Source organism: Ictidomys tridecemlineatus, chromosome 7, assembly GCF_052094955.1.
Source record: "Ictidomys tridecemlineatus isolate mIctTri1 chromosome 7, mIctTri1.hap1, whole genome shotgun sequence".
Lineage (NCBI taxonomy): Eukaryota > Metazoa > Chordata > Mammalia > Rodentia > Sciuridae > Ictidomys > Ictidomys tridecemlineatus.
Window position 1 is genome coordinate 97245983 of NC_135483.1, and position 71548 is coordinate 97317530.

The 71548-nt window shown below is 46.4% G+C and overlaps 1 protein-coding gene across 1 annotated transcript; it reads left to right on the forward strand.

Annotated features, from left to right (window-relative positions):
- Positions 1 to 10354: 10354 nt before the first annotated feature.
- Positions 10355 to 53452, forward strand: Marco (macrophage receptor with collagenous structure). The gene is made up of 17 exons (XM_013357369.4): positions 10355 to 10516; positions 28937 to 29038; positions 29849 to 30070; positions 31812 to 31847; positions 36384 to 36473; positions 36548 to 36592; positions 37374 to 37418; positions 37741 to 37848; positions 41161 to 41259; positions 41367 to 41402; positions 41883 to 41981; positions 42073 to 42135; positions 49609 to 49653; positions 50937 to 51044; positions 51592 to 51636; positions 51869 to 52045; positions 53158 to 53452. Exons 1-17 carry the CDS (start codon positions 10408 to 10410, stop codon positions 53286 to 53288), a joined length of 1560 nt encoding a protein of 519 aa, XP_013212823.2. The 5' UTR covers positions 10355 to 10407; the 3' UTR covers positions 53289 to 53452.
- Positions 53453 to 71548: the final 18096 nt, after the last annotated feature.

Below are 71548 nucleotides of genomic sequence, written 5' to 3' on the forward strand. Positions count from 1 at the left end.
GAAGGTAGAAGGGTCAGCAAGCAAAAGGCTGCTGGAACCTCTTTTATGAGTCTTAACCCAATTAATGAGGGGATGACCTAATTATCTTTTGGGGGGCGGTTACTGGGAATTGAACTCAGGGGCACTCGTCCACTGAGCCACATCCACAGCCCTATTTTGTATTTTTTTTATTTAGAGACAGGGTCTCACTGAGTGGCTTAGCACTTCACTGTTGCTGAGGCTGGCTTTGAACCCCGTGATCCTCTTGCCTCAGCCTCCCCAGCTGCTGATATTACAGGCATGCACCACCACGTCTGGCCTCATTACCTCTTGACACTTAATACCACTGGCTATTAAATTTCTTTGTTTTTTTGTACTGGGGATTGAACCCAGGGGCCCTTAACCTCTGAGCTATATCCCCAACTTTTTTTAATTTTTAATTTTGAGACAGGGTCTTGCTAAGTTGCTTAGGGCCTCACTGAATTGCTGAGGCTGGCTTTGAACTCACAATCCTCCTGTCTCAGCCTCACCAACCACTGGGATTACGGGCATGAGCCACCAGGGCCAGCCAGCCATTATGTTTTAACATCTGGAATTTGAATGGTCATATTCAAAAAAATAACATTTTGTAAACATTTATAATTGTTATATTTTCTTGTTGTATTGAATCTTTTACTGGTAACCAATTTAAATTTAAAGTCTGTTTTGTTGGATAATATCACCATATCACCTCTATTTTTTATCACTTTTATGTGGATTATCATATTTCATCCTTTCACTTTCAATCTATTTGTGTCTTTAAATCTAAAGTAAGCACCTTGCAGACAGCATGTAGTTTGTATCATATTTTAATCCATTTTGCCAAGCTCTGTCATTTGACATGAATCCATTAATATTTAAACTAATTACCAATAAGGAAAGAATTTGTGGTTTTTGCTATTTGTTTTATTTTGCTATTTTATTTGTAAACTCTTGTGTTTCATTTCCTCTGTTACTGCCTTCTTTTGCTTAGTTGATTTCTTGTAGTGAAACATTTTGATTTCCTTATCATTTCCTTATGTGTAAATTCAATAAGTATTTTCTCTGTGGTTACCATGGGAATTCTACTTACATCTTAAGCTTTTAACAATCTAGTTTGAATTTAAACCATCCTAATAGAATACAACAACAGTTGTTGAAGTGCCCTATCTCCCCTTTCAGGCATTGATGTTTCTCTAAATCCTGTGCACAACAGAGTAGACTAGAAATTGAATTTTTATGCATTTATCTTTCAATAGCTTATAAAATTAAAAATAAAGTTGTAGTTCAAAATTACAATCAGGACTATTTTTATAATAACCCTGGAATTAATCTTGTTTTAGAGATCTTTATTTCTTCATATGGCTTCCAGTTACTATGATATTTCCTTTCATTTTATCCTGAAGGACTGCCTTTAACATTTTTTGTGGGGCTGGTTTTGTGGTAACAAACTCCATCAGATTTTCTCCCACCCTATCATCCTTTCTCCCTTACTTCTGAAGGACAGTTTTGCCCAATATTAAATTTTCAACTAACAGCTTTTTTTTTCTTTTAATCATTTGAATATATCAACACACTGAGTGGTCTCTAAGATTTCTGATGAGAAATCATTGAGAAGACTTGTATGTGATGAGTGGCTTTTCTCTTGCTGCTTTGCATATTTTTTTCTTTATAGAAAATGTTATTCATGCCCATTGTCATGAATCTCCTTGAGTTTATCCCACTTGTTTATTAAGTGAGCTTCTTGAATTTGTAGATTTGTATCTTTCATCAAGTTTGGGCTATTTCCTAGTTGTATTTTTTCAAATATTTCTTCTGATATTTTATCCCTCTTATCCTTCTAGAATACCACAATGTGCATGTTGGTCTTCTTGGTACCGTACAGGTTCCTTAGGTCCCTGAGGTCCTATTGCCACAATGTGTGTATTGGTCTTCTTGGTACCCTACAGGTCCCTTAGGCTCTGTTCACTTTTCTTTACTCTTCTTTCTTTCTGTTCTTCAGACTCAGTAATCTCAATGGTGTAACTTCAATTGTGGGGATTCTTTCTTCAGCTTGATCAAACCTGATTTTCAATCTCTATCGTGTATTTTCTCATTTTATTATATTTTATTATTCCATATTTTATTATATATTATTTCCACTCAGGAACTTCTTTTTGGTCCCTTTAATATTTTATACATCTTTATTGAGATCTTCAGTTTGTCCATATATTATTTGCCTCTCTTTGTGCATATCTGCCTTTAGCTCTCTGGTCCTCTCTAAGACAGTTGTTTTAAAGACTTTGTCTAGTAAGTCTGGTGTTTGGGCTTCTTCAAGCATGTTTTCTGCCCATGTGTTTTGTTCTTTTAAATGAGCTATCCTTTATTGTTTTGTTGTATACCTCTCAGTTGTCACTGAGAAATGGACATTAAATCTTATTATGTTTTAACTCAAAAATAATATTCTCTCCTTTCCCTCAAATTTGCTGTTTGGTCATTATACTATATCTACATGATGGGAATCAGTCTAAGATGAAAACTTGTGGTCTTCTCAGGTCTTTCTTGAACTTGCCTCTTTCTCTGGGCATACACAGTCGATTTCTAATCGTCCCTTTACGTGGGGCCATTTTTGAATGTCCAAAACCACAAACACTGGTCTGGAAGCCTTCTGGAAGCCACTCAGTTGATGGGGATTAAAATAATCCCCAAGCCTTCATGTTCATCCACCCCTCAGTGATCAGAAACAGCAATTCATACTCAGAACACAGAAATCTAAAAATTTCTAGGACAAGGTCCTGATTGCCTACTGTAGCTTCAGCAAGCCAGGCAGGAAAAATTGGTTGCTGTTCCCACAGGGCAGAGGGGTTGGCGATGGGCAGCCATGACCGTGTTGATGGTTGCAATAGACAGACATTAGCTGCAATTTACCAGTCAAGCTGGAAGTCTGATCTAGAAATACATTTTGGAATCAAGACACAGGTGGTATTTTAAACCTCAAGATAAGTAACATTACCAAGAAAGTCTGTGTAGTTAAAAGAGAAAAAAGGTAACAGAATGGAACCCGTAGAATCCTATAACATTAAGAGATGGGAAAAGGAAGAAATTGGTAAAACAAGTAGAGAGTGGCTCTATTCTCAGAGATGGGGAAACTATCAAGAAAGTGCTGTTTTAGAAGACAAGTAAAGAGATCATTCCCAGGAGGGCGTGGCCAACTCTATGAAGGGCTTATTATAAGAAACATGACTAAAATCGTGATCACAGAGTGTCCCACGCAGAGTTCATCAGAGATACTCACCAGGGCAGTTTGGGTTGAGTGAAGGTGATGAAAACCCCACTGGAGTTGTTGTAAATGAGCTTGAGAGGAGAGGAACTGAAGGCAGGGAGCCTGAGGAAGTTCAGCAGAAAGGAGAGTCGAGGACTAGGTGGTAGGTTATAAGGGAGTCAAGAGCAATTGTGTTAGGAGGGAGAAATAGCAATATGTATGCTCAGCGGTTGAGGATGCCCTAGTAGAGACTGAGAAATCAATGCTGTAGATTTGAAGGAATAAAGTGTCTGCTGGGGGAAATGGCCTTGAATAGGTGAGAGGGGGTGGGACTTGGTGCCCACCTTGAGGGACTGGCTCTTTTTGTTCTTGTTGTTTTTAGATATACATGGCAGCAGAGTGTATTTTGACATATTAAACATTACATGGAATATAACTTATTCTAGTCAGGATCCCATTCTTGCAGATGTACATGATGTGGAGTTACAAAGTTATGTCCAATTCATTCTACTCTCTTTCCTATTCCTATCCTCCCTCCCTTCCCTTCATTCCCCTTTGTTTACTCCAATGAACTTCCAATTCTCCCCCCACCCACACCACACACCCTCCCTTGTTGTGGGTTAGCACCCACATAGAGGGGTTGGCTTTTGATCAGTGCTTGGAAATTTCATCTGCATCATGTGGAGATGGCAGAATCCTTGGTGCAGATGCTGGAGGTGCTGGGAGTCTTGGAGTTTTCTCAGTAAAGAGGAGGGCAAGGTTGGCAGCTGAGAATGAAGACAGGAAATGAAATGAAGACAGATACGCAAGAGTTGCTTGGCAGAGTGAGTTGAACAAAGAACTATCATACAACTACCAGACAGGATTAATTTTCATTGACAGTTTGTGTCATGTAATTAAAATGAGATCATCAGCATGATCCCATCATTTTTCCCCCAGTCACAATGCAACTGCATAGAGCAGAATCAGATCTGTTACAGTAACGGGGGGTTTGGGGGGGGGTGTTATTGTTGTTGTTATTATTGTTTTTTTTTTTTTGCTTTTGCGGTGCTGGGAGTCGAACCCAGGGCCTCATGCACACCAAGTAAGCATTTTACCATTGAGCTTTACCCCCAGTTGTGTTTTTTTTTCTCTTTTTACCAAGTAAAATGAAGATGAAGGAGTTGAAGATGTGTGTAAGAGGTGATTGTAACGGCTGGCCAGGAATTTAGGCTAATCAAGTAGGAGACAGGACATGAAGTAGACCATGGGCCCTGGGAGAATGGTAGAAAAATAGATCAGAGGTCCTAATGACGGGGGATTGCTGGAGTTAGTATGCTAAAGGAGTGCGCTGTAAGGGCAGGAGGCACAGCCAGAGGGTGGAATGGATGAATTATTGGGAAGGACTGAGTGACTAAAAATAACAGGGTAAGGCCTGACCCCAGGAGGATGTGGCTCAGCGTTTTAGTCTGGTTTTCTTGTCCATGATCAAAATACCTTACCAGAACAACGTAGAGGAGGAAAGGTTTATTTTGGCTTATGGTCCATGGTCGGCTGATTCCATTGCTGTGGGCCTGAGTGAGGCAGAACACCGTGGCAGGAAGTCAAGGCAGAGGAAAACAGCCCAGTTCATGACTACTAAGAAGCAAAGCAAGAGAGTGAAAGGAGCCAGGGATAATAGAATCCCAGGGACACACCCCCAGAGACCTACTTTCTCCAGCCATGACCTACCTGCCCACTACCACCCATTAATCCAAATTATTAATCTGTCAAATGGATTAATCCACAGATTTGATTACGGCTCTCACAATCTAACCATTTCACCTCTGAACACACCTGCATTGTCTTACTCGTGAACTTTTGGGAGACTACCCATCTCCAAACTGCAGCAGTAAGGAAAGATGAGCAGCAAGCTCACTGGAGAGGGAAGGACATTCCTTTTCTTGATCCACAGAGCTTGGGACTAAGTGGGCATTTCGTTAACCTTTGGTGAATGCCTGGAGAATGACTAACCACCACCTTCCCAACAGTTCTGATTAATTTTTTGTTCTATCCTGTTTGCTCTCAAACCCGAATTGCTCAGGTAAAATTGTTTTAGATCAACGAGAATGAGCCCAGATGATCCTTATACAATTGTAAAAACTGCAGTTTCTAACAGTGGCTCTTGGCTTCTTTTGACACCTTCTTGTACAGAGCCTCCGGGGTCAGTATTTTGAGTTCCACATCTCCTCCAACCTGCTCAACCCCCTGAACCTGCTCAGAGAAAGGGAGAGTATTACTCATTGACACATCAGTGAAAGTCCCCATTTCCTCTCTTAGAAAGGAATGCATTTTTACATCTGATTGCTAGTTAGTTGAATCAAAAGTTTGGTTCCTTGTGAAAATATCTCAGGTGCCAAGAAGGCAGGGTGTGGTATCTGGGTCCTAGAGAACTTGTGCCCTTAAAGTTGGAACAGGGAGGTAACTGCCTCCTGGATTTTGTCCTGTGTGGATAATTTACTTCTCTATTCTTCTGTTCTCAGAGCACAGATTGCAATCCTGACACAACCATTCCAACATGTGAGTCCTAATCAAAGGCAGGAGAGGTTCTGTGTGACCAGTCCCACACCTGTCACCTCTCCCATTTTAGTGGTTCTCCAAAGATGAAAGATGTGTATTGAGCTAAGGTCTGACAGTAATGAGTCTTACATCTCTTTTCCTTAATGTCTCTTTTAATTAACTTTATTGAAGTGTAAGTTACATCCTGTAAAACGTACATATTGCAAACGTAAAGTTGAATGAGTTTTATAACTAACACAGAATCAAGATACAGAAATTTCCATCCCCCAGAAATTTCCTCTGTGCTTTACTGTAGTCAATCCTCCTCAATCCCAGACTATCATGGCTACTTAATGACCCTACAGGTGAGTTTTGCTAGTTCTGAAACATATATGAACAGAATCACATGGGATATCCTCTTTGAGGTCTGACCTCTTTTGCTCAACATAAAGGAATTTTTAGAGTCATGCATGTGGTGGCTGATTTCTTGTTATGGCTGATGATTATTGTCCCATTGTATGGCTATATTACAATTTATTCACCTGTCTAGGTCATTTGTGCTGTTCATTTTTAATTTTTAGAATTAATCATCAGTCCTCAGACTTCTTATGCACCAGACACTGAGCTGGTCCTGAGGATGCTGTGTGATCCACTGTCACTCACACTGGAAGGAAAAATAGATAGTTGATAGAACATTTTCAAACATTTGTCCCCTATATAAAACATGTCTCATCGACTGTGCTGGGGTGTTCAGGTGGACAAGAGCATCCATGACCCCACTGTGAGTCCGGGGTGGCAGGGAGGCCGGAAGAGGTGTGGAGACTTGGTTTGCCTGTTTGCAGTGAGTTTTGCTTTGGACTCTTAGGTTGGTGTGGGTGATTTTTATATCATGCAATAACATAGTTTCCCCAGTTTTGAGCTGGAATGTGGTTACCCAAGGGTCCTTCTTGCTGATTTTCCAGGCAACTCACTCACTGAACTAATTTGGGACCCACTAGTTACTGCAAAATTGAGTTCTGCAGAGAGGCTTCTGAGAGTGGGTCAGACTCACATGGGGACCCCACCCCCATTTCTCTTGTCTAATAAAGCACCGAGAGCCACTTGGCTGTCACTTCAGAGAACATGAGAAGTTGATGTAAGTGTATTGCGGCCTCTTCGAATACACATTTAAATACTCCAATCCAATTATGTTCACTCTGCTAGAAAAAATAAAGCCAAACACTGCCTTTCTTGAGCAACCTGGTTCCCAAATGCAAATCAACTACTTTGTCTGGGGAAGAAGCAGCCAGATCTGTGTTCTAGGAGATAAGAATATAGGAGGAAATTAGGAAATGTGGTACAGTTGTGTGATTTCTGCTTGATGAAAGGTTTAAGGGGTTTTTCAGGGTGTCACATTGATGCTGACCTGGTATTGAGTGCCACTCAGCACAGAGCCCTTTTGTTTACAAATGTGCTTACTCAACTTGTCACTTCCCTTGGTCCTCCCAGTCACCCTGTGGGCACAGTCGTGCTCTTCCCTGCAATGGGAACACTGAGACCCAGGGCTAATGAGAGAGCCAGGGCCAGGGTGAGTGTGTGAGCAGCGTTGTTATGAGTGCATTGGCTTATTTTAAATGTTGGCTTTATTTTAAATGTTGCTATTTATCTGATCAAAGAATTTTTATATTGATTTTGATTAAAAAAAACATTTACTTTGTTAAACTATTTATCTTGAGAACTGCATCTTCACAAGGCTATTCTGGGCCAGGCTCTTAGTCTCAGGCCCTGTGGCATGGAAAGATTAGTTTGAGTCACATAAATCTCGATTTATTGCATGTGAAAAAGGGATGAACATCAGTAATTTCATATAGTTCAGCCTAAATGGATTCCCCCAAGATGGGGTTAAGGGCTCCCCCATATCTGGGCTGTAAGTGGACCTTTCGTTACCCTCTCAGATGTCCTCCCCCTGGCTGCACATTAGAGTCACTTATTAACCCTCTCTTAGGCAGAAAGTGGGAAGCTGGCATGTGTGTTTTTGAGAAGTTCCTCTGGTGCAAACCTCTGGATTGGAGCTCCTGGATTAAATCAGAATTAAACCAGGTTACAGAGGCAAGATGTCCTGGATTCGAATTTTAATGCCAATCCTTTCTAACTGCATCATCCAAGAAAGCTAAGTTGCGAGTGTTGGCTATTTTATGCCTTGTGGATAAGTAACAACAGATCTTAGGTAACACTCCATTCTCCAGCAGCTATGAGTTTGTGCTGAGGTCCAGTGAAGTCATTTAACCAATTCCATACTGCAAATTCATGGAAGAGCTGAGTTCAATACTCAGGTGCATCTAGCCCCAAAGCCAGAACTGAAAAGTATTTGATATCCACTAAATAATCCCTCCAAAAATAAAGAGGTACTTGATAATTATCCCATAGCATTTTCTTTTTTTAAAAAAATTTGTCTTTTTTAGTTATACATGACAGTAGAATGTATTTCAGCAGAGCACAACTTATTCTATTTAGGATTCCACTCTTGCAGATCTACATGAAGTGGTTTCATTGGTCGTGTATTCATATATAAGGACAGGAAAATTATGTCCAATTCCTTCCACTCTCTTTCCTATTCCCATCCTTCTTCCTTTCCCTCCATTTCCCTTTATCTAATCCAATATTTCTATTATTTCACCTCCCAACCTGCCTTGTTTGGGGTTAGCATCCATAAATCAGAGGGAACATTTGGCCTTTGGTTTTTTTGGGGGGATAAGCTTATTTCACCTACCAACCTATGGAAACAACCTAGGTGTTCTTCAATGGATGAATGGATAAAGAGAATGTGGTATAAATACACACTGGAATATTACTGAGTCAGAAAGAAGAATAAAATCATGGCATTTGCGGTAAATGGATGGAACTGGAGAATATCATGCCCATAGCATTTTCTAATGAGCCCCATCCCCACCCCCAGGAGCATCAGCACTAAGCCTAGGAGGAAGAGGCCGAGGCAGAGGGGAGGTACTGGGATCAAGAGTGAGCAGGTTTATTTGCCTGGGGGTTTCCCTCCCGAAGGAGAAGTCCTCTATTATTGGGCACTCTCCGCCCCAGACTTCTGGCCAGCTGCCTCAACTTCCTCATCCCAATTCTCTCCTTCAATCTTCTCCTTCCCAGCTTCTGTTCCTGGCCCTCTGCCAAAACCAGTGACCTCCTTGTGTTGAAATTGTGGGCGCCACCAGGGGTGCCTGCCTTGCAGGGGACTTCCAGTAACACACTTTTCTGAATTCCATTCCCCTTTCACTTTCTGCCATGCCCCACCTTGGCTCCGGCCTCATCTGCTGCATGTGCACTCTCTTTACCTTTTCTGTCCCAAAGAGACTCCAGATCTCACCAGCTGTCCTGCCTCGGTGAGTTTAGACTCCTTCTTTTTCCTATCTGGGAAGCCCTTGCCTTTTCTTGATCTCCAGATCAATCCCCGTCAGCCCTCTAACACCACCTCCTTGATTTAGGTAGTGAAGCTTTTTCTGATAGGCCCACCTTCCTTGCCTCCCCTGCACCCAGGACTGCCCTCTCAGCAGCATCTGTCATTGCTCACTGCACAGCAACTTTCTGCAATTTCATCCGTGTCCATATCCATCTTTCATACTGGACTGTGAGCCATGTTAAGGCAAAGGCATCTCCCTGGTACCTGCAGCTTCGCTGCTTCTCCAGGGAAGACAGCAATATGGCCATAGTGTTTATTACGAACCAGGTGCATGCTTAGCCACCTTGCGTGATTTAATTCACTCCAGACAACATTTATCAGCATTTTCCTTATTTTACAAATGAGGAAAGTGAGGCCGAAAGCTGGAGTGGATTGCCCTGGCCACACAGCTCCTATGGAGAAGAGAGAGAACTTGAAGCAGGTCTTCTTGTCCTTAGTATTTGCATCTTAACCACCATGCTAACGTTCTTGGTAGGGATGGTGACAGGAGACGAGAGGGAAAGCATCCTCCCTTCAGGGGGCTCAGATCTCACCAGGGCTGCGGGAGCAAGAACACATATGCACACCCACACACCCAGAACCTGGGAAAACCACAAGAAGAACTCCAACCAGGCGCTAAAATGTGTGCTACAGAACAATGCCTTTCAAACTTTAATGGGCATATGAGTCACTTGGGAATCTTACTTAAATGTATTTGGATTCAGTCTCTATAAGGGAGGAGCCAAGACGATGCATGTCTCACAAATTCCCAAGTGATATTGATGTCGATGGTCCAGGGACCAGGCTTTGAGTAGCAAAGGATGAGCTCTCTAAGCGTTGAAGTAGGTCAGAAAAGGGAGATTTCAGTGTGGTCTGGAGAGGTCCTGGGATAGCTAGCCTGCTCCAGGCAGAGGGGAGGAAGAGAACCCTCCTTCCATCCTTGCAAGGGTCATCCAGAGGTCTGGGAACAAGGGAGTGTCCCAAAGTTCCTGGATTGCCCTGAACAGTAAGCTGCAGTAAGCAGAAGCTCCACATGTGAATGACCTGTATTTGAGAAATACCCTGTAACAATCATGTCAGAAAACATTTTGCAAATTCAGAAATCAGAGCCAAAGGGAAGTCCTATGTGGTCTACCAGTAGCTACAGCGGTTACATGGGAACGAGTGGTTCCTCTTAGGGGAGCATTTCTGCTGGCTCCAGGACTTTGTCCACCTATAAAGCTTAGTAATGGAAAATAAGGCATCCTTCAAGGAGGAAGCATTCTTGGGGAACACTGAAGAAGAAGCAGCTTCTGACCAAATCATGTTTCCTGGGATAGAGACCTTTGAAATCTGTGGTAAAGTACCCCCTCCTAATAACAGAATTATCTGGTAATTCAGTCTTTCTGTTGTTGAGCTATAAGGAGACCAGTCGATAGAAAATCTAGATTTGCACCCTTATTGGATTTTGCATCTGACTCTCACTCTGCAAGTCTGGAATGTAACAGAATGTATGGAATCTCTGGAATGCCATATAATAGATGTTATATCTTTAGCATTTAAGGTTTTTTTCCTTAAACTTTGCCATTCTTTAAATCTTAATTAAATATTTTTGCCTTGAATAAATGCTAGTGCTTATTAAATGCCCACTTTTTAATGAGTATCTTATTCTGACACACAGGTTGTATGTTAGATTAATATGCAGAACTGAGGAGGTCAAAAACTTCTACTGTGCTGAAGCCAAGCACCACATGTTTTTTGGTGCAATTCCTTTAAAATTCTTTGACAGATTCTGTTGTAACTGAGGTGTTGATCATAGCTTCAGAATTAGTTTGTCCTATATTGAACACAGGTTTTAAAAATTCATTCCACCCTGTTGTCTCTATTTTCTCCCTCAGTGTTACCCAGGTGATGTGTTTTTTAAATCTCCTAGAATCTGTTAGCATTTTTAAGTCAGGGGTGGGTTTGCTTCCCACAGTCAGTCTCTGATTTTTCCCATTCTAGAACATTCTCCTGGAATCATCATCCAAGGTGATTAGGCATTCCCACTTTCAGGTTTTCTGGACTTTGGGTGTGTGGAAACAACAGCCCTGGTCTGTCCCTTGGCTTGGTCTGGAATTGGTGGATGCAGGAAGATGAAGGGTTGGGGTGCTGTCTTAAGGAATTTATGGTATAATGCAGAGTAAGGCATGTGTGTGCGTCATGGTAATCACTGTTGGCTGTTCAGAACTTTTCAGAATATAGTGTCCTGGATATGTGGCTTTTTAGGGTATAGAAAGTGTTTTAGAAAATCAGCTAATCAAACATGCTACCCGCTGGGCACCAAGGGCAGCACCCAGGCAAAAGACATGAATGAACAGGACCATTGGCTTTGAGGAGTCCACGCTTGGTGGTGGTGGCGTGAGGGCTATCCATAAGCTGACCTTTCCCATACAGTTTGTCACCTGTTGTGACAAAGATTTTTACAGGACATCATGGAAGGAGCTACCTGTTATGGGGCCTAGAAGTAGAGTCACTTCTAAAGTTAAAAGGGAAAAGGAGGTGAGTGACAGAGAGGGGAGTGTCTGGGGCACGGGTGGGAGCCACATGTCTATATATAATAAGAAATACAAATGGCTCTATACTATGGGGCCAAATCTGGGAGGAGAAGCTCAGTGGAATTGAGGCGGGGATCAAGGAATGTAGACTTTATCCTGAGATGATGGAGGAGGCTGACATGGGGCTAAGAAGCACTGGTTTGCATCCGAGTTGCTCGCTGTGGTAGATGGGAGACTGGGGGACAGGCTGGAAAGAGGTGAGGACAGCGAGGATGATGGCAGCAAGAGATGATGAGGGGCAGGGGCTTTATGGAAGGAAAAGGGAGAATGTCCTGGAGAAATATTAGAAGTCAGATCATGTATGGGGTGGTGGTGGGGGCGTACAGGGAGGTGAGGGAAATGCAAGTCAGGGGCACTCCCAGATAGCTGACCTGGGTTGTGGGTGCCATGAACTAAAAATGGGACCAAAATACCAACACCTCTCTGTTATGCATGGAACATTTTCCTATCATATGGATAACTTCCTGCCTTCTAATTCAATGTTCATGGGAACTTTCCAGATGAGTATCATTATGAGCTATAATGACTGTGGGGCTCTGAAACACAGTGACCCCTCAGGGTTCGCCACATTGATTAAGACGACTTGTTTCATTACTGATGCTCCCAACAACTTTATTTCTGTTTAGCCTGCTAAAGATCTTTTCGACTTTTTTCTTTCTTCTTTTTATCCTTTCTCTCTCTCTCTTTCCCCATTTCCTCCCTCCCTTATTTCCTTTTTTCTTTCTCTTTTCTGCCACATATAGTTGTTTGTTTGTTTCTTCACCCAGAGTTCACCAAAAACACCACTGGAAACCGTTGGCCATATCATGTTCTCATTTACTTTTGTCCATTCTTGCTGGTGTTGAAATATAAAAGACTACCTTCCCCTGCTTGAAAAAAAAATCAAACTTTTTTTTTTAACAACTCAACGATACTAGGAGGGGTGTTTTATACATACTCTGCAGCAACTTTTAGAAAGAAGCTTCAGAAACTTTTGAAATGTAACCATTTTATCTAAAATTAATCTAAAATGGCAATGAGTATGAATTTTGCAGGTTATTTTTCAAGCAAAATAGTCTGTCTCCCTCTCTGTGGCCATTGTGTGACATCACACCTTCTCCCTCTGAGCTCCCAGTAGTAGCAAGCCCCAAGCTGTTCCTTTATCACCTCCACAAGCAGGGTGCTCTTTTTTTGTTGTTCTTACCAACTTTTTTTTGGGGGGGGTACTGGAGATTGAGTTCAGGGGCACTCGACCACTGAGCCACATCCCCAGCCCTATTATGTATTTTATTTAGAGACAGAGTCTCACTGAGTTGCTTAGCACCTCACCTTTGCTGAGGCTGGCTTTGAATTTGCGATCCTCCTGTCTCAGCCTCACAAGCTGCTGGGATTACAGGTGTGCGCCACCATGCCCAGCCTAACCAACATTTTGTGATAGAATTGAAAAACAAAAATTGTATAGGTTTACAGTATAACTGCAATGATTTGATATACATTGTGCAATGATCACACAATGATTGCTTTGGTACCCGAGGGGACCAGACATCCCTGTGGCTCTTGTCGTACTTAGGGTTTAACAGAAACCCAGGTCCTTTCTAGGTCTAGTGTTCTGCCCCATCTCCCACCTCAACCACGGAGCACTTGAGTTGGAATGAGAGGATTTCTGTTTATGTCTGTGGACTATATATCTTTCTGGGATGCACCTGTTTCTACATTTTTGAAAATTAAGAACATTTGTCTGGCTTGGGTCTTCCTGATCCTCCTGCTGTGTCTGTACCTCGAGGAGGACTGTGTTTCAGTCAGATTTTTCACCACTGTGACCAATAGACCTGAAAAGAACAATTAGAGGAATAAAAGTTTATTTGGGGGCTCATGGTTTCAGAGATCTCAGTCCATAGGCAGCCAACTCCATTCCTTGGGGACTGAGATGAGGCAGAACATCATGGCGGAAGAGTGTGGTGGAGGAAAGTGGCTGGGGACATGGCACCAGAAAGCAGAGAGAGAGACCTCTCCTCACCAGGACAAAAATATAAACCCCAGTGACCCACCTCCTCCAACCACACCTACCTCCCCCTACCAGGGGATTAATTCTCCAACTGGGTTAAGGTTCTCATAACAGTCTTTTCCCCTCTGAACTCTCATGCATTGTCTCACACATGAGCTTTGGGGGGACACCTCACATCTCAACCATAATATTCCACCCTTGTCCCTCAAAGCTCATGTGTGTCTCACAATGCAAAAAATATTTAGTCCGTTTTCAAGAGTCCCCAGAGTCAGCTGTTCCAGGAGTGGCCCCAAATCCAAGTTCAAAGTCTCTTTTGAAAATCAAGGCAAACTCTCAGCGTGAGCTCCTGTAAAAATCAGAAGCAAGTGACATGTGTCCAATATATAAAGGTACAGAGTAAACTTTTCCCTTCCACGTGGGAGAAATAGGGGCACAGAAAGAAAGGAGGAGACCAAAGCAAGATCAAAATCCAGCTGGACAAGCAAGTCCCGTAGCTCCACGTTCAGCATCCGGGGCGCAGGGCATCCTGACATCCTCTCCAAAGAGCTTGGGTAGCTCCACTCCTATGGCTTTGCAGGTAGCAACCCACATGACCTCTCAATTCTCTTGGCTCAATTCCTGCAGCTTTGCTAGGCAGACATTCTGCAGTACTGGTATGTCTTCATCTTGGGGGTCTCGATAGTAGCTTCAGCTTCTTCCTCACATCTCTACATCACCCCTTCAGAGAGTTCCTGCAGACTCTGACCCTGCTACACTCTGCCTGGCCTCTCAGGCCTTCCTTTAAAATCTTGATGGACGCCTCCATCACCCCCTAACTCCAGCCTCCTGCAGTCACCACCTAATTAATTCCTATCCGCAGATGAATGCTCTGATTAGGTGAAAGCTCTCCTGACCCCATCATTCCACCTCTGAACATTCTTGCATTCTTGCACGTGAGCCTTTGGAGGACACCTCATAGCTAAACCACAAGAGACTTTCCCACATCTGTGGGCTCTTGTGAGTCTAGCACACGGAACACAGGATTTCTCACCAACTTTAAGCTTCCCGTCTTTTTTCACAGTATTATTTCCCCACCCATTTCAGTCTAAAGAAGAACATTTTGTTTTGTCAGCAAAGAAGACTCTAACAAAATATCAGTAGAAAAATCAAGGCTTTATTGTTTGCTATCATTGGTATGATTTATTGGCTCCCAGCTGGCATATAGCTGGCCCTTCTTTCTGCTCTAAAGATAATCCAAAGACACTTTTAAACATTCCCCTAAGACATCCTAGTCCTCAAGTCCAGACAGGTTCTGTTCTGCTAATGTGATTGCTGCCACTTCATGTAATAATTCTGACCTCGTTTGCCATGTTACTATTTCTCCTCATCTTTTAAATATCTGATTTTACCACATACTCTTTTTTTAAACTTTTCATTGTGAAATAATTACACCAATTCACAGAATGTTGCAAAATACTTAAAGGAAGGTTTTAATGACCCTTCACCCAGTTTCCTTCAGCAGTAACATCTTATATAGCTTTAGTATGTCACAGCCAGGAAATTGCTGTGATTCACAGTTTCTCCTCGCTGTTTGTGTACGCATTTGTGTGTATGTCTGAAGTTCCATGCATCTCTGTGCTTTATGACCACACATACCTCTCAGTCCTACATAGCAATTATTAACCCCAGCAACTACTAATCAATTTCCCATCTCTATAATTTTGCTATGTTAGAAATGGTACATAAACAAATTGCACAGTATATAACTTTTCAAAGATTGGTAATTTTTTTTACACATATCATAATTTCCTTGAGATCCATTCAATTTGTTGGATATCAATATAGGTTTTTTTTAAAAAAAATTAATGAGGATACATGCCATGACAGGAATGTTCCACAGTATGACTGCTCATTCATCAAAGGACATTTAGGTTGTTTCAAGTTTGGGGCTATTATAGATAAGACAGCAATAGCCATTTATGGAAAAGTTTTTGTGTGAACATGAATTTTCATTTCTCTAGGATAAATGTCCAAAAGTATGTTGCTGGTTTTACAAAAACCAGTCAATGTGTTTTCCAGTACAACTGGACCATCTTACCTTCCTACCTGCAGTGTAAAGCTGACCCAGGGTCTTCACATGCCCAGCATTTGGCATTCTATCTTTTAAATTTTATCCATCACCATAGAGTCCCCATAGATGTGCAGTGATTTCTCATTCTAGTTTTAATGTTGAATCTCGTTTCAGGTGCGTATTTGCCATTCGTACACTCTCTTCATTGAAATGTCTTTTCCTGTCTTTTGCCTGTGTTTTAATTGGATCATTTGGGTTTTTGTTGTTCAGTTTAGGTCTGTGGGCTTTTTCCAGTGTTGGGGATCACAACCCAGGGTCTCACACATGCTAGGCAATGGCTCTGCCACAGAGATGAATCCACAGCCCTAAGAGTTCTAGATGCAGTTTAGATACAAATCCTTTGCCAGATATGTGGTCTGTAGATAGTTTCTTCCAGTCTGTAACTTGTGTTTTTATCTTCTTAACAGGGTCTTGTGCACAGCAAGCATTTATAATTCTGATGAGGCCCATCCAATTTTACAATCTTCCCTTTGTAGTTTGTGCTCTTGGTCCGATCTGAGGACTTTTCACCTAGCCCTAGTTCTGATTGTCTCCTATGTTGCATTCTAAAATTTTTATACTTTTACATTTTAAAATTAAATCTATGATCCATCTTGAGTTGTTTTTCACATAAGATATGAGGGGTTTTTTTTTGTTGTTTTTAATTTTTATGTTTGTTTTCTTGCCAATGGATGCCCAGTTGTTTCAGCATCATAGGTTGAAAAGGCTGTTCTTCCTCACATTGAATTGCTTTTTCATTTCTCTGGGATTTTGATAGAAATTGTGTTACACCTGTAGGTTGACATAGGGCTAATTGGCATCTTTACTATGTTCACGCTTTTATCCATGAACATACTATGTTTCTTCATTTATTTAAGTATTTGCTTCTTTTTTAAGTCAGAATTTTGTAATTTTAAAAAATCAATTGGGCAAATTTATGTGAGTTTATTTCTGGTTTCTTTATTTTGTTCCATTGACCTATGTGACTATCTCAGTCCCATTATCAACTGTTTTGATTAGTGTGCTTATAAGACTTGATGTCAGGTGGATTTATTCCTCATGTTTTATTCTTTTTATTTTCAAGATTGTTTTAGTTATTCCAGGGCCTGGCCTTTCCATATAATTTTTAATATCAACTTATCTGTACCAACAAAAAAACCCTTCTGGGATTTTAATAGGAATTGCACTACAACATCTATATGTAAATGTAGGGAGAATTGACATCTTTACACTATTCAGGCTTGAATCCATTAAGACCTAGTCCATATGTCTCTTCATTTATTTAAGTCTTTTTTTTAATTGTTAGTTGTTCAAAACATTACATAGTTCTTGATATATCATATTTCACATTTTGATTCAAGTGGGTTATGAACTCCCATTTTTACCCCGTATACAGCTTGCAGAATCACATCAGTTACACTTCCATTGATTTACATATTGACATACTCATGTCTGTTGTATTCTGCTGCCTTTCCTATCCTCTACTATCCCCCCTCCCCTCCTCTCCCCTCCCCTCTTCTCTCTCTACCCCCACTACTGTAATTCATTCCTCCCCCCTTGTATTATTTTTCCCTTTCCCCTCACTTCCTCTTGTATGTAATTTTGTATAACCCTGAGGGTCTCCTTCCATTTCCATGCAATTTCCCTTCTCTCTCCCTTTCCCTCCCACCTCTCATCCTTGTTTAATGTTGATCTTCTTCTCGTGCTCTTCTCCCTAGTCTGTTCTTCATTACTCTCCTTATATCAAAGAAGACATTTGGCATTTGTTTTTTAGGGCTTGGCTAGCTTCACTTAGCATAATCTGCTCTAATGCCATCCATTTCCCTCCAAATTCTATGATTTTGTCATTTTTTAATGCAGAGTAATACTCCATTGTGTATAAATGCCACATTTTTTTTTATCCATTCATCTATTGAAGGGCATCTAGGTTGGTTCCACAGTCTTGCTATTGTGAATTGTGCTGCTATGAACATCAATGTAGCAGTGTCCCTGTAGCATGCTCTTTTTAGGTCTTTAGGGAATAGACCAAGAAGGGGAATAGCTGGGTCAAATGATGGTTCCATTCCCAGCTTTCCAAGAAATCTCCATACTGCTTTCCAAATTGGCTGCACCAATTTGCAGTCCCACCAACAATGTACAAGTGTACCCTTTTCCCCACATCCTCGCCAGCACTTGTTGTTGTTTGACTTCATAATGGCTGCCAATCTTACTGGAGTGAGATGGTATCTTAGGGTGGTTTTGATTTGCATTTCTCTGACTGCTAGAGATGGTGAGCATTTTTCCATGTACTTGTTGATTGATTGTATGTCCTCCTCTGAGAAGTGTCTGTTCAGGTGCTTGGCCCATTTGTTGATTGGGTTATTTGTTATCTTATTGTCTAATTTTTTGAGTTCTTTGTATACTCTGGATATTCGGGCTCTATCTGAAGTGTGAGGAGTAAAGATTTGTTCCCATGATGTAGGCTCCCTATTTACCTCTCTTATTGTTTCTTTTGCTGAGAAAAAACTTTTTAGTTTGAGTAAGTCCCATTTGTTGATTCTAGATGTTAACTCTTGTGCTATGGGTGTCTTATTGAGGAATTTGGAGCCCAACCCCACAGTATGTAGGTCGTAGCCAACTTTTTCTTCTATAAGATGCCGTATCTCTGATTTGATATCAAGCTCCTTGATCCATTTTGAGTTAACTTTTGTGCATGGCGAGAGAAAGGGATTCAGTTTCATTTTTTTGCATATGGATTTCCAGTTTTCCCAGCACCATTTGTTGAAGATGCTATCCTTCCTCCATTGCATGCTTTTAGCCCCTTTATCAAATATAAGAAAGTTGTAGTTTTGTGGGTTGGTTTCTGTGTCCTCTATTCTGTACCATTGGTCCACCCGCCTGTTTTGGTACCAGTACCATGCTGTTTTTGTTACTATTGCTCTGTAGTATAGTTTGAAATCTGGTATCGCTATACCACCTGATTCAGACTTCCTGCTTATTATTGTTTTTGCTATTCTGAGTCTTTTATTTTTCCATATGAATTTCATGATTGCTTTCTCTATTTCTACAAGAAATGCCGTTGGGATTTTGATTGGCATTGCATTAAACCTATAGAGAACTTTTGGTAATATCGCCATTTTGATGATGTTAGTTCTGCCTATCCATGAACAGGGTATATTTTTCCATCTTCTAAGATCTTCTTCAATTTCTCTCTTTAGGGTTCTGTAGTTTTCATTGTATAAGTCTTTCACCTCTTTTGTTAGGTTGATTCCCAAGTATTTTATTATTTTTGAGGATATTGTGAACGGAGTGGTTGTCCTCATTTCCATTTCAGAGGATTTGTCGCTGATATACAGGAATGCCTTTGATTTATGCGTGTTGATTTTATATCCTGCCACTTTGCTGAATTCATTTATTAGCTCTAATAGTTTCTTTGTAGACCCTTTTGGGTCTGCTAGGTATAGAATCATGTCATCTGCAAAAAGTGATAATTTAAGTTCTTCTTTTCCTATTTTTATGCCTTTAATTTCTTTCGTCTGTCTAATTGCTCTGGCCAGTGTTTCGAGAACTATGTTGAACAGAAGTGGTGAGAGAGGGCATCCCTGTCTTGTTCCAGATTTTAGAGGGAATGCCTTCAATTTTTCGCCATTCAGAATGATGCTAGCCTGAGGCTTAGCATAGATTGCTTTTACAATGTTGAGGTATGTTCCTGTTATCCCTAGTTTTTCGAGAGTTTTGAACATAAAGGGATGCTGTACTTTGTTGAATGCTTTTTCCGCATCTATCGAGATGATCATATGGTTCTTATTTTTAAGTCTATTGATGTGGTGAATAACATTTATTGATTTCCGTATATTGAATCAGCCTTGCATACCAGGGATGAATCCCACTTGATCATGGTGCACAATTTTTTTGATATGTTTTTGTATCCGATTCGCCAGAATTTTATTGAGGATTTTTGCATCTAGGTTCATTAGAGATATTGGTCTGTAGTTTTCTTTCTTTGAAGTGTCTTTGTCTGGTTTCGGAATCAGGGTGATGTTGGCCTCGTAGAATGAATTTGGAAGTTCTCCCTCTTTTTCTATTTCCTGAAATAACTTGAAAAGTATTGGTATTAGTTCCTCTTTAAAGGTTTTGTAAAACTCTGCTGTATACCCATCTGGTCCTGGGCTTTTCTTAGATGGTAATCTTTTGATGGTTTCTTCTATTTCCTCAATTGATATTGGTCTGTTTATGTTGTCTATATCCTCCTGACTCAATCTGGGCAGATTATATGACTTAAGAAATTTATCGATGCCTTCACTATCTTCTATTTTATTGGAGTATAAGGATTCAAAATAATTTCCGATTATCTTCTGTATTTCTGAAGTGTCTGTTGTGATATTGTCTTTTTCATCCCGTATGCTAGTAATTTGAGTTCTCTCTCTTCTTCTCTTCACTAGCATGGCTAAGGGTCTGTCAATTTTATTTATTTTTTCAAAGAACCAACTTTTAGTTTTGTCAATTTTTTCAATTGTTTCTTTTGTTTCGATTTCATTAATTTCAGCTCTGATTTTAATTATTTCTTGCCTTCTACTTCTTTTGCTGTTGTTTTGCTCTCTTTTTCTAGGATTTTGAGATGAAGTATGAGATCATTTATTTATTGGTTTTTTCTTTTTTTAAGGAATGAACTCCAAGCAATGAATTTTCCTCTTAGAACTGCTTTCAATGTGTCCCATAGATTCCGATATGTTGTGTCTGTGTTTTCATTTAACTCTAAGAATTTTTAAATTTCCTCCTTGATGTCTTCCAAAACCCATTGATCATTCAGTAACCTATTGTTAATTCTCCAAGTGATGCATGATTTTTCCTTCCTTCTTTTATCGTTGATTTTCAGTTTCATTCCATTATGATCAGATAAGCTGCATGGTATTATCTCTACTCCTTTATATTGTCTAAGAGTTGCCTTGTGACATAATATATGATCTATTTTTGAGAAGGATCCATGTGCTGCTGAGAAAAAAGTGTAACTGCTTGATGTTGGGTGGTATATTCTATATATGTCAATTAAGTCTAGGTTGTTAATTGTGTTATTGAGTTCTATAGTTTCCTTATTCAACTTTTGTTTGGAAGATCTGTCCAGTGGTGAGAGAGGTGTGTTGAAGTCTCCCATGATTATTGTATGGTGGTCTATTAGACTCTTGAACTTGGGAAGAGTTTGCTTGATGAACATAGCAGCACAGTTCTTTGGGGCATATATATTTATGATTGTTATGTCTTGTTGGTGTATGGTTCCCTTGAGCAGTATGTAGTGTCCCTCTTTATCCTTTTTGATTAACTTTGGCTTGAAATCTATTTTATTTGATATGAGTATGGACACTCCTGCTTCTTTCCGTGGTCCATATGAGTGATATGATTTTTCCCAACCTTTCACCTTCAGTCTATGTATATCTTTTCCTATCAAATGCATCTCCTGTAGGCAGCATATTGTTGGGTCTTGTTTTGTGATCCATTCAACTAGCCTCTGTCTCTTAATTGGTGAGTTTAAGTCATTAACATTTAGGGTTATTATTGAGATATGGTTTGTTATTCCAGCCATATTTGTTTATTAATGCTACTAAACCTGATTTGTTTTCCTCTTTGATTATTTTCCCCCTTTACTGTCATACCTCCCACTGTTGGTTTTCATTGTTGTTTTCCATTTCCTCTTCCTGTAATGTTTTGCCAAGGATTTTTTGAAGAGATGGTTTTCTAGCTGCAAATTCTTTTAACTTTTGTTTATCGTGGAAGGTTTTAATTTCATCTTCAATCCTGAAACTTAATTTCGCCGGATACACGATTCTTGGTTGGAACCCATTTTCTTTCAGTGTTTGAAATATGTTATTCCAGGATCTTCTAGCTTTCAGAGTCTGTGTTGAAAGATCAGCTGTTTTCCTGATTGGTTTACCTCTAAATGTAATCTGCTTCCTTTCTCTTGTAGCTTTTAAAATTCTCTCCTTATTCTGTATGTTGGGCATCTTCATTATAATGTGTCTAGGTGTGGATCTCTTATGGTTTTGCACATTCGGCGTCCTGTAGGCTTCTAGGATTTGGGATTCTGTCTCATTCTTCAAGTCTGGGAAGTTTTCTAGTATTATTTCATTGAATAGATTGTTTATTCCTTTGGTTTGGATCTCTATGCCTTCCTGTATCCCAATGACTCTTAAGTTTGGTCTCTTTATATTATCCCATATTTCTTGGATGTTCTGCTCATGGTTTCTTAACAGTCTTGCTGAGCTGTCTATGTTCTTTTCAAGTTGAAATACTTTGTCTTCATTGTCTGATGTTCTATCTTCTAAGTGTTCTACTCTGCTGGTAGTATTCTCAATTGAGTTTTTAAGTTGGTTTATTGCTTCCTGCATTTCTAGGATTTCTATTTCTTTGTTTTTTATTACCTCTATCTCCCTGTGTAATTGATCTTTTGCTTCTTGGATTTGTTTATGTAATTCATTGTCAAAGTGATCTTTCATTGTCTAATTTTGCTGTCTCATGTCTTCCTTGAGACTCCAGATCATCTGAAGCATGTATATCCTGAATTCTTTATCTGACATTCCTTCTGTTGCAGCTATTACCTCTTCTAGAGTTGAGTTGACCTGCATTGCTTGTGGTTCTTTCATTCCTTGTCTTTTCATACTGCTCGCGTTTCTTTCTGCTTGGTGAAACTGTTGTGTTTTTGAAATTTTCCCTCTATTTATTTATATTTCTCTTGTATAGTTGAAAAATCTCCTTTGCAGGGCAGGTAGTGGCTGTGATCCTCCTTCAATTGGGGTGATCTGTCTACCACACTGGCGGGCCACTAGGTCTGCTCTGCCGGTCGGTCGCAGGTCTGCCTACCCTGCAGGCGCATGGGGCAGCTCTGTCACTCCGCAGGTTGCTGGGTCTGACCTGCCCGTGGGTCACAGGTCCGCCTACCTTGCAGGTGCGGGGGGAGGGGGCGGCTCCGCCCCTCAGCAGGCTGCTGGGCCTGACCTGCCCGTGGGTCACAGTCCCGCCTACCCTGCAGGCACTGGGGGAAGGGGCGAGCCTGCCCCTCTGCAGGCCGCTGGACCTGTCCTGCTGGTGGGTCACAGGTCCGCCTACCCTGCAGGCGCGCGGGGAAGCTCTGTCACTCCACAGGTTGCTGGGCCTGACCTGCCGGTGGGTTGCAGGTCCACCTACCTTACAGGTGCAGGGGGAGGGGGTGGCTCCACCCCTCAGCAGGCCACTGGGCCTGATCTGCCCGTGGGTCACAGGTCCGCCTACCTTGCAGGTGCGGGGGGAGGGGGAGGCCTTATTTAAGTCTTTGATTTTGATTTTTTTAACCAGAATTTTGTAATTTTCCGTATTCAGATCCTATATATGTTTTCTTAGATTTACATCTCAATATTTTATTTTCTTTGGAGTAATTATCAATGCTACTGTGTTTTGATTTTGGTTTTCACTTATTAGTATATAGAAATAGGATTGACTTTTATATGTTGATCATAATCTTACAACTTTGGTGAATTTATTTCTTTTAGGAGGTTTTTGTAGTTCTTTTGGATTATCTATATAGTTATATCTCTTGCAGATAAGAATATACTTATTTATTTGTTGTTTCCAATATCTTTTGTTTTCTTTTCGCACTGGCTAGAATTTTCCAGAACTATATATAGTAAGATGGAAAGAATGGACATGCTTAGCTTGCTCCCAATATGAAGGAAAAACATTATACTCTGCCTTTCATAATTAAGTCTAATGTTAGCTTTAGATATTTTGTACATGCTATTTTTCTTTTTAAGTTGAGTCTGTTGAAAGTTTGTAGTCAAGTTCTCTAGGAGGTTTTTTCTTTTCTTTTTTTTTTTTAGTTATTCATGGACCTACAATATCTTTGTTAATTCACTTTTATGTGGTACTGAGGACCAAACCCAGTGCCCACATGTGTGAGGCAAGCACTCTATCACTAAGCCACAACCCCAGCCCCTGAGAGTTTTCAATATGAGATTATTTTTATGTATTATGTGTATGAATCATTTGAGTTTTGCTATGACTTATATTTTGTCAAGTGCCTTTTCTGCTTTTTCTTTATGGTTGTTCATCTTAACTTGCTGATCTGGCATATTGTTTTGACTGATTCTCAAATATTGAACTATCCTTGCATATCTGAAGAGATCCCACTCGGTAATGACATATAATTCCTTTTAAACATTGCTTAATATGGTTTATTAATATTTTGCTAATATTTTTTATGTCAAAGTCCATGAGTCATATTGGTGTTTAGTTTTCTGAGGACTTTTTTTGTGTACTGCCTTGTTTGATTTTCATATCAGAATGATTCTGACTTCACAAAATGATTTGGGAAGTATTCCTTCCTCTTTCATTTTCTATACAATATATATAGAATATATCCTAATTCTTTTTTTAAATGGTTATTAGGACACTCAAGCAAAACCATCTGGATCTAAATATTTCTTTTTGAGGAGCTTATAAATTAAAAATTAAATTTATTTAGTGGTTATAGATATTTGGATTATCTATTTTTATCTTGGTTATAGTTTGGTAGTTTTTGACTTTTGAAGAATTGGAAAATTTCCTTTAACTTAAGCACAAAGTTAGTATTAGTATGCTCCTACTTTTTTTTTTCAGAGTAGAAATTAGAAGTTTATTAAAGGACAGCAGAAAAGACTTCTCCCGGAGGAAGGAGGGGACCCAAGAGGTGGAATCCGAGCTCCTACTTTTTATTAATGGCAACATAGTCTGCAGTAAAATTCCATCTCATTTTTTTGTATTAAAGATTTGTGTCTTTTTTCTTTGCTATCTTTGTGAATCTTGCACAAGTTTTGTCAATTTTAGTGATTTTGTTCAAAGAACTTGTTTTTTGTTTCATTGCTTTTCTTTTTGTCTTTCTATTTAAATGAACTGATATTTGTTTTATCTTTAAGATTTTCCCTTGGATAATAAGGGTTTACTTTGTTCTTCTTTCCTAGTTTTTTAAGGTAAAAACTTAATCTGTTGATGTGAGACCTTTTTCACTTTTAATGTAAATTATTTAATGTACTCATTTTCTTTTTAGTGCAACTTTAGCCACATAAACTTTGATCTATTGTAGTTTTCATTAAAATTTTCTTTGAGACTTTCTCTAGGACTCACATTTTATTTAAAAGTACTTTTTGAAAATTTCCAAATATGTGGAGATTTTCCTCTTGTATATCTGTTATAGAGTAGCCTTTTATTATTTTATTGTAAAAGAGTATACTCTGTATGGCCTTGGTCTCCCCCTCATCTTGTCAATGTTTGTTTTATGATTCACAACTATCTTGGGGAATGTAATGGGTGTGCTTGAAAAGAATATGTGTTCTGCTGTTACTCCCTGAAGTGTTCTCTTAGCATTCATTAGGACCTGTGGGTTAATGTCTGCAGTTCTTCTGTGTCTTTGCCGACTTATTCTATCAAATAATGACAGCAGGATATTAAAAGTCTTCAATTGCAGTTGTGGATTTTGAAGTCCTGCTGTTCAGTTTCTTAGAGAAAACATATACGTGTGTCTTGTTTTATAATCTAGTCTGCTGGTCTCTGTCTTCTGATTGGAATATTTAGGCCATTTACATATAATTCCTGATATGATAGGTTTTAAATATGTCATCTTATTCTGTAATTTCTGTTTTTTTCCTCCATTTCCATTCATTTATTTTTTTCTTTATTTAAGCTTCCAATGGATCATCTGAACAATTTTTAATTTCACGTTGATTTATTCATAGTTTTTTTTTTTGTGTGTGTGTGTGGTGCTGGTGATTGACCCCAGGGCCTTGTGCATGCGAGGCAAGCACTCTACCAACTGAGCCATATCCCCAGTCCCTATTCGTAGTATTTTTGAGTATATTACTTTGAATAGTTTTCTGAAGAGTTTCTCTGGGTATTGCAATAGGCATGCAGTATGTGTCACAGTCTATTGTTATCAACATTTTACCTCTTCAAATGTAGAAATCTTATTTTCATTTGTGTGCTTTAACTTTTTCCACTTTTAAAATATGATCATCTTATTTCCTCTGCATATATTGAACACCATATCAGATAATATTGTAATGTGATTTTGGAAATTCATGAAGACAAAGATGGCTTAACATAGATACCTTTTTACTATTCTATTATTTTATTTCTTTTTTTTGAAATACTAGGCACTCTTCAGTTATCATTTCCTGTTTAGAAAACTTTTTTCATTCTTCTCTAAAGTAATATCTGTAAGCAATAAAGTTTCTTTATTTTTCACTGTATGATAATGTCTTTATTTCCCATTCATTCCTGAAGGGTATTTTCGTTGACAACGGAATTCATGGTTGGCAATTGCTTTCTTAGAACACAAAATATTTTGTGCCACTTATGTCTAGTCTCCATAGTTTCAGATGAAAAATCTGCTGTCATTCATATCAGTATTGATTTATAGGTAATGTGTCATTTCTCTCTGACTGCTTTCAAGATTTTCAAATTGCTCTGTATTTTTTCATATTGTATTTTTTTCCCACTTCAGCTCAGTTTCTTTAATCTGTAGATTTAGATGGGAATTTTGGAAATTTTTAAGCCATTATTTCTTTGAATACTTTTCATCCCTACACTCTTTCTGGACTTTAGTGATGTGCGTGCTGGGCATTTTGTTGTAGACTCAAGGCCTCTGAGGCTCTGTTTATGAATTTTCAGTTGATTTCCTCTGTTTTTTTTCTTCACATTGGGTAATTTCTATTTTTCTTTCATTGAATTCATTCAGTCTTTCTTCTATCACATTTATGATGCTACTCAACTCATTTAGTGAGTTAAAAAATTTTAATTTTATTTTTTTCAGTTTGTTTCTTTTCTATATATCTTGTACTTCTTTGTTTTGAGAATATTCATGATTGCTCATTAAAGCATTAAGTGATGGCTACTTTAAAGTTATTTTATTTTTTTTAGAGGGAGAGAGAGAGAGAATTTTTTAACATTTACTTCTTAGTTTTTGGTGGACACAACATCTTGATTTTATTTTTATGTGGTGCTGAGGATTGAACCCAGCACCCCACGCATGCCAGGCAAGCGCGTTACCGCTAGAGCCACATCCCCAGCCCTACTTTAAAATTATTTTTGAATAATTCCTGAAAGCTGTTGATTATCTTTTCTTATTTGAGTTGTAATTTCTTCTGTTCTTGGTATGATGGGTAAATTTCACTGTATGCTATGCATTTTTGTATAGTATGTTTGGAGACTTTGCCTCCTACTTAAATCTTTAGTTTAGGTTTATTATGTAGGTTCTGGTCTGCTATCATGGGCTGAGGGTCCAATGACAGTCTAGGTTTCAGTGCCCTGTCTTGCTATTCACGTCTGCTGTTTTCTGGGTGCCCTGACATTTTTTCCCCACCCGTTGCTGGTTGCTTCTGAAGGCAGAAGGCATTTCTGCACAACGCCTGGTAGTATTAGCTGGAGAATAGATTGCCTTTAGGACAGGACCACTTCTCTGGGTCTGCTCAGCAGGCAGTCCAGTGTCAAGTGGACTGGTGGACAGCTTGACATCCACTAGTGTGTGTGTGTTAGGGCAGGAGAACCTACCAAGGTCCTTCTGCAGTGAGGAGATGGCAGGCCTGGGAAGACTAGAGTTAGTGGGCAGCCATTTTTTATGCATCGGTATCTTTTATGGGATTGAAATACTTTTGTTTTCCTCTGGAGTCATATCTTCATCGTGAGTCGGACAATAGAGCTGTTAGATTTCTGAAAATTGCTTCCCTAAAATCCCTGCCCAGACCCCCTGGATTACTCCAGGGAAGCCCATTCTGATTTACCACAGGCTCTTCTCATTCTCTCATCTCATTCAGCCTTTCCTCATTGGCCAAACCAGCATAGATACTTCCTTTGTGGTTTCTTCCACCCTCAAAGAGATGAAATGATCAGTGTAGAGGCTGGAGACTTCACCAGAATCCTCCACTTTGTACACAGTGAGTTGGATATGACCACAGATCCCAAGTCCCCAGTTCCTAAAATGCCTCCTCCGAGGCCAGGTGGTAGCTCTGAATTGTAAAACCATTCTAACCCTGTGTGGAAAGCCAGGCACTACTCCAACAATACTACCTTTCCTCTTTTCTCTCGCTTTATCTTTATTCAAACGCCTTCCCCTATGCTCCCACCATCTTGTTTTAGAATAGATTTCCATGATTGCTCTCACCCGCACCCCAACCTCTGTAATACCTGTGTCCATTCTTACCACATGCTTCATTTCATTGGGTTTAGGGCTATCAAGATACTATCTATGAGACAGTATCTTGTGTCAAATGTGAGATGTCACTTTCACATCACCTGCCTCACCATGATGACACGTGGCTCCCCAAGTCTCTGAGTTGCATTCCAGATGTCTTTCCAACATTCCACACTGGCTGTGTCCAACTCGGCACATGTTCAGCACCCAGTGCTCTCCAGCTATTCATTTACTCACTCATTCATTTATTCACTCTGTCCTCATCTTCCAGCACTTCCTGTGTGCCAGACACCATGTGGATTCTGGAATACAGAAAAAGAAGCTTCCCAGCCATTTGGGGAGACCAACATATATACAATTCAAGATATATACAATGACCCAATTCAGGGTGATTGGTGTCATATCAGAGGAAGAAAGAGGGATGTAGGGAAACAGAAAGGGTTCCACCCAGCCCAGGAGACCAGAGAAAGACTCTAGAAGCAGAAAAGGCTTCACTGTGCTCCCAGAGAATGAGCAGAAGCTGGTCATGTGGCAGGAAGGAGGAAAAGTCCTATAGTTAGAGGAAGTGTTTTGATTCCCAAAGTCTGGGAGGAGGAAGATTGCTTCCACTTTATTTAAACACATGGATTCATTAATTTATTCCACAAACACCACTGAGAACATAATTTGGGTTAGACGTGGTCCTGGGGCTTTAACAGTGAACAAGATGGCATAACATCCCTTCCAGCTGGTGACACATGGCGTGGAAGTTTGAATGCTCAGCCACACCAGTGAGTGACCAACAGTGGCCCTTGCCTTGTGGCAAAAATAAGGATCCTGGGGAAGATGTCACATCTTTGCCACATGACTTTCTAGGGAGGCCTCTGCTCACATGAATGTGGCTGGTACAGGCTGGGTCCTCTGCTCTCTGTAGCAGCTGTAACTGCCTGGCTTATGTTTCAGATTCAAAGCCCAAGAAGAGAAATGGGATGAACTGCTTCATGGCTGTAGTGGCCGTCTACCTGATTGTGCTCACAGCAGGTGCTGCGCTGCTGGTGGTCCAAGGTAAAGTCATCTTGGTCCTGTGGGGTCCCTCCTGGGATGGTGAACTGGCTACTCTGATTCTGGGCTCAGGCTGAGAGAAGAGTCCTAGGACAATTGCTGCCTACTGGCTGGCCCATTGGGTAGAGAGCCCAGCCCCTGAGCCACTACATTGTTGGAGAGGAAAAAATAGTGGGGGTGGGTAGTGAGAATGCAGTTGGGGACTTGTGTGTATGTGAGCAGTGAAAGATGTTCTGACTTCACTGGGGGTTTACCGCATGCATCTAACACAAAGGATTCCCAGCCTCTGGAAATCCAGCTGATCTAAGTGCCCATTAAACATGATTTTACATTCAGAGTGTCCAATTGCAAATGTTAAAGTCACAAAGCAATTCCATCCACAGACACTGAAGCCACTCAAGAATATCACGTGCACAGTTGTCATAAACACTCGTCACAAACACATGAAGGTTACACTTGAATGCTGCTTGTACGTCTTCAGGTCCAACCAACTTAGTTGTCATGCACTGACACCCAGAGTGTTCAAGGGGGTCTGAGTGAAAGTTGGGGATTGACAGTAGACACTGTGGGCACACTCTTAGTCCATGCAGGAATGTTCTGGGTATGTAAGGCCATGCCCGACTGTACGAGGACACTTCTAGATGTGTCCTTGTACACACACACACACACACACACACACACACAAAAGCTCTGTGCTCACACCAGGTCTCAACAGCACGTGGAATTTCTTCAGAACACACATGACACAAGAATGTCAGGGCTGTGTTCCAATGATTGGGGTCTCTAAAAGGATGATGTGGGGTGGGGGTCCAGTTCTGAATCTGCAGGAGCGCCTGTGGGTCCTGGAGTCGTACTTTCCCAATACAACGCTGGCGGCGGAGGACAGACAAACCTCCTGGCTACCTTCAGCACACCGCCAAATATTCCTGGCTCCGAGTGTATCCCAGCTGCAAGACCTGCAGGCCCAGATGGTCCAGGTTCAAGGCAGCCAGGAGCGGCTTCTTCAGCGGATAGATAGCTTCACCCAGAACCCAGGTTTGGCCTTCCCTCCTCTGGTTGGGACTCCTCAGAGAAGGATGGGGAAGGAGGAGCTGTTTCTTCATGCAGTGAGTGAGGCTTGAATCCCTTTTCCTGGCAAGACGGGCTTCCAGGACCTGGGACTCTGGGGACGAGGAGGCAGGGGGTGAGAGCCATGTGAGATCAGCATGAAACACAGGCTTCTGGGAGGCTGCATATAGCCTCTGGAGACAGTGGGGTCAGGAACCAGGGGACTAAGGGCACAACCCAGGTGAAGGGCAGACTCCAAGAGCCAGAGACTGCAGCCACCAGCCCAAGGCCAATTCTGAGTTTCCAGACTGATCCAGAACATTTAGGAGAATAGGTGAGATGCAGTCTGGGACGATTCCCAGGCACACTCCCATGCAGCTGCCCACCTTGACCTGCAGTTGGAGAGAGATGGATGAAGACTCCAAGTTGGTCGGGGCAGTGTGGGGACCCGGGAAGGGAGAGGGCAGGGGGACCTACTGGGGGAAATAGGGGGGTTTAGACGATAGAAGAAAGTGGAGCCAAAGGTGAACATGACAGGGATTCCCCTTCCCTCAGTCCTCTCAGATCTAGGAAGTGGCCTCCTCTATTCTCTCAGATTGACCCACCACAGGAAGAACTTTGCCCTTGACTGGTTTGAGAAAACAAGTGCCTAGGTGTGACCTGACTGTCGCAGAGTTACACTGTGACACAAAGCTCTGGACCTGTGTCAAGAGCAAGCAGGAGCTTAGGAGGGTGGCCCCATGACTGTGCCCTGGACACAAGGTGCAGGAGAGTAAGATGCTATTTTAGTCAGCTTTTCCACTGCTGTGACCAAAAGACCTGACCAGCAAAACTGTAGAGAAAGAAGAGTTTACTTGAGGGCTCAGGGTTTCGGAGGTCTCAGTCCATTGACAGCAGCCTCCATTCCTTCAGGCTCAAGGCAAGGCTGAACGTCATGGTGAAAGAAGGTGGCCGAGGGAAGCAGTTTACTCAATGATCAGGAAGCAGGGAGAGACTCCACTGCCCAGATACAAATATATACCCCAAAGCCAAAGCCACACCCCAATTCCCACCTCCTCCAGCCACACCCTACCCACTGACAGTTATCACCCAGTTAATTCCATCAGAGGATTATTTCACTGATTTGGTTCAGACTCTCTTATGAGTGGAGAGGGGATCTCCAATCATTTCTCCTCTAAACCTTCTTGCATTATCTCACACATGAGCTTTTGGGGGACACCTCACATCTACACCATAATAAATGCTGTGGCCTCCCCAGGAAATGAAAATGAAGGCCGAGTCAGGATGTAAGGAAGGGCTAGTGGGCAGATGGATGGAGCCCAGGCGTGGACATTCAGACACCATGGGAGTCTCTTAAAACATGGAGGAGCTGGTTTTGACCGAGGCGACCATTCCTAGACCCTAAGAACCCCTGTGAGCTGGTTTGGAGTTAGAGTACCCTCTTTCCACACTTCTGTGCCCCCCCAGGGTTCTACTTCCTGGGAGACTACAAGTAAGATACACACTACTAGAAGAGTGTCCGCTCCACATCTCCTTCCAAGAACTTTCTCCTGAACACATCCAGGGTTTGGATCTTCTCACCCAAACGCCCCTAGTCTGGTTGAAGCTTCTGCTCCCCACATGGGTGGTCCCACTTTCTATTGTAGAATACAGGAGATCTCTGGGGATGTGGGGACAAAGCCAAAGGGGCCCTGAGTTGGGTCTGCAGCCTTCTCTCCTTCCTTGGCAGAACTGTTCGGGATTAAAGGTGAACAAGGCGCCCCAGGTAAGTCCATTCCCTCTCCACCCATCCTGCTCCACCCACAAACATTCCCTCAAGGGCTCCTTGGCCTGGGCCATTCTGGGGCCAAGTCTGATCTGACCCTAGTTTACCTTCCAACTGTCCCAAGTCCTCATCAACTGAATTGCCTCCCTGCCCCTTGACCATGCTTGGACTCCCAGTTCCTGGGCCTCTGCCCTGCTTCTTGCCTGAAATGACTCCCCTCTCCACTCCACCCACCCAAACCTCAGCATCTTCCAGACCAGTTGGTCCACCTAGCTCCCCACTCCCAACTCCCAGCCAGGCGCCCAGATTTCAAGAGCCTGTTTTCTCCCACAAGCGCTCTTTCAAGGTACGCTTTACCTGCCACTTATCCTGGGAGATGCTCTGCCAAAGTCCGTAGTGCTCAGCACCATGGACCCCAGAGAGCTATAACAATGTGTGTGTGTGTGTGTGTGTGTGTGTGTGTGTGTGTACGCATGCGCATGCCTGCACCTGCAAGTTCTAATGCCAGGTCTGTGGCTTACTAGTGGTGTAACTTTGGGTCTACAACTTTTCCGGAATCTCAGCCTCTCATCCGTGTAGAGGTAACAGAGATCCCATAGTTCGCCTTGCAGGATAAGAGGCCAGTGAGATAATGTGCATAAAACATTCGACAACAGCAAGTGTTCTTTAGGACAAGGCCTGGGGCCAATTTGCCTTCTCTTCCTCCCTTAGACCACCTGTGTGTTGTGCTGCACACACACCCCCACCCCCCCACCCCACACACAGTTCCCCTTTAGCCCAACTACTCCACTAGCGGAGTGGTTGAAATTTCTATAACTATTCATGATGTCCTTGAGCAGAACCCTTTGTTCCTGTGACTTTAGTGACACAGCCCACATCACATCTCTGGCCAGGGAGAGCTGTGGGGCAGCCTCTCAGTGGCAGGAGCATGACCGTGGACTGGCAGACCTGGGGACAACCCAGGCTCTGTCCCCCACAAGCTGGGTGACTTTGAGAACATTGCTTAACATTTCTGGGCATTGTCCTCCCCTGTAAGATGAGGATAAAGATAGGTTGAGTGTGGACACAAAACAATAAATACAAAAGGCTTAGTCCCATGCCTAGCTCAGAACCCGTGCTCAATAGTGTCATTATTTTCTTTGCATCATTGCTGTTATTCTGTGGGCAGCTCCTCTCATCTAAGGAGGGGATGTTCCTGCAACTTCCGTCTCTTTAGCTTAGTCTGTCCTTAAAAATCTGCCCCATCACCCACCCAGGCTCAGCACCTCAGGTACAGAGTGGGAGCCTTCCCACCCTCAGGGTACTAAGCAGGCTCTCTCCTCTCTCTGCATGAATACAGTTGTCCTTTTATATCCCTGGAAGACCCCCATAGGTGTAAAAGGTCTCAGATGCTCTCATCCCTTCTATAAAAAAAAAATGCCACAGTATTTGCAAGTAACCTACACAATCCTTCTGTATTCTTTAAATCTTCTCTGGATTACTATAGAAACTGTAGTTCTATTTATGTAGCTTCTACATTATATTAGGTATTAAACGTAATAGTTCTATTTATGTAGTTCAGCATAATAATAATAATATGTGGACAGATTTTTTAGGGCATAATGACAAGAAAAAAGTCTACATGTTCAGTACATTTTCAATTTTTCCTCCAACCTTTTCTATCTAATATTAGTTGAATCTGAGGATGTGGAACTCAACGATAAAGAGGGCTGGTTGCAGAGAATTTCCAACTCTATCTCCTGTCTCTCTCAATTGCTTTCTGTCTCCTGCCCCCTTCCCCTCCCCCCTTCCCCTCCCCCCTTCCCCTCCCCCTCTTCTCCTCCTTCTCCTCCTCCTCCTCTTCCTTCTTCTTTTCCTCTTTTCTCTCCCTGTTCTCTTTTGAAACCCCCAAAACCAAAGTGGGGACACTGCCATTCCAGGGCTGGGGTATAAACATCTACTTCCTTCTCAGGAGGCACCTGCTTGTCCAGGTCTCCCACCTCCACTCTGGCCCACCCAGGGCAGGCTGTGGTCCCTCTCCCCTCCCCATGGCTCGCCTTGCCTGGTCAGGGCTCCCCAAAAGTCTGTTTTGAGGCAAGACTTCCTGGAGACACACAGGAAGATGTTGAGAGCCACAGCTAAGGGGCCCCAGCAAACTTCCAGCTGATTGGCTCACAGTGGCCCCAGCAAACTTCCAGCTGCCAGATGATTGGCTCCTCTGCGGTGATGTTCATTGGGCTGTTTTCCCGCCCTTTCAGACCACGGAGCTGCTCATTGGGGAACTCTTTTGGCTCCGCCCATGCGACCCAGCCAATCGGCCTCAAGAGCGGGAGGAGTGGGGGGTTGAGAGGCTCGCTGAAGCCGGTGGTGGCAGTTGGGCTCTGAGGGAATTCCTGAAGAATTCCGTGGTGTGGTGTGTGTGTTATAAAAATAAAGTTTGTTTCTGCTTGATAAGTGGCTTGTGAATTGTGCCCAGCCAGAGTGTTAAGTAAATTGTTAGAGGAAGGAGGCATCCCAGTAAAATCAAGAGCAGTCAGGGCATACGTTGATACAATACAAAAATGTAGCCCATGGCTTTTTAAGGAGGAGTTGTTAAATATATCACAATGGAACCATCATGGTGAAGATTTAAAAAGAATAGAAATGAAAAGCCCAGGGACTCTGCCAGTTGGCACATTGTCATTGTGGACGTTCGTATCTTGTTTGCTTAGTCCAAAGCCTTCAGATCAGACAATGGTGGAGGAAGGAGAAGACATATTGATTCAAGTAAAAGAGAAGGTCTCTTGAGCTAGTCAGAGGAAAATATTCAACTAAAAGAGAAGGTCTCTCGAGCTAGTCAGAGGAAAATATTCAACTAAAAGAGAAGGTCTCTCGAGCTAGTCAGACAGAGGAAGAAAGTTTAGAGCAGAAAAAGCCATCAGGGGAAAAGTTACAACAGGAGACTGCTACTAACACCTTTCTATCACCGCAGAGGAGCCAATCAGCTGGCAGCTGGAAGTTTGCTGGGGCCCCTTCGGCTGTGGCTCTCAACTTCAAGCCAAGAGGGGGGAGCTGGGTGTGGAGCTCAGACAGTGGCAGCTCTGCCCTAGGCTTCCTGGTCACTGAGGGGAAGTGGCTCCTTAGTCTTCCTGGTCACTGAGGGGAAGTGGCTCCTTAGCCGCCTGTCTCTCTCCCCCTCCCCTCTCCACTCCAGACCTGGATGCTTGCTCCCAACAAGTATTAATTTAGGAAAAAGAGACACTGTTATAGGCGCAGCTCTATATGGTCATAGCCCTAGTGACTGCTCCACAGGTTGCAGCAGATCTCTCTGTAAGGAAGCAGAGAGGGAATGGCTCTCCCAGACCAGGGAAGGCTCATGAGGAAATGCCTTTCAGCTGGGTGAATAGAAAGTTGCCAGGAAAAGCAATCCTAGGCAGAGAGGGCCTCCTGTGCAAAGGCCCTGGGGTGAGAAGGGAGCTTAGTGAGTAACAATGTAAAGAAGGAATGTCTGTGTATTTGGAGCCCTGGTACAAAAGAGCAGAGATGGGGTAAGGGGTTGGGCAGGGACAGGGACTAGGCAGGTCCAGGGAGGAGTGAAGTGGAAGGGGCCCTCTGGAAAATTTCAAGGCACTTTCCCTCTATGCTCTGCAGACCCCTCATACTACCTCTGAGCCATTATTGGTTATTATCCCCATTTCACAGATGAGGTTCATAAACACACTGACTTGCTAAAGATGATACAGACCGACTTGGAGGAACTGAGTTAGACTCCTGAGCCACAGGGGAGCAGGGACAGATGGCACTGCCCGAGAGTGGGTGGGGAGAGTCACACTGATGCATGTGGGTTCCTAGGGGGGTCACCCTGGAAAGCCCCTCCTTGAGGCCTGGGCCCAGCTTGTGGGAAGGGGTCACTTTCCCCAGAAAGGCCAGGGCAGAAACCTCCAGCCTTGATATGCCCGTAGGAGTGACCCCTCTGCAGGGGCCTGATATCCCTGATGCCCTGTAAGGCCTCTGAACGTCTTGCTTCTGCCTGGTGCTAATTAAAACAGAGTGGGCACCCACTTTCAGTAGGATCCACAGGGTTCCACAGCCCCTTTTAGTCCTCCTGAGGACACTGTCAGGTCGGGATTGCTATTCCCATGTCACAGATGAGGAAACGGAGACTGGGCCAGGTGGAGACACTTATTCAGGTCCCCCAGCTGGTGAGTGGGTGCTGCCTGTCGAACCCTGGATGGATTCTTTTCCCTGAGACACATCAACAGGGACCCCGACCCAAAGTGAGGGGTTCTAGTCCCCGGTTCTGCTCCTTCCTTCTGGCCCCCTGCCTTGTATATACAAGAGGACACAGCCCTCTGGATCTTAGGCTTCATCTCGACATTTTTTTCCTTTTTTTTTTTTGGCCTTTGCGGCCACAAGCTCCTCAGAGGAAGGAGTTTCTCCTCTTTCCCGTTTTACCCTCCATAAAGTTGAGCTTGTCCCTGGGGCTCCGGGAAAGTTCTTGGGTGAATGGAGAGCGTGGCATTGCCTTCCCACGTGGTCACCTCACTGACACCTGTGCCTCTTCTTCTGGTCTTCCAGGTCAAAAGGGATCCCCAGGCATGCCTGGCCCGCCGGGGCCACCAGCTGAGAAGGGAGCCACGGGGGCCCCAGGACGAGATGGAGCCCCAGGTATGCGTTTCCTGGCCTGGTCACCTTTTTTCCTGCCTTCTCTGGGCCACGCTCTGAATTCCCTTTCCCTCCAGGTCTCCAGGGACCCCAGGGCCCACCAGGCAGCAAGGGAGAGGCAGGTGAGTATGGCCGTCTTTCTCAGTGACACTGGGCTACAGACTCATGCCAGAGTCTGATGTCCTGGAGGGGTCTGTACAGGAGACATGGCTGGCAGGACGTCTTGGCTGGGCTGAGGCCAGGAGGCATGGAGGGAGGGCAGGCCTGGGCAGCAGTCCTCAGGGCAGGTGCAGATAGTGGAGCCTCAGCCTGGGCGGAGCTGGAGGGGTGTGGATGCTTCTCCTTGTCCTCAGTGCTGTGAGTCTGAGCCTGTAAGTGTCATTGGGGAAAGTCAAGCTCCCTGGTTCAGCAGGAACTTAAGAGTTTGGCCTTGGCAAGGTAAACTTAACTATCCAAGTCTCAGTTTTTTGTTTGTAAAATTGGGTTGAGAGGGCTCCAGGGGTTGCCAAGGGATTGGGGAAAATGATATACACCCGTGAAGGCTGCTGGGAAAGTACTGGGCCCCAGGTCTTAGGCTGCAGCCTCGGCCCGCCTGGCCCTCTGCACACAGCTGGGTGTTGGAGCTACAACTCCAATAAACTTGCCTTCCTCTATAGACTTTCTTCCACCGCCATTTGAGACACACCCCCAGGCACTGGCCAGCCTTTGGGAAGAGAGCAGATATTTTCCAGACCCTCCCAGGACTCAGCCATATGCATTCATGCATTTGTGTGTGTGTGTGTGTGTGTGTGGTGGGGGGTCTCTTGCTGGGCGCCCTGCCCACCTCAAGGGCAGCAGAATGCCAGCTGACTGAAGATCCCCGAGGGCACTGACTGACCTTGAGCTCTCGCTCCCTCTCCACAGGCCTCCAAGGACCCAAGGGCGCGCCTGGGGAGCAAGGAGCCACTGGTAACTAGTGCTTCCCCTGCATGGGATCAGGGATCAGTGCCTGAGTCCTGAGGCAGTTGCCCCCAAAGTCCTCTCTCCAGAGGGCCACCAGGACCCCAGAGGGTTAATGCCTTCCCCACAATCCTATCCTTTCAGTCTTGATACATCAAGACCACCCAGGATCCAAGCTAATGTACCCCACAGCTGTCTCTGGGGACCCCTTTCCCCTGGCTATCTCTGGGGACCCCTTTCCCCTTTCCTCCAAATGCTCCCTGCTTCTTTCACCAGGAGCCCATCCCCAGGAGGTCACTCTGAGCCCATCTCACTGACCCTTCTTTTGCAGGGTCCCCAGGACCCCAAGGACAGAAGGGCAGCAAAGGCAGCGAGGGTCTCATGGGCCCCAAGGGGAACACTGGCGCTAAGGGGGACAAAGGAGACCTGGGCCTCCCAGGTAAGGGCACGCGGGGGTGTTGATGCTCATGGGGGGCAGAGGGAGCTAGGGCCCAAGTTCTGTGACACTCCATCTACTCACTGCCCCCTGGGGAGGCCTCTGTCTATAGGCGCCCCTGAACACTGGGTGTAGCCTCTTCTTTCCAAGGGAGAAAAGACAGGGTACCATGGGAGAGGGAGGACTCGGCCAGTCCAGGTACGCCCAGCAGGGGTGGCAGAGCCAGGCTGGGAGCTCAGGGAGGACGTCGAGAGGTGGGCCTGGGAGGGGACTTGAGAATTTTGCAGACTGGCAGTGAGGGCGCAGGATTTGATTCCAGGAGAGGGGATGCAGGTGGCTAGCAATCCCCATGGACAGCAGGTACTATCTCCAGAGCAGCGATTCTCAGGCATGGCCACTTGTGGGAAGCACTCAGGTGCTTGCTCTAAGTGCAAGTTGGGCCCAAGAGCCTCATTTAAATGCCCCCAGGTGATTCTGACCTTGAAGGTCTGGGAACACAGTTGGAGAAGCGCTGCTCCAGGGCTCTGGACTTGATGGAGAGCCTTCATGCTCCTCATCTCTGGCCTCCTACAGCCCCGTCAAGGGTCTCTGAGTGCTGTGGGAGAGCCAGGCAGGCTTGGTTTCCATCCCTGCTCTGCAGCTGCTCACCTGGGTGACTAGGCACCTTCCTTAACCCTTCTGACATGCAATTTCCTCATTTCAGAGAATGATGATCATTCAATTAAAATAACAATTAAATTATAAACACCTTTCAGAGCAGTTATAAGGGCTAGAGATCATGTTTTCAAGCTGTCTGCCACATGGTAGGCACTAAATAAATAATAATAAATTAGTAGTAGAAGCAGTTATCCAGTAGCAGAAAGGGAAGAGCTTCCATTCCAAGATCAGACAGACCTAGTTTCTGATATGGTCACTAGCTGTGTGATCTTGGGCAAATGGCTTAACCTCTTTGAGCCTCAAGTTACCTAACAAAGGAGGATAATAGTGACCTTTAATAAGGATTAACTAAAAAAAGAATAGAGTACATATAAGATAGGTAACACTGTACCTGGCAGATAGCAATGATCGACTTTATTAAAAAAAGGAATGCTTGACTTCAAAAAGAAAACCCTGTTAGCCATCTTCAAATGTTTGAAAAGCAGTGGAAGGGGAGAACATAAATTTGGCTCTCGGGGGTGCCAGCAGAAGAATGAGGACAATGAGCCAAAGTTTCAGGAGAAACCAATTAATTATGCAGAGGTAAGGGGCTGACTCTGATGAACTGGGCTCTCAGGGGTCTAGCAGGCAGCCCCCCACTGGGGAGGGCAGAAGGGCTGCGCACTCCTTCCCAAGGGACACACGTGGGTTTGGAGCGTTGCTGCTCACTTCTCTTGGCAGATGGGAAAGGGAACCTCAGAGAATCTAGGGTGGCTCCAGAGCATCGCCGGAGCGGTGACAGCCAGGCCTTTGCCCGCTCACCCTTGTCTGATCCACCTGGTTTCCCTGGGAACCCCCACCCAGACCCAGGCCTGAAATCGTGGCAGTGGGTTTGGAGAAGAAACAGCGACCTCAGTCCTCAGGAAGCCGCGCTCTGCCCGCTCCTGCTTACCCTGAACCCCTCTCTCCAGATCGTGAGCTTTTGCTTTCTCAGCGCCTGCGCAGTCCACCTAGTGAGACCAGCCCCTAGTGAGGTTTCACCTCCCCTCTTCACCCCAGGAGACCAGAACCGTCACCTGGGTGAACTTTGAAGTCATTGCAACACAGCTGCTGGTCCACACCATATTGGAGAATTACATACAGGCAGCAGAACACTCTAACCTGATGGCTGTGGTCCAGATGGATAGGCACTGACAAATTCCCCCATGGAAATAATCCCAGTCCTCTCTAATAGGTGCCATTGGACCCTTCTCCATTCACCCTGAATGGTCAAGAGCTGCCTTCTCTGCTGGTTGCACCGTAGGCTGCTATGAAAGATCTCAACTGAAACCAAGTTTCTTTTTAAGTTAATTCAGTCATTTTTAATTGACAAATATGTGCATGTTTATGGGGTACAGTGTGATATCTGGGCACAATTCAGGGTGTTTAGGTTACCCATCTTCTCAAATGTCTATCCTTTTTTTGGGAATGAGAACATTAAATTCCTCTTTTCTAGCTTTTCTGATTTACACCACTCATCCCCATGCTGTGTGACAGTGCCCTGGATGCTTTCCTCCTCACTAGCTGTGTCTCTGTGTCCATGTGCCACGTCCCTTATGATGGACTCATCTCCCATCAGGCATCCAGCATTCTTCTAAGTGTCTATCTCAAAGAACCCAAATTCCAAGTCTTGCACAAATTTCACTCCAAACCGAGTCCCAGCAAGGCCAGCTCTTCTCTTCTCTTGGTAGCAATGGTGTCCCTGATCTTAATTCACTGGAGGGAAGGTTGGAATCCTGCAGGAGACCTCTCCAGAGGCATCTTACCAAAATGATAAAACAGAGGTTTTTTTAAACAAAATCTCTTCCCAAGTGTCTATTTGAGATCCTAAAAGATTGTTTTGGGGTGATATTGTCCTTAGACCTTCATCCCACTCTGTCCCAGGGGCGTGAAGCTGGACATCGCACTTGCTGACAAGGGAATGTCAGCAACTTAATAAACACTAGCCATCCAGTGGCCCTGTGTGGTGTGGCCAGGGAGGGCTGTGTGGCTCTCTTCCCAACCAAAAGGCACTTTGGGAAGCAGTCACAAAGACCTGCTCCTGTGAGGAGCCAGCCTTGATTGATATGCACCAGGCACTGCCAGGAAAGGAGGAGGGAGCGATGGAGGACTCAGGAGAGGACAGGGTGGATGAGCCCCGAATGCTGATAGCAAGTGGAAAATTTGGAATCTTGAGTACCAGGAAAGCCCGTGTCTGGAGCGCTGGCGGGAACAGGAGCTGGGGCAATGTTCTTTCTCTCCATCAACACTGCCCCAGAGTTGTGGTTCTCGGCATTTGGGATCTGCTTTCTAGAACATTCAGGTTGCAGTTTGAGAGGGTTTAAAAAATAATTCCCCAAATGCAAAACTGCTGGTTAAGCCTGGGCTATGTTCTCCCCTGGGGAACCAGGGCTCTGATTCAAGTCCCGAGAGCTGGCTGCAGGGCCCTCTGCCCACCACGGGCCATGCCAGGTAACTTTCCAGCCCTTCATGAGTGTGTGGCTTGCCTCTGGGGAAAGGTGGTGTGCCGTCATGTGTTCTATCTCTGATCACCAAGTAGGAGGTCAAGGGTTTTGAGTTTGGAATTTGTTGGGATGGCAGTATCTGAATTGGACCTCCTGGCTGGCTTCATCATGCCTGACCTTGACCTTTTCTTTTCAGGAGGCAAAGGAGACATGGGCATGAAAGGAGATACAGGGCTCATGGGGCCCCCTGGGCCCCCGGGGAGTAAAGGTGACTCTGGGAACTCAGGCCCACAAGGTAAGAGGCGTGTGGTCAGGGCCACTGACCTGTAGGTGTGTATTCCCCTTTTCCTCAGCAGGCTGAGCCAAAGGGAGACAATTCCTGAAAGTCCTTCTTTGTTTTAGGCCCACCTGGACCTCTTGGAGCCAAGGGAGATAAAGGTGAGGACTGTGGCGTGTGGACCGGCTGGAGCTGGGGCAGTCATTCTGGCTGCGTTGGTGCCTGGGCCGAGTCATGTCGAGGGCCAGACTGTGAACCCTGGGGCCATGGGGGTTCTCAAGACCAAGCTCCTCCTATGAGGAACAGAGCAGCTGGCGAAGGGCTGGCTTCCTTACTCATCCTGGTTAGAGCTTCACCCCACTCTGCCACACAGGGCATGTGCTGGACCTTGGAGTTCCTAGCACATCCACAAGTCCCAGACTCCACGGCAGTGAATGGAAAAAGGCATTCGCTGGCCCCAATTTTCCTCCCACTAACAGGGCTCATTTGGGTCTTGAAAGACAAATGGTTAGAGCTGCAGAGGGAGCTCTCAGGGGTTAGGAGTTGCATGTCCCACTGCCGAGAACTCAGGCATGAGGGGTGGGGGCAGCCAGACCCTCTGCCAACCCTCCCCAGCCTTGTGGCCACCACTTAACTTCCAGGAGAACCTGGAGCACAAGGTGTTCCAGGCCATCCCGGTGCAGCAGGACCATCGGGTCCCAAAGGTGAACCTGGCAGAACTGGCTCACCTGGAGTAACAGGTGAGGTCGCACAGCCCACGGTGGGCATGGGGGGGTGTCCAAGCACACACCCAGCCTAGCCCTCATGCTCTCTGTGGGGTGTGTTGTCTAGGGCCACAGGGGAGTCCCGGGAGACCAGGAGACCAGGGTGTGAAAGGAAGCAAGGGAGACACAGGTAAGATGGGGTGGGGAGGTGGGGGGTTTCTGGGTCAGTGGGGACACTGCTGGAAGAGTCCTCCATGGAAAGAGACAGAGGGTCATCTGAGCCCTGACCCCTGGGGATCCCTGATTCAGGGGGTCAGAACCCCTTGCGCCCAAAGCCCCTGGGCTATTCTTCCTCTGCTCAGAATTCCCGGAGGGCCTTGAATGTCATGACCAGACCCCAGCCTCCCGAAGAGGGAGGGTGCCTTGCCCTGGCGGGCATCCCACACGGTTTCCACTCCAGCCTGCTGAACTTCAGCAAGGTTCACTGAATTTGGGCAGGAGGATCAAGATACCCTTATTGGCATGTTCTCCCAGGGGTGCTGGAGCGTGCTGGCCTTCCATAACCTCATGCCAACTTTGGTCAAGGTCGTGTACTGTCATGGAAGGGTATTCATGCCAATTTAGTCTTGGCCATGGGCCCTGTACCAGTGTGGTCTACTTTGTAAACCACTGTACTAATTTTGTCCAGTCTTTAGGTTTAGGCTCCTGTATTGTGTCCACTTAGTCTAGAAAGTCCAGGCCACTGTGTTGAGTGGTGAACACTCAAGATGTCCCCAGATCACCCAAGGTGGTGCAAAAAACAGACTTCAGGTACGCTCTGGCGTGGAGAACTGTTGCATGCCATTTGGAAAGCAAGGTGCAGGCAGGGGGTGCTGTGGGGGTGCAGGGTGGACAGAAGGGGCTGTGTGTCTGCTGGATGTTCTGTGGATGGTCTGCTTTGACCCTGTCCTCCACTGGCGTAGAAGGTGTGCTATGTGAGGCAAGCTGGATGACTCGCCCAGGCTGTGCTTCTGACCCATATCCGGCTGGCCCTTCACAGTCCTAGTTGATGGAGTAGGCGATTCACTCATTCACACCCCCCCACCACCACCATTCATCACTGCTACATGGGAAGGACTCTGGGCCTTTGATCTTTGGAGTTTTCCTGAAGGTTTTTGGGAGCCATGACAAGGACACCTTCTCTGTCCTTCTACTCCATCCAGCCTCAGAGCCATTATCTCCTTCATGGACCGTGTGTTGGTGTGGACAGGGCCCTGCCAGGTGGTATCCCATGTAGATGCCACCAGAAGGCCACTAACAAGTTCTCACCTTGAGAAAATCTCCCTCTGTCAGATGTCCCTCACTTCCTGACTGTCCTTTCTGATCTTACAGTTCCACCTTCTCTGGTCCCCTCTCTTTGGGTCCATCTGACTTGGGGCCTGAAGCTCTCTTTCCCTAGGTTTTCTGTGTGGCTTCCTGGGAGGACTGGTTTTCCTCCCTCCATTATAAGTAGTGGTCACTCTCTGCTCCTGATCCATGGCCAGACCCAGAGCTCTTGGCTAAGCCAGAGTATTGTGCATACAACATGACTTGACTCACTGAGGCACTGTGCTCACCCCGAGACCCCACGTCTGGGTCTTCCACTGTCTGAAGCAGCGAATCCCACCCTGAATGCTGCATCCTGTGGTCCATGAGATTGAGCATCTCCATGACAGCCCTACCAACTAAGCACTCTATTTAGTGCTGTTTTATGGTAAATTGCTCAAAGCCAAGCAGCCAGTTAAGATGGGCACCCATGGTTGGAATCTAGGCTGTGCTGATTAGAAGCTTGTGTTCTTATCCACGACACTGCATCCTGAGGTCTTCCTCTCCAACGGTTTCCATCAGGAGACTCCGACAGTGTCACCTTCCCCCTTCATCCTAGTTCAGAAAGGATCACAACAAAAGCAGTAGTAGCTTTTCCCAATCTTAAGAGGAGACCTGAAGCTCCAGGGCCCTACATGGTTCTCAGTCACCCACGCCAACGTTAACGTAAGATGCCATAGTCTGAGGATCAAGTCCTTGTGTGTCTGTTGAGCACCTTTATGGGTTCGTCACTAATCATCCCTAGCGATAAAGATCAGCCAGCCAAACTCTAGGGGTCACCCCCTAATTCTGACCGTTCAGGTAAACACGATGAATTTCGTTTTCAATTTAGGACACATGATAATGACCATATTTGTAAAATCAGAAAGGTGGCCTTGATCAAGGGACAGATCATCTCTGTGGACCTCTCAGAGGGGAATTCCAAGAGAGGAATATCTGGTCTGTATATCACAACTGAGTCCAAGGCGCCCGAATTTCTGGAGAGATTAGATGGGCTGATTTCTGAAGCAGGAGAAGGAGGAGTGGAGGGGAGGGGGAGTCCGCTCTTCCCACCATGAAAGACAACGTACACTTGTCAATGTCAGGATGCTGGTATTCCCCAAACTAAAGTTGCCATGGTGATCGTCCCATTTTGATGCATCAAGCCAGATTTTCAAACTGATGTATTTCCCATTTTGTAAACAAAATCATTAATCTCTCAAGAGAATATCTAGGCATTTTGGATGAAAACGGAGAAATTAGAGTGTGTTGGTTTGACCTAGGTGACAGCTAGATTTCATTATGGTGCATTAATTATGACTAATAAGAGCTCCACTCATTATGAACAGTGCCTCCGGGCCAGGCACTGTGTGCAGAACTTGACTCCCTACAATCTTAGTTCATCTAATCCGCACACTTGAGTGTTAGCCTTCCTACTTTGCAGCCAAGGAAGCAAAGGCTCAAAGAGGGCTCATGATTTGCATGCATTGACTCTGGGAGTTAATCCTGAAACCTGATTACAAAATTGTGCTTTTCTAGATTTTGTTGTGTAGAATGGCACACCGTTATTCTAATTTGTTGAACAGCAGAGCCCTGTGCTCTCCCTGAACATTTCATCCTATGATAGGTAAATCCTGGCTCAGTCGCCAGACCTCTTTCCTACCTATTTTCTCATCTGCCTCTCAATGGATTTATGTCCAACACACAACAATTAGAATCTTCTAGGACCTTCCATTTTCATATTGAGGCAAAGCCAAAGTGCAAATAACTTGAGATCTATTTTCTTGTCAGCATGTTAAGATGTTTTACCATAAAGATAAGCAACAAAGATAATCCATAATAACAATTGAGCCCTATATCCTGAACATATTTCTCAGTCTATTCCATTCCACACTCAGCCCGGGAAGGTGGAATGTTCCCACTTATTTGTACCTCTTGAGGGAGATAAGCCATCTCTGTCTGATTAAAGAAAAAAACAGGAAATTCCATTTTTTCTGCTGGGAAGATAAACTCCATATTTTATTAAGTAAGACATTATTCCCAGTGGAATTTTCTCTAACGTTAATTTCCTTCACCTGTCAGTAACAGGCTCCCATCCAAATCCCCAACTTGGTTTTCCAGCTTTTTCTCTTTCAAAAGATTGAAAAAAAAAAAAAAGAATTACTGAACTTTAGCTCTACATCCCTGAGCTACTTTGAAACGTCTAGTCTGGAAACAAGGCAGGACTCAGTTTTGACTTGAAATCATGACATGACTCTTTCTGCCATCTCCCCCTCTATGAAATGACTTTAGAAGAAGTCAAATCATTTAAGCTCCAAAACACCAACCCAATCAGAAATTTTTCATCTCAATGGATTTATGTCCAACACATAACAATGAGAATCTTCTAGGACCTTCCATTTTCACATTGAGGCAAAGCCAAAGTGCAAAGAACTTGAAATCTGTTTTCTCGTCAGCATGTTAAGATGTTTTACCATAAAGATAAGCAACAAAGATAATCCATAATGACAATTAAGCCCTATATCCTGAACATATTTCTCAGTTTATTCCATTCCTCATAACTGAATACTCGGGTAGTTCAAGAACTTATTAAATTTGACCAAGTCAGATTACTAAATGGTCTCTTAAAAAGTCCTCCTGATTTTCCTCTGAGAAGTCTACACACATCCCAGTTGTAGGTCACCTGTCCAACATATCACTTCTTAACACACAGCTCAATTTGTCACGTATTAGATTAATCCTAACGTTGTCAGGCTGCACACAGACTGTAAGTCAAGATGGTATTTAAGGAAATTTCTTAATGTATTGGGCACTTCTACATTTAACTCAGAATCAGGAGGCCTGACCTTCCACTTGGGCTTACCCCTGACTAGCTGGGTAACCGTGGGCCAGGACTTGATCTCACTGGGCCTCGGTTTCCTCTTTGGTGGCATAGGATTAGTATAGAGTGTACTGGTCCCCACTAGCTGGACAGCACTCTGAGTGTGGAATAGCTATTTCCCCTCAGAGCAGAGAGAAGCTGGCTTCCATCAGAGCAAAGGGAACACGCATGCTCTAACCATTCTCTAGAGGTGGGGGGATCATTTCCCTAAAAATACTTTGCAAATAAACCTTTGGGCCTCTCAGCTTTATCAGTTTGTGATTTCCAGTTTGCTGGGTTTTACACCTGTTCTGTGGTTGAAAAGGAAGAGCTGGTATTATCCTTGATTTCAGAGCATGCAGTTCTAGATCTACCTTTCAGCTCAGCCATTCCTTGCACCTACATGTCGTAGCCAATCTAGTGAGGACACTGTGTTGGTGGATAGTGAAGTGATTACTGTCCCGTGATCATTTAGTCAGTCTACCAACATCTACTTAGCCAGCAAGGTCCAGAGAGAAATCACACAAAACAAAATTCTGATTTCTTCCCCTTGAAGGAAGAGCTTTGAAGACTAAATTGACATTCATTAAACACATCTCAGAAGGCATGTAATCAAGGACCAAACTCTGTCTTGTGAACTGTGGTCCCCAGGAGAGCCCAGGATCAGGTGGGGATGGCATATCCTACAGGGACAGGAAGGCTGCTCTGAAGAGGTAGGCTGTGAACTGGTCCCTAAAGAATGAATGAGATTGAGGGACTGGGGTTGTAGCTCAGTGGTAGAGCACTAGCCTAGCCTATGTGAGGTACTGGGTTTGAAGCTCAGTACCATATAAAAATAAATATATTGTATCCATCAAAAACTCAAAAAGAAAGAAAGAAAGAATGAGTAAGATTTGCTTAGGGCAGTGCTACTCAAAGTGTGGTCCCTGGACCAGCAGCATCAGCATGCCCTGGGAGCTTAAGAAATGCAGATTCTCAGATCCCCAGCCCAGTGCCACTGACTCAGCCACTCTGGGTGGTGTATTAGGTTGTTTTCCAACAAGTCCCATCCAGGTGATTCTGATGCACACTCTAGGTTACTTCACCTCTCTTAGGGGAAAGGAATGGCCCAAAGGAATCTGGAGGTATCTCAGGGACCAAAGGACAGCCTGAGTGAAACTTCGGCAAGTGGGGAGGCTGGCGTGCTGGTGGAGCAAAGGCAAGCGCAGGGCACAATGGGAGGCCATGCAGCGGGACTTCACCGTGAAGTCCTGTTGGATAAATCACTTGGCATCTCTGAATGTCAGTTTCCTCCTCTGTAAGGAAAGGAAATAACACTACCATGTGGGGTAGGTGAAAGATGGAAGGGGGTGGCATGAGTAAAGCCCCTGGCACCATGCCTGGTACAATGCAGTCAGCAGCTAATGCTGGGCCCCCTGGAGGTCAGGGACCGGGAAGGAAGATTGTGGGGAACAGAGTAGGGGGTCATCAGATGGGCCTAATGAACAGGGACTCCTCTGTGGCTCCCAGCTTCAAGAGGTCGTTTGTTGTACAGTGTTTTAAAGGACAGCTGGAGAGGTGTTCATCTTTGAGCACAGACAATAGGGGAGGTTACAGTACTCCAGGGTCCCTGAGCCTTGCTTCTAGTGACAGTCTCTTTGAGGTAGAGATTGCTGCAATGTGGTGCCCTCCAGGATGGGGACAGAGCATGCCAGAGTCGAGATGTGGACCATTTTCCTATTTAATGACCCCCTGGTCTCGAACTATGCTATTCAGATGTAAGTAAGCAAAACAGAGATATTGGCCACCTCTCCGGGTGGCCTCAGCTCAGTACTTTGAGGTCAACAGCAAAGATTTCCCTGTGCCTATTCAGAGCCTCCACCCCAGTGCCAGACACAGAGACACTTGGCTCCTGGGGGGAAGACAGGCGTGTACAGGGTCTGTGGGGTCCTCATGACACCATTTCTTTAGCACTGGCCTGACATTCCTCTCCGCCCTTAGCAAACATGACTCCACTTGGGGCTTCACAACAGCTTCACAGGGCAATGGGGAGAATGAGAGAGGAAACAGACTCTGGGCAGGGCCATCTGGTTCAAGGTCACAGAGCCAGGAGAGGGCAGAGATGGACTCAACCAGGCTGCATGACTACTGGGTCAGGACAGCTAGAGCCTGTCTGCCAGCGACTGACCTTAAAGACACCTTTACCTCTCTCTGCCTCAGTTCTGTTCCCATCCCTAGCCCGAGGGGTGGAGTGGCTGCCCTCTGGGAATCTGCCAGGGCTTTGTGCTGCTCCTGGCTCTAAATGCCCCTCCTCAGGCAGCACCAGGCCTCTTGGGCATCGTCTGAGATGCTGCTGGGAACCAAGATTTCTCTGGCTCATCCCAAGAAGCAGTTCTCCAAGAGGCCAACAGGCTGAACAGCACACACCACAGTGCTCAGGAAATTCAGGTAGTAAGTTGGCATCAGGAACAGGGCAGGTAAGAAGGTCCCCCAGAGACTGCAAAGAGGGTGACTGAGCTCCCTGGGGGCTCTGGTGCGTCAGAGGGCGCCCTGTGGTGAGGGCCGTGTCTTGGGTGGGACGCCGGTCCAGGGCACGTCATGAGCACAGATGCTTGTGAATAGCTGTTGGTGTCCCCTTGTTACTCTCCTGGGACTGCTGCTTGGCAATGAACTTGCATTTCCTCAAGTTGGTGCAACTGTCTTGGGGAGTCCTAGCGCTCCAAAATAAGTCAATGTTTGCACTGAAAATGGAGAGTCCACGATATTGCTAAGTGAGTCAATTGTGATCCACAAAGTGGTCCCAGCAGGATGCGGGAGACAGTGGGTCTTTTGCAAAGTTAATTGAATAAAGGGATGAATGGGAAAGAAGAAGGTAGAAAAGTAAAGAAAGAAGGGAGGAAGGAAGGAAGGAGGGAGGAACCTCTCACATTAACCACAAATAGAACCATCACCAACCATGTGTTTATTATTTTTTCCTTTTTTCTGAACATAAGACACTTTAGCCACATGAATCTTTACCCATACTGGAGGCCACCGTGAATAAGCCAATAAGTACTTAGGGAGCATCTACTATGGGTGAGGACACCCCCAACCTCTGGGTGGTCACTAAGTTCCCTCCACAGCCTTCTGGAAATGAAGATAACTTTGTTTCCAAATCTTCTCTCAATTCTCTTCAATAAATCTCTCTCCATAAAATGTAGCAGGAAGGGGATTGGAGGAGACGCCAAGTGAGGGTGCTGGTGGACAGGGAGGGCCGGCCAGTGAGTCTGGGGTCTGCTAATCCAGCACCCTGCTATTTATACGCCAACCCCCCCCCCAACTCCATTTATCTGCAGCCTGTCTTCTTTTATGTTCTTCTGAAGAGGTTTTCAACAATCGGGGAGAACCAATGTATCTTTCCATCTGCATTAATCAGACAAAAGGTAGAGAGTGTCTAAGATTAAAAGTGTCTAATATCGAAGTTTTATTATCTTCTCCCCCTCTTCTTTGTTTTGATCTTAGGAATTCAAGGACAGAAAGGGACAAAAGGAGAATCAGGAATCCCAGGTAAAGGGCTGGCTTCGTTTTAATTTCTCAGAATCATGACTGGTGAGCCTTGCGTGCTTGCAAGTTGAGTCTTGCTGACTTTGAATGCATAGCTGTGACCTTCCCCCAAAGTTGAGGCTGAGACTCTAGGGTTCTGCCATCCAAGCCCTGATCCTTCTCCTGAAAAACCTGGAAAGGGCAGCGACTCAGAATCCGGTGTCTGGTGTGGGGCAGGGGCTGAGGGTGGCAAAGGGTGGCTCGTGAGCTGCTGTTGCAGGTGCTGGCTCCAGCCTGTGTAGCCCCCATGGAGCTGGGCAACCTCCGTCTCCTACTCATGGTTGGGGACTTCCAGATCCCCTGCTTTGGTCTTTTTTTTCTCAGCTCCTGAAACCTCACTGTTCTCCCCCTGCTGCATCTTCTAGGCTTTCAGTATCAACCTTACCTACTGAGCCCCTTGCTTATAGTTGGTTACTGAGCTCAGCACTTACCACGCAGTATTTCTAGTCTTCTCAGGAGCGTGGCCTTAGTGAGTGCTGTTTAGTCCATTTTATTACTATAATGAAATACCTGAGCCATGCCAGTTTTATAAAGAAAAGAGGTTTGCTGAGTTCACAGATCTGGAGGTTCAAGGGCATGTTTCTGGCCCTGGTGAAGGCCTCATGACGAATGGAATCATAAGGGTGAGAGTGCACATATCTCCAGACGGGAAAAAAGAGTCTGGGGTCCCATAATCTTTTCTGAAGGCAGTATCCCCAGTTGGCCTAAGGACCCCTCACTAGGCCCCAGATCCCAAAGGTCCCATGTCTTCTTAACCCTGAGGAGCCAGTCCCCACACATGAATCCTTGGGAAATGCACTCAAACCATATCCAATCCAGAACAAATGCTGAAGCAAAATCTCCAGACAGATTTCCAGAGCAACTTTTCTTCTCTGTGAGCAACATATTGTATGACTATGTTAATTTACTGAAGGAGACACTGTGGCCTAGGAATGTTCTAGCAAATTCTCCCCAAATGACTAGAATGTCTATAAAATTATGTCATCTGCTGAGAATGGACTGCAGAATGTCTGGAACTTGGCCAGCCGTTCCCACCTGCGTATTCTCAATAGCATTCATTTAGGATTAGGGAGCCTAGAACAGCCCCCAGCCGGACTAAGCTACTGGCTCAATGTTCAAGGAGCCCATTCACGGGGAACCTGGTGGTTGAGAGTAACTCGTGGATGAAACACCAAGATCCTTGGGTCCACCTTGGAGAAGCAGAGCAGGACATCCACAGGGTGATCTCTCTCCTCTCGGCCCTTCAGGCATAAAGGGAGAAATTGGAAGAACCGGGTCGATAGGTCTTGCAGGACCACCTGGACGGCCTGGACCACCTGGACCACCTGGCCTAACGGGGAGCCCAGGACAAAAAGGTGAGGCTTGTCTTGTGATTCCTGGGTTCCTAGGAGACTGGCCTTGCTTTCAGGGCATAGGGGTTTTCAGAACCCAAGCAGGGGAAGCTTCTTCAGTCCATTAGCAGAATTATGTGCTGGGGTTGCCCTGGGCACTGAGCACAGGGCAGCGACACAGCACAGCCCACCTACCAAGAGGCAGAGCCATGGACACGTGCTCCAGCCACACCCAGCCATGCCCTTGGCCTCCCCATGGATGGGTTCTGTGCAGGAGTAACCCCTGTCCCACCCCATGCCTCGCACCCATCGAACATCCCTCCACAACCCAACTGCCATCCTTCCTACCATAGCTCAGGCCCATTTCTCCCTGCTCAACCATTGGTACGAGGGCACATCCCAGTCCCCACGAGGCCAGGTCACAGGTGAAGCTGGAGGAGAAACTGGCCCCCAGCTCCCTCCCCAGCATCCTCCTGTCCCTGGATCCTCCAGTCCACTCCTGGCAAAGGAGAGTAAGGGCATCCTGGCTCTGTGGTTCCTTCAAATTGTGTGGGTTTTCTCCTCGCAACAGGATCTTCTGGGCCGCAAGGAGTAAAGGGAGAAAAAGGTCAAAAAGGTAATCGATATTTCCATTTTCTTTATGCTTTGGAGTCAGTTCCATATTGGAAAATTGTGTGTGTGCACGTGCGTGCGTGCGTGCGTGTGTGCGTGCGTCCGTGTGTGTCTGGGAGTTTCCCAGACTCCTGACAGCAGCCAGCTGGGGGATTGCTCCAGAAATGAACAGGGAGAGCCTGCGTTGACACAGGCCCTGGGGGTTTCTTCACCTCTCCCCACATTTTCTCATCTAGGCACATCCTTCATACATGCCAGAATCGTCGGCAGCAGCAATCGTGGTCGGGCTGAAGTTTACTATAACCATGTCTGGGGGACAATTTGTGATGATGACTGGGACAACAATGACGCCACCGTCTTTTGCCGAATGCTGGGTTTCTCCAGGGGAACGTCCATCAGCAGTTTTGGGGGTGGTAAGTGAATCATCCAGCAGGGGCCTCTTCCTGGGGGTGCCACAGTGGTGTGTGGACAACCGTTGATTTCAGGTGACTCAGTGTGGCTTGGGTTAGGAGACGGGTATTGGCTCAAAGCTGCAGAAGCTCAGTGCTCTGGACTTATCTCCTTCGACTTGGCCCCCCAAGGGGAGAGATGCCCTCTCTTTCCCAGCAGTGACAAGTGAAGGCTTTACAAGGTTTAGATCGGCCTGGTTGGGTCAGTGTCCATCTGGTCCTGGAATCAGAATGCCACATGGGTATATTTAGGAGTTGACTCTCCAAAGAAAGGAGAAAATGGAGGCTAGGTGAAGACATTCTCTGTGTCTGTCCAGAACCCAGATTCCCAGCGATCTTGGCTGTGAGCATCTTTAAGGAGTACCGGAGAAGGCTGGATAGCTCCGTGCTTGCCTAGCTACTTACTAATCAATTTACGGAAGATGTCTTGAAGTGCTAGACATCAGCTCAGCTTATGTCTTTTTTTTTATATAGTCAAAGGTGAAATCATCAGCAAAGAAATTAAGTCCCCTGGCTGAGCCCCTTTCTTTGCTCCTAGGAGCTGACAAAGCACAGACACTAGACTGGTCACCTCCCCCAAATGCCCTCTGCCTTTACCCTACCCCAAAGTGTACACTTGCTTTTTAATCTGGATCCAGTTGGCTATAAAATGCCTTTAAAATACACATTTTCCTCATATAGATTAACCTATATAAAGTCCCATTGATGTGTAAATGACTGTAATCAAGTAATATAACTGTTTTCAACTTTATCAGAAGTGAGAGGGTTTGACAGAGCTGTGGAAGCTTCAGACCCATGACATGGTGTGGTTTAAAAGGCTCTGGGAAAGGTGGAGACCGTAGCAGGCTGGGGGACCCTCGGGGGAGATTTAAAATGGATGAAGGACTACAGCTCTGAACGAGGGTTCTATCGAAGCATAGAGAACAGAAAGGAATCAGAGTCAGTACCAAAGACCAGACTAGCTCTGAACACGTTGGGCCTGACCTCATGTGGAGGACGTGGCCATCTACCCCAGACGAAGCTCTGCTTTGACCATAATCCCTCTCTCCTCTCCACCTTGCTTCCTCTGTCTCAAGGAACTGGGACGATCTGGCTGGACAATGTCGCCTGCACAGGCTCAGAATTGACCCTGTGGAACTGCCATAAGAGCAGCTGGGGCTCTCACAACTGCGATCACAACGAGGACGCGGGCGTGGACTGCAGCTGATGGAAGCCCTGAGCTCACGGCTCTGTCCCCAAGGTGTCTTTGGGCTCACACATATGTGGAAAGGAGAAAAGCACGTGGATGGTTCCCTGGGATTGGCTGGGGAGGGATCATCAATAAAGCTCCAGGGGTGACCTGGCAATGCCGTGGGCTGTGGGTGAACACCAGAGGTAGCACCGTCCATCCCTCACTGACAGATGGTTGTGTGCCCGCTCAACACGCACACCGTTTCCTGGAATTATCACAGGCCCGTGCACACGGGGATGGCCTCAACTTTTACACTAGGGGGAGATAGGCATGGAGCATGCCTGGCAAAAGGCCACCTGTTGTCACAATTGGTCCTGACCATCCTTCAGCCATGGGCATCTCTGAGAGCTCCCTCCTTCCCGCTTGCCCTGTCTTTGGCCCAGCAGCAAATGAAGAGGCTGGCCGACAGGTGGCACCAGGTGGCACGATCAGCACGAACTGTGGTTTTCAGCCAGGAGATCAGCTCTCATTAGGATGGGAGCTCCATCTAGGCAGGGACTTTGGTCTGTTTAATCAACCCCAGTAGGGACTCGGGAAATATTTATTGAATAAATGACTAAATTAAACTAAGTAGGTAAGGAGCTCACCCTGAGAGCCTGGCTCCCCTCCCCTGCAGCAGTCTTCCCAGGGATGCATATGGAATTCCATCGCCTCTTTTGCTGGGTGTCAATAGTGTATTTGAAGGTGGAATCTAGCAGAGCCAACTGCATGTGCCACGTGACTGCACAGTCACCATTCCCTCTTTTTTTTTTTTTTTTTAGTTGTACAGGAACACAGTACCTTAATTTTACTTGTTTATTTTTTATGTGGTATTGAGAATCGAACCCAGTACTCCACACGTGCTAGGTGAACGCTCCACCACTGAGCCACAACCCCAAGCCCCAGGCCACCATTACCTCTTGACTAGTGAGGAAGCTCAGCCTCATAGCATTGGGAATGTTGCCCAAAGACAATTGCAAATGGCAGAGCCAAGTTAGAAACCAGGAAGGGAAGAGAGATGACTCCATCTCTCAATCACTTAGCAACCCAGGCACAGGGTGAAAAGTACCCCCACTGCAGGGACATGTTGGGGCTCTTCCCTGTGAGACATCATCCAGCCCCCAGAACTCAATGGCACTTTTAGATTTTAGCACCATTGCTAAAGTGGCAGGGGACAGGAACGGTTTGGCCCTTGATGAGCTCTATAATGGCAGAAGCCTCTATAATGGTGCACTTTTGGGGGACACACGGGACAAGGGAGTGGTAAGTCAGAGAGGAAGACAGACATTTTAAGCCGTTTTGTGGGTCCCTGGACTCGCTGCATATTTTGCAAATGTACAGCTAATTCAGCTTATCAGCCCCCACCTCCCCTTTAAAACTCGATGCCTGTTCCAAGAAGCTTTTGTTCAAGAGAAGGAAAGGGCAGACACGTTCTGATCTAACAGCATCTGTACCATCTGAACCTCAGAGCTGACTTCCTCAGTCTCTTGAGGAAGAGAGAGCCAGAGAAAGAGTTGAAAGTAGAAATACTCTCCCAAGTTTTTGCATTTAGCTCATCAAAAGCCGTGCCTGGCCGACTTGATCCTGGCTGTTTAAGTGAGGGCAGTCTGAGTTGAGAAGCAAGAAGGGCCCGGGAAATGGGGGAGCCCCTCACTTCCTCCAGTGGATGGTGGGAAGGGAGAGTGAGGAGGCAGAATAGAGGGAGGGTCCTTCCTGCAGGCTCAGGCCCAGCTCCGTGATCCTGATTTTCTATCCCAGGATCTGCCTCCTCCAGGAATGATGGACAGGAGTGGGGGATTGGCTCCTGCCTGGGAAAACCTCTTCCTCCATTGCTAGGGATGCTAACTTGACCTTTGACCCTACCAAGGACACCAGCCTCCTGATTCTGCCCTTAGTGCCCCCTGGGGGGCTCATTCCTGAGGACATCTTGCTGTCAGGGGAGGGAACCCGTAACCCACACTCAGCGTTTGCAACCCCAGGCCTGGCACTCTGTGTGCTGTGCTTAGCTCTGGGAGAAACTCAGGGTTAATCGTAGCCATGTTCTCTGTCACAGGGACCTTTCAGAATAGTGAGGAAACCAAATTAATCAAATAATTACAAATAAATGCGAACCAATGTGATGAATGCTAGGAAGGAGACACCAATGGCTCATTGGAAACAAATGACTGGAAAGGGGACTTGGTTAGAGGAGGTCCGGGAAGATGGGCTGATGTTGGCTAGATGAAGGAGGAGAGATGGTCCCAGGCAAAGGGATGGCATGTGCAAGGGTCCTGTGGCAGGAGGAATGGGGTGAATAATGACATGCTGAAGAAAGACTGATGGGGCTGAAGACAGATTGGGAAGTGAACATAGCAGGACATCAGAGTCATTTGGAGAGGTTGGAACCACAGCTTGCAGTGCCTTTCACAAAACCCATGGGTTCTTTTTCAATCCTAATCCCAGGAACACAGGAAAACCATTACTGTGTTTATAACAAGGGAGCAGGATAGTATGTGTCAAGAAGAAAATGTCTGGAGCACGGATCCTTCCAGAACTTTTGTGTCAGCTACTCTTCTTCGAGGTGTGCTGGTGCGCTCTCTGACTTTCTCACCTACCTTCTGAGACCCTACTCCTCCCCTGCACCTCTGCCTGGGTCCCTCAGGAGCGGCAGCTGGAGCCAGCCTTGCTGTGGGCCCCTCTGAGTCCCCACCCTGGAGACTGGCTCCCTCCACCCCATGCCCAAGATGGAAACTGAGTCTCAGACCCATGCCTCCCCGACTCCAGCCCTCATCCCACCAAGCACCTCGCTCTATTAAGTCTGCGTCCCAAATATGTCTCCAGTATACCCAGTTCTTTCCCTCTCTGCCGTCATGATGGCCCAGGACCCGGCACCATGGCCTGGGTGCTCTGAACATCTCCTAACTAGTCTCCCTCCTCCACCTTCCACCACCTTCCGCCACGATCGTTCTCCACACAGAAGCACGAGAGATCTTTAAAACGACTAAGGTGCCCTCTCTAAAGCCTCCCGCGGATCCCCATTTCCTTAGGTGTGGGCCAGACTTCTCCCCATGGCTCATGAGAAGCGCTCCTGACCATCTAGCCCAGACCAGTCCTGTAGCGGGCAGAAATGTTTTCATTTCCTGTTACGTCCAGCACCTTGTTCACCCCTTTCTCTTAAGCAATGTCGCACACAACAGCCTCTTGAGAAATATTTGGGGATGGATTTCCTAAACACATGAAGGATCAAGTGAGCAAATGAAAGAATGAATGGGCGTTGACCAGAGAGCACTTAGCCATTCTGAGCCGGGGCTGCTGCAGAGCCGTTCCTCGGCTGGGCAGTGGACCTTGTCCCACGTGCCACTCTCTTTACATTTTTTTCTGACTCAAGGTCCCCATTCACAGATTCCCAGCCTGAAGGATTGGCTTTCTCCTCTGCCTTTTAAGTTTTAGAGGTGAGCTTTCAAAACAGCATCAGGGTGCCCAAGTTTGACTACGTAGAGGGTAAATTTTAAAATGTATTTCTTTGCTGACTCCACATTCCCACGACAAGCCCACGCAGGCACCAGGGGCAGAGGGGCAAAGTCGGCTCCTGCCTTAAGTTCCCCCCCTTGCCTCCTCTGACCTTGACCCTGCCACATCTGAGGGCACCAGTGAAATCCTTCCTGCCCTGGGGTTTCTCCCCTTGTCATTATTCCTTAAATGGTACAATACTATTACATAGGATTGACACTGTGTTAGGCATTATAAGTCATCCAGAGATGATTTAAAGTACACAGGAGGGTGTGCGCGTGTTTTAGGCAAAGACCATGCCATTTGTTGTAAGGGACTGAGCATCAGCAGATTTGGGCATCCACAAACGGACCCTGGGGTCACATCCCCCCATACTGAGGATGACCACAGTAATGGCCACTGCAATGTGAATTTGCAGCCATCGGTTACGAGGTCTTTTTCCCCACACTTTGGATCTGGACTGGTCTCAAGGCTTGCTTTGGCATAGAAAGTGGCAGAAGTGCCTCATCTCCAGGGCCTCAAGGTGGAGAGAGGCTCAGTGGCAGCCACCAAGGCCCTCCTCTGTCAACCAGCCCACAGCTAACCACAGGGACACCAGGGAACGCAGCCTGACAGGCCACGGCCAGCTCACAGCAGAACTCGCTGTCCCACCGACCCATAAACTCATGGGGAATTGCTCGCAGTTGCAGTTTAAAGCCACTAAGTTTGGAGGTGGCTTGTTACACAGCGGTAACCAGCTGATAAAATTAACTCCATCAGTGACACACAGCTGGTAAGGAGCACAGCTGGGACTGAACTTGTAGCTGCACTGGACCAACTGGGTCTGTCTGACACCCAAAAGGTTAAGAGAGGAAGGAGAGAAGCTGCCCCCAGGCACGTGTGCAGCGGGTCCTGGACGAGTCCCCAGGAAGTTTCAGATGTTTAGGGGCCTGAGTCTGTGGGGCTGAAGGAACTGGATAAAATCAGCAAAACGCCAACTTCAGCCACTGCAGAGCAGGACTCGGGCTGCTAGAAGTTGGGCATGACCTCTGCATGACACTGTGCTTTGACTCTGGCCTGCAGGACAGATGACAGTGTGAGCACACTGGCTGGAAGGGACAGAGACAGCAGGACCCTTAAAGGACCCTCTGTGGGATACCCTCTATGGTTCTTCTGTCCAGCAGGGCAAACTCAGAGGGTCTGTCCCTGTCCCAGGCCCTAGAGGCATGGCTAAGAAAGTTCTGGAACCAGATGCCTGGGCTGGAGTCTTGCTGCTGCATTCATCAGCTCTGTCACCTGGACAGTAAAGTCACTTGACTTAGGCTCCACCATGGCCTAAGTCACACTGTCAGTGGACTAGATGATTGCAATCACTATTTTTTTGGGGGGGAAGGGTACTGAGGGTTGAACTTAGGGACGCTTTACCACAGAGCTACATCCCCAGTCCTTTAAAAAAAAATGGGGACAGGGTCTTGCTGAGTTGCTGAGGCTGGCCTCAAACATATGAGCCTTTTGCCCCAGCCTCCCAGTCACTGAATTACCCTCGTGCACTACCCACCCAGCTACAGTCAGTCACCTCTTAACTGGTTCTTGCCCTTCAGTCTTGCTTCCTCGTCTCCATTCACCCCAAACAACCAGAGTGAGGTTAGATCTTGTCATTTCCCCGTTTAAAACCCTCCAAAGACCACCCACTGCCATAACAAGGAAGTCCCCAGTCCCAGTCACGGTGTAAGAGGTCTTGTCACCCCATCCTGCTGATCTCTCCGTCTTTGCTGCTTTCCACCCAGCTAGGACTGACTGCAGCCAGGGGAATTTCATTCAGTCTCTCACTCGATGCTGCCATCCTTCACCTCCCTCCCCCTCAGCCCCACTTCCTCCCAGGCCTGGGTGTGGCAGCCTGGTGGCCCCATCAGAGGTCTGGAAGAGCTGCTGCTCATTGCTTCTCTCTGCTCTGAGAGTGGAAGCTGGATGTGTCTTGCTGCACCCTCATTTTTAAACACAATACATGGTGCAATGTGTGTGTGTGTGTGTATGAGAGAGAAAGAGAAGTACCCAGGGACCCCCAAGAAATCAAACATGTGATCAGAAGTGGGTGGGCAAGGCAAACCTTACTTCTGCCAGAAGGGCATGCTCCCTAACCTGGCCAGCAAATGTGCCTAGGTGGTCTACCTGCTCATATTCCTTCCACAGCGCTCCCTGACGGGAGGAGCTCAGGGTTACAATCTAGGTGATTAGCCAAAATTGGGGCGGGCAAAGGGAGAAGCTATAATTGAAATGGCTACAATTGGATCCAATTAAGGCTAGATACAGTATTCTGAAAATGGGCCACCTAACTTTCTATTTCTCTATTTCTATGGGTAAATGAATTATTTCAAATTATTTCCAAGATGATTTTAAAAATGTGAATGCCTAGGGTAAAAAAAATTACTGGAAGGGATAGAAGGAAACATACCAGAATGTTTGTCTTTGGTAGATTGATTTTTTCATTTAAAAAATATTTTTCCAGGATTGGGGCTTGCCCACCATGACCATACATTTAGAAGCAGGAAAGAAAACACCATTTGTTAAACAATGAAAGAATCATCAAAGAGGTCAGGCTCTGCCTCTCCTGAGCTCAGACTCTCCATCCTTGACCCCCTGGATCTGAGGTGTGTCCCTCCTCTAGAGAATGGGAGGCACAACGTCCCAAGGCAGCCTGCTGGGTGGGCTGTAAAAGGAAGTGGGTCTCAACTGCAGGAAGACAGGTAGGGTGCAGAGGAGGGCTTGATATTTTATAACAAGATATACAATGTCCTGTTTACACATTGATAGCAATGGCCCCGGAGAGAGATTAATAATTCAGAAGAGAGGGCTTCATTTCAGGAGCCAGGTCCTTAGGAGGAGTAGAGGGCAAAGGACTCTTAGCAATCGGTGGGAGCAGGAAGAGTTTTTCCATTACAGCAGGAAAGCAGACAAAACTATGAATAAAGATGCAGTAGCCAGTGGATCTGGGGGTGGGGAGGTGAGGGACGGACGAGGGAGTTCTCATCTGATTGTTTCTCTATTCTCAGAGGGCAGGCGCCAAGGGCAGTTGCTGAGCAGAGTGGAGAGGAACAGGTGCTGGGGTCGTCAGGGGAGACATGTGACTCTGGGGTAGGAAGGGTCTGTGGCTGCCTTTATTGGGCATGTCAAGAGCAGTACGGTGGACACCCACTGGGTGCTCCCCTTGAGCCAGGCTCTTACTATCTCATTTAATCTGCAGAATAGCCGGCAGGGTGCATACCACGGGGCCATTGTACAGGTGAGGAGCTGTGTGTCCAAGGTCACACAGCCAGTGAGAGGCAGAGGTAGAATAGCAGACCAGGTGTACGCAGTGACAGGGGACGGAGGGTCCTCCACATGACTGAAGAAGACACCTTGCTTGCCTCTTCACGATCTACCTCCCCTTTTCAACCCAGCCGGGCACCACTTCATGCCACTGCTAATCTCCCTGCCAAGTCTCGCTTACCAGGAATGGCAAATCTAGGGGGCCCTAAAGAAGTCAATGGCTGGGGACCTTTAAATGTCCCACCACAAGGGCCCCTCACTGCCCTTAATCAGGGGCCACACTTCTGTTTTCCCACCCACTCTGCCTCACACTTGCATCTTCCCCTGTGACTTACATGTGCCTAGTATGTGTGAAGTGCTGCACTGGATGCTGCTGAAACAGACCCAGTTCCTAACCCCCGAGGACGGGGGCCACTGGGAAGCACCAGGAAATGTGACCCATCACAGACAGGGAAGGGTTGGGATGGCCCTGGGCTGATGGTCCTGCCCTCCTCTCTCTTTCGTTTTTGCAATCTCAGGGACTGAACACAGGGCCTTGCATACACTCTCTACCTCTGAGCTTTGTCCCCAACCCTGTTTCTTGTTTGTTGTTTGTTTGTTTTTACATTTTGAGACAGGATCTAAGTTGCCCAGCCTGTACTGGAACTTGCAATCTTTCTTCTTCAGCTACTGGAGTAGCTGGAATTGCAGTTGTGTGCCACCAGGTCAGGCTTCGGCTGGCCCAGAACGTGTCCTGTGATCAGACCGCCCACCAGCCCAGGTCCAGATGGGAATGCTTCCCCTTGACCCCACTGCCTAATCCATATTGTCAAACCTTAACGAACAATCGCAAAACTGCTTTATGGCACCTCCTCAAAATATTACTAAAGAAAACATGAAATTTGCATGTGCAAACAGCACTTTTCTGGATTTCCTGACTGCAGTCCTCTGCTGAATCGTCCTCTCTGCCCTTCTTGGTGGGGGCTGGGAGGCACATAGCAGGTGCACCCTGGTGCACAGTAGGTGCTTGATATGGGTTAGAGAATTGACTCCTGGTGAGAACTTGGTAGACCCTGGAAGATGACTGGTTGTGACTGGTAGTGTCAGGGCAGAAGGCTAAAGGACAGTCCTGGGCTGCATTGGTTTCGGGTCCCTGGCCCCATAAACATAATCTGGGCTGCTTGCGCCCTGGAGCCTGGATTTCCTTCAAGACAGAAGACTTGGGAGTTACCTGCAGACCCGGCCGCGGTGGGAGGTCGCCAGGGGGCGCTGCAGGCCGTGCTCAGCCTGCCAGGCGCCAGCCTCCCTCATGGCCAGGCTTGTGAGTCTGTATCCCCACCTGGAGGGACTGACTGCAAGACTCCGACCCAGCCACTTCGGAAGAAATAGCCTCCTTCGTCTGCAGATAAGCACAGGCCGTCTGCCAAACCCTCCTTGGACAGTCGACATAATTCCTCAGAACAATCCCATGAGAGTCTATACCTCCCATTTACCAAGAAGAAAACTGAAGCTCAGACAGGTTAAGTTAAATCACCTAGGGCCACAGCATGAGCTGGCGAGCAGGTGCCCATGGTCCATGTTCTCCTACCTGTCACCCCCTTCCCATGCTCCCTCCCCCCGGGTGAGGCCTCTGGGCAGGAGGAGGTGGCTTCTCCAGCACGTTTGATGGAGGCGGGTGTTTGATGAGTTTGGGAATCCTGGGGGGGGGGGGGATTCTACAGTAGAGCAACTTCAAAGAAGTGAGGGGAACGGAATTCTTGTTCTTATTGGGTTAAATACTGGTTTGAGGTCTTGGATGGTCTTGGTCCTTCTCCTGTGAGAGTTTCCAGTTTCATGCCCCTTCAGAAACCCTACCCAGGCTCATTCTCAGCTCCAGGCCCTGGGTAGGGGCTGGACATGGAGGACCGTGCCAATCAGACACTCAAGGAACTCTCTTGGCCCAGTTAGGGTGACGGAACCACCAACAGACAGCTGGATCAATATGGAGTCCAGGGACACAAAGGAGGACAAGGGAGCCACGCACTGGTGGAGGACATGGGAACTTTTCCATGGGAGCCCACCTGAGCAGGGTAGATGAGTAATATCCAGGAGGGAAGAGGACCCATCTATAGGAAGAGCAGTCATACCTGCTGGGTGTGGAGGAGTCAGCAGAGTAGCCCAGCTAGGGCAGGGTGAGTGCTGAGACAGGGACAGAGGCATAGGAGGGCAGGGACCCTCCGTGCAGAGTGCAGGGGGATGTCTAGGTTGATTGCCAGGTGCCTGGCTGGGGTTCCCAGGCGTGTGTGTGGCACTATTTACTGCAAAGAGAATCCAGGAGGATTCTGGATGAGATGAGCTTGGGTTTGGCCTGTGCTCCTGAGAAGAGCTGTCCAACTGCATGGACGGGACGGACCCCGTGGGGCTGCCCAGCCTGCGGAGGAGGCTTTCCCAGGGCACCTAAGGAGTGGAGCGTTCTCAGAGGCAATTAAAGCAATTCAGTGACGCTGAGTGTGGCCCCTGCTGTCATTGATAAAAGAGGCTGCAATTAATTAAAAATGAGCCTCCTCCCCCGGCAGCTGCGTTTACTGACACTCCCTGGTCTTGGCTGATGGCTGTTTATCTCCTGGATGAATGGACTTGGCTCTCTGAGAATCTCATGGTAGATGGCCCAGCAGCCTCTGGCTCAATCCTCGCTGAGCAAGGGGACCGAGGGGTCACTGCTTGCATCAGGTTGTCCCAAGAGTCTCCCACTCCTATCCATGCCCCTGTGGAAGCCTTAGCTCAATCAAAGCTGAGACGTGTGGGGCAGAAGACACAGAGGCCCAGAGGCAAAGCTCTCCCTTCCCAAACTTGCAGGCCACTCAGGGCTCACCGAGGCAGGACACCACGTGGAGGCACCACACACCTGCCAAGTCCACGGAGCAGCTCCTTGGTGCCAGGCACTATGCCAGGTGCTGGATCCAAGGGTAGAAGGCAGGACCAGGCACCCAGGGAGATTGCAATCTGGTGGGAGAGACAGAGGCATCAGCAGACAGTTTTAATCAGCCATTATCATTGACATATGGTAATGATAGTGACACAAATGCCCAGAGGATGAACATTGGAGAAGACTAGAAGGAAGGGGAGGGTAAGCATGAGGTACTATCCTAACATACTTTTTGGTGCATTCATAAGAAGTTCCCTTTTTCTTGACCACCTACTATATGCTGAATCCCTGAGATGAAGTATCTTTTCTTTGTGGCACTACCTAGAAGGCACTTCAAAGAGGGAGAAACCAAGACCCAGAAAGCATAACTGGCTAGTTCTAGACCACAGCTGGAAAAGAATGGAAATGGGGTTCAGGCCAATGGATATCTGACTCCAGGGCCCAAACTCTCCACCCACAGTGCCACCTGCTCCAGTTCTCTGCAGGCTCAGCCCTCCAGGAGGCACCACCAGTAAACTGAAGAAATGGAAGGAAATGGAGCCAAGTCTTGAATTGGGGGCTGGGAAGAAATGTAGGAAAATCGAAATCGGACTGGGGAAGGTTATTGAAGGGCATGACTTGGGTTGGGGTTCCTCACTGTAGAGACAACTGAGGTCCAGAGATTGGCCCAAAATACCAGATCGACCGCTTGGCTGTGCTGAAACTCAGGTCACCTGGTTTCCTATCCCGGGGCTCCTTCCCCACCTGTGCTATGCTGCACTTTCTAGGAGACACACATCACATGCACAGAAATTTGCCCAAATTAGTGATTTTTCTGTCTTTGGGCAACACAATAATATTTTGTGATCATGATGAAGCAGGAATTGGGCTGGGATTGTGGCTCAGCGGTAGAGTGCTCGCCTAGCACTGGCGGGACCCAGGTTCGATCCTCAGCACCACATAAAAATAGAGACATTGTGTTGTGTCCATCTACACCTAAAAAATAAATATTAAAAAGGTTGAAAATTATCTATAATTTATAAAATAAAAATAATGAAACAGAAATTGCTCAGAACTAACTCCTGCCATGGCCGCGGCTGGGGGCAAGATGGGGGAGGGCTGGTGGTGGTACCTGACTGGAGGACTTTGTAAGGGCTTCCATGAATAGATGTAGTGACAAAGGATTCCTCAAACTACACAAACAATGCGGCCCACAGGGGTAGCCAGAGAGACTCCCTGGCCTTTAGTGGCTAAGCCAGATCTTTCTCATACGTGGGCCAGCAACTCCATTAAGCAAATTTTATTTAAAATAATTTAATATTTCTTATAAAAACTACTACATTCATCTGAGTAAAAAGTTCAAAGGACACACAATCCCAGCCTTCCTGCCACACTGAGCCCCGATCACTCCGCCTCCCAGACATTCTTTAAACTCAACAGTCAAAAGCCAGACGCATTATTTCTACCCAAAGACCTGCTCTTGCATTCCTTATCTCACTTCAACCATTCATAAGCATCTCAAGCTAGAAATGGTAGCTAGTTTCACACATATCCTCCCTGCAAAAATCATTTAGCAGAACCCATATACAGTATACGGGCTTCTTATTAACACGAGCGGCAGCATGCTAGACACGTCCTCTGCTGCGCCAGGTGCATGAGTCCCCCATCATCCATCCCAATGCTGTGTGCTCTTCCCTAGCACAGGAGCAGCATAATCACTGACCCCGGCCCTGGATGGGGAGCATCAGGTCCTCTGCAGTCTTTGCTATTCCCTACGGAACTGCCATAAGTGTCCCCCCCCCAGGACACCTTAAAAAGTCTCCTGGGCCGCTTCTTGCTGCTGGAGGAACCACTGGGTTAAATGGTATATGGATTTGAAATGCCGACCTATTGCTAAATTACCTTCTGAAAAGGTTATGCCCGTTGACTCCCAGCTGCACTAAGAAGTGCCTATGTCCCCACACCTTGGACAGCCCTGGGTAATAATGAGCACTTTAATATTTGCCCATCTGAGATGTGACTAATGAAGTCCCACTGGTGTTTTGAATTACCTTTCTATCATTATGAGTTAGGATGAAGGTATTTCCATATTTTTAAGAACTTCCTGTTCACATCTGCTCATTTGAGATATTTTTTTTTCTCAATGATTCTCTCCACATAAATTAAGGAAATTGGGCTTTCATCTCTCATGTGCATTGCAAATACCTTTACAGTTTGTCCTGAGCATCCCCTCCCCCCCCCTTACAAAGGCTTTTAATTTTTTGTGTAGTTGATTTTATCAGTCTTTTCCTTTGTGGCTTCAGGGTTAAGCTGTTATTTAAATATTTTATAGCTCATTCAGCTTTCACCTGAATAAAGTGTAAGCTGCATGGAGCAAGGCCTGCAGAGGCCAGCACATAGGGAAGTAGGTAGATTGGTAAGTAGATGAATTAATAGTTAAATGATGCATAGATAGATAACTGATAGTAAGGGAGATGAGAGACAGAAGGACAGATAAGTAGATAAAAGATAGAAATTAAATAGGTACAAGATAGATAGATGAGATACATGAATTTATAATTTAATAAATTTATAGATAGCAATTGATAGGTAGGATGGATAAATAGATGAAAGATAGATAGATAGATAGATAGATAGATAGGATAGATATAGATAGATTAGATAGATAGGCAATATAGATAGGATAGATATAGATAGATAGATAGATAGATAGATAGATAGATAGATAGATAGATAGATAGATAGATAGATAAGATGATAGATATAGATTAGATAGATAGAATAGATATAGGTAGATTAGATAGAAAGATAGGTAAGATAATAGGATAGATATAAATAGATAAGATAGGACAGATAAGACAGACAGATAGATAATAGAGACGGATAGATGGATGGAGAGAGAGGAGGTATGTGACAGTGTTCACCATTGCTCCCTTTAAAAACCAAACGATTTCCCATGCACAGTGGATCACGTGCATTTGAAATATACCCCCATGGTTTGGGGCGGCTCTTGCCCTCTCATCCCCTGCCTCCCAGCCTCCCCTCAACCCTCCATCCTGACTCCTTTCTTGCCCCTAAAGATTGATGGGCAGGCTCCTATTTCTTCACCGTCCTGTAGCCTGGCAGGGATGACGCCCCAGGGTGGGGAAGGAGGGGGTCATCCCCAACTTTTTCCCTGCTTCCCCTCAAAGCAGATGATGAAGAAAGAGGAGGAGAGGAAAAAGATTAGCCAGGCATGTGGCTTCTCCTGCTTCAGCTAAGCTTGAGCAAGTGCATCTGCTGAAGAGTGCATTGCTGTTGATGTCACCCAGGACTGAGCCACATCCCCCACACAGCCTCCAGCCAACTGTGGCCTCCCAGCACCACCGTTGCTGCCCCTCCCTCCTGCCACCCAGCCCCCTTGCTCTCCGCTGCACCCTCTCCTTTCTCTGGAGGCCCCACAAATGTCTTCAAGCCAACAGTCCCAATCCAGGGGCTTCCCCACGTCCCACCCACCCGTGAGCGCATCCTGCCTTTCCTGTGAAGGCAGATGCCACCAGTGGTGTGGTCTCTCAGAGAGCCAGCAAAGGGGCTTCCTCCCGTTCCCCAGTTCCCCTCAGACCCTCTCTGATTTCCCAGCGGTGGCTGTCTTAATCCAGTCCTCTGTCCCCTCCCACCCCAGCCAGCCTCCAGCTTGTCCCCTGCCTTACTTCTTGCCCTTTGCAGGGTCTCAGCTTCCCTCAGGCCCAAAGGTTTTCTCAGTTAAAATCTACCCTCCTCCTTCTCTTGGCCCAGCCCAGGACCAGGCAGAGCGGGCATCGGACAAATGCTCTGGGACCCTCAGTGAGATCTGGGGACCTTAAGTGGGGGGCTCCAGCAAATGCTCCCCATGACCTCAGGACTATGTCAGGCACTTACGCCAGGGCCTGCACGCGGCGGCTTCCTGTCTGTAGTGGTGGCATGAATGACTTTTCCTGGCCTGGCCTCCCTCCTTCAGACACTGCCTCTGAGCTCTGCTGGTCACTCGGCCCAGAGACCTGAGAACCCTTGGTTCTGTAGGAAGCCCTCCAGAGGGGGCACCTGCTGCTTCAAGCCTGGGAAGCAACCTGCCCCGGCCCCAGGGCCCCTGGGAGGGGACGCCAGGTAGGAAGAGAGTCAGAATAGGGTCTCTGGGACATGATGGGGTTGCAGTAAAGTCTCCAAAGGCCTCACTTCCATTTTGAAAAAATTATTATCTACAACGGAGAAAAGGAAAGCAATAGGGCAGAAAATATGGAGAAATGCCGCTCAAACCCCCCCCATTCACATGCCTGGTCTCAGTGAACAGTTTCCTGTGTCCCATCCAAAATGTAGTCTGTACCTTACAAAGCACTTGTGCTGACCTTCCACACACTGTCAGCTTCTGGATCATCGTGGCTTGTTGCAGTCTGCTTTTTTCATCACAGTGACCAAAAGACCTGAAAAGAGCAACTGGAAAAGAGGAAAAGTCTATTTGGGGGCTCACAGTTTCAGAGGTCTCAGTCCATCGACAGCAGGCTCCATTGTTCTGGGCCTGAGGTGAAGCCGATCATCAGAGCAGAAGAGTGCGGGGAAGCAAAGCAGCTTGGGATGTGATGATCAGGAGGGAGAGAGAGAGAACGCTCCACTCTCCAGGGACAACATATACCCAAAGCCTGGCCCCTAATGATGCACCTCCTCCAGGCACACCCTCCCTGCCTTCAGCTACCACCCAGTTAACCAGGGGGTTAATGCACTGATTAGGTGAAGGCTCTCCCAACCCAATCATTTCACCTCTGAGCCTTCTTGCCTGCTCTCACACCTGAGCTTTTGGACACCTCACATCTAAACCATACACTGTGCACATCACTTTCCCCCTTAATGACCTATCGGGGAGATTGATGCCTATGACTACTCATTACTCTACCCAGCTCTGGTCCTCGGAGGCCTGCTATTCTGCTAAATGAGTGTATCATAACCAATTTAACTAGTCCTTTATCAAAGAACAGTTAGAATTTCCAAGTCCTTTCTTGTTACAAATAATGATCTCATAAATACCTGTGTGGATCAGTATCACTCCAATACGAACTCCATGAGGAGGGGTAGGCAGGACCATGGACCCCAGAGGTGTCCATGTCCTGGACCCCATACTGGTGAATGGGTTGCCTTACATGGCAAAAGGAACCTTTTTATATATGATGATTAAGGATCTTGAGGTGGGAAGATGATCCTGGATTATCTAAGGGACCCAATGTAATCACAGGGTCCTACAAAGAGGAAGAAGGGTCAGAGAAAAGATGAAGGGGCCACAAGCCAAGGAATGCAGGCCGTCTCTAGAAGCTGGGAAAGGGAAGGAAACAGATTCTTCCTGAGAGCCTCCAGAAGGAACTCAGCCCTGCGGACAGCTTCATCGCAAGACTGCTGACCTCCGGAATTGGAAAAGAATACATGCATACTGTTTAAAGTCACCTGGACTGTGGCAACTTGTTACAGCAGCAATAGAGTACTTATACTGGTGGAACCGTATCACCATGTCCCCACATTATGTCCCCAGTGCCGAGGAGAGTGTGTGGCACACTGTGGGAGTTTACTGCAGACTTGCTGGATGAATAGAGGCACGTATGGGTTACAGATGTGAGATAGCTCCCCAGGCGCCGTGGCCCTCTCAAAGGGGATGCGCATTCGAGGCACTGAATCTTGCTCAAGGGTTCCAAAAGGCCTGACCTGGCCCACCTCCTGAACACACCCTCCTCCCTAGCCTCATGCCTATGCCCCATGCCGCCCTTAGTATCTTGTCACCTTGTCATCATTATTTTGCCAACATGATTGTGCGAGGCGGCAGCTCATTGTCTGGATGGCATTTCTTAATGATGAGCCAGGCTGACTCCTTTTCATATGTTTATTGGCCACGTGTGCCTCCCTGTTTGTAAATTGCCTATTTGGGTTCATTTCCCTTTTTAGAAAAATTGAGTTTTTGTTCTTTCTCGCTCATTTGTAAGAGCCCCTCGTATGGCACCACTGTGAGGACGTCGTCGACACATTCCCTTGGTTTGTCCTTTGTGGAATTTCTTTGCCATAGAGAAAAATTTTAATTTGACAAAGGCGTGAACGAGGTGCTGGTCCTCCCCGTTTGGCAGAGATGAGAGGGGGATCATTCAGTCGCACCTGACAGGAGCCAAGGCTCAGAGATAAGAAAGAACAAGGAAGATTAATATGACTGGAGCAGTTAGGGGAGAGGAGGATTGATGAGGTCTGGGTTGTCAGGGTGGGGGGTGGGGGGGACAGGAGAGCGGCCGTGGAGATAGTGAAAAGCTGGAAGGGGAAATTGGAGCATCTACTTCTTCTAAACAAGTGAACAATCTTTATTTAAAAAAAAAAAACATATTTGATTCCTTGTAATGTTCTAGGTGCTGTGTTCAGTATTTGAAACTGCTCATTTAAAACCTAAACAAATGAAGATTCAGAGAGGTTCGGTAATTTGCCCAAGGTCACACAGCTAGTTAAGAGCAAAAATACAGCTGCCTGACCTCCCAGTCTATAATTCCCATCGATGCTCTCATGATAGTTTTGTGAAGCATAAGCCTGCTGTTTTATAGAGGAAGAAGCTAAATTTCAGAGAGGTTAATTAACTTGCTCAAGGTCACACAGTTTGTCAGTGGAGGAATTAGGATTTGGATTCAGGCCTGCTGAACCCTAAGCCCTTATTCTCTCTCTTCACCCATTTTCTGAATGCAAAAGTCTCCAGAGAATCTGATTTAACTGATCTGGCATGAGTTTGCCACCTCCAGTTCACTCCAGGGTACTCTGCCTTGCCACAGGAAAGCAAGGTCTAGGGACAAGCGCTAAATTGCCAGACTGTAGAGTGACCTCTGCAGCTGTGGCCTCCCTGGGGAACTGCCATCACCACCCACACCAAGCCCTTTGGCCGGCTGCAGACCAGACCAGCCCACAGCCATTAGGCTGAATGCCGGACAAGGCAGATAATTCAGCCTTCCTTCCATTCAGCACAGGTTTAAAATCCCCTCCAGTATTTTCTTGGACAGGGTGGCCAGGGTGGCCCGGCTGGCCCTGTGCCTTAGGAGTCCCCGCTTGGCAGTGCTCCCCTTGAAATCCCTTGGGTACCTGGGGCCAGCAGGGGCTGGAGATCTGCCCAGACAGGGCATCCTAGGACCAGCTTGGGTCCTGCGTGGGTCCCATTTCCAGAAGCACCTTTGTGACATTTTCTGGGACTCCCTCTGGCCTTGAGACCCCCGTGGCTGGCAGAGCTCTCTGTGCAGGGCACCCCTTGCCTGGGCTGGCTCTGGCCTCTGTCCACTCCTCTCCTTTCCCAGGGACTCTCAGACCCTCAACCCTGCATGTGAAGTCTCCAAGACGCAGCAGGAGCTCCAGGTCTTGTGCCCAGGGACTGTCCCAGGTCCCTTGCCCAGGCCCTTGTCCCAGGCAGGGTTTGCTGAGGGGACTCCACTGCTAGCCAGGACGCCACTCCTTTCACTAGACAGCATGAGCCTGGGCCCCCAAACAGTGCTGCCGAGCTGACCTGGGGGACTCTCGCTCTTGCCCAGCAGAGGAGGAACTCAGGCCTGAGCCGCCCGCAGACCCTTCCTCCATGTGGATCTACCCTGGGCCCTTGACCGCGAGCCACCTTGGTGGGCAACACAAGCAGCCTGAGTGTGTCCACCAGGGTGTTGCCTCAGGTCTGCGGCATCCAGGGGTGGCTGGGTGGTGGCAGGCACCTTGTGCGCTTCCCACCACTGGGATGGGATGGTCCCTGACCTCCCCCTCCCCAGCTCCATGTCAGGCGCCCCCTGTGGGTGGACGTGCTCATCTCCTCAGAGGACTTTGTCTAACTGATGTGTCTCTTGCTGATGGGGTGGTGACATCATGCTCCCCCTGGCCCATCTTAAGACATGCCAGAAGGGGCACGGGCACTCCCAGCACAGACGCACCGGCCTTCTCTCTCCCTGCTTCACCTGATTTAGATCCTCCTCGCTGGTGGCGACGTGTGGGGGCAGGGACTGTGACCCCAGCCTGATGAGCTCAAGGGAAGACGTGGGTGGAAGATGAGCCGAGTGACACTCGTGCTACAAAATTCCAAATGGTACATGTCGCACCACAGAAGTGCCATTCACCATCCCCTGCATTCGTGGGGCGAGGCTTGCACATGTGACCATCAGTGACCGCAGGATAAGAACTCGCAGAACCTTATGGAAGTCGGTACTCGAGGCCAGGACCATGGGGGACAGTCTCAAGAATAATGACAACCAGCACCAGGAGGGAGCTGTGGGGCAAAGGGTTTGTTGGTTTCAGCACATGCCGTTTCCAAAAAGCCACAGCACGGTGGGTTGACGTGGCACACCACGTTGTTGTCACCGTGGGGAATAGGAAATGGGCTGAGGATGTGCAGCTGACAATACGGAGCGCACAGCGGCGGTTCTTGGACCCAAACAGGGAGCCCAGCACCTGGCCACGCGGAGCAACCTCATCACCACTGACTGTGCCATGAACCCACGTGCAGTGACTCCGAATCTTCATCAATAAGTCATCGTACTTCCCATGAACTTGATAACACAGTCGTTAACCAAGTGTTCCCCTGGGGCGTTCTGCACCCTGAGGACCGCTCCTTTCTTGGGGCTGGTTCAACCCC

What these genes read in the sequence shown, in the direction of transcription:
- Marco (XM_013357369.4), top strand. Translation starts at nt 10,408, where the DNA reads ATGGAAAATAAGGCATCCTTCAAGGAGGAAGCATTCTTGGGGAACACT. An exon ending in TAGCTTCACCCAGAACCCAG is followed by an intron (nt 30,071 to 31,811) that starts GTTTGGCCTTCC and finishes CTTCCTTGGCAG; the next exon opens with AACTGTTCGGGATTAAAGGT. An exon ending in AGGAGAATCAGGAATCCCAG is followed by an intron (nt 49,654 to 50,936) that starts GTAAAGGGCTGG and finishes TCGGCCCTTCAG; the next exon opens with GCATAAAGGGAGAAATTGGA.